We start from the raw sequence: 72,089 nt of genomic DNA, 5'->3' as shown, positions 1-72,089 counted from the left end.
TAGGTGCCCTCCAGTCACTTGGAAACGTGAGGCCTTGCATCCGATCGACGTGCGCCACCAGCAGTACTTTTTCTATTGGTTGTTGAATGGCAACTAGCGTTATTGAACTCGCGAGTTTGGCTAACTCGTCTGCTGCTTGGTTCTCCGTTCGGGGGATTTTCTGTATAAGAACCTCTCGGAAAGTAGCTTTGAGTTTTCCAAAGGCCTCAGCGTAGAGTTTAAGCCGAACGCTGTTGATTTCAAAGGTGCCGGCAAGTTGCTGAGCGGCCAACTGTGAATCCGAATAAAGTGTCACCCGACCGGCTCCCATATGCCGGGCTGCCTGCAATCCGGCTATGAGGGCCTCATACTCTGCTTCGTTGTTGGTAGCTTTGTAATCCAGTCGGACGGATAGGTGCACCTTCTCTTCTTCAGGTGAGATCAGCAATATTCCCATCCCACTTCCGAGCCGAGCGGAGGACCCATCCACATATATTCTCCACATAGCTTCCGGCTCTGGCCTTTGCACTTCGGTCACAAAATCAGCCAAGGATTGCGTTTAATCACCGAGCGGGGCTGATATTGGATGTCAAACTCACTAAGTTCTGCCATCCACTTGATGAGCCGTCCGGACGCTTCTGGATTCAACAGTACTCTTCCTAGTGGACTGTTCGTTCGGACAATGATAGTGTGAGCCAAGAAATATGGTCGAAGTCGCCGAGCGGCTAGAACCAAAGCAAAGGCCAACTTCTCGAGCCCGGTGTAACGAGATTCAACATCTTTTAAAATGTGGTTTAGAAAATACACTGGCTGCTCCTCGCTGCTTGCCCTCACAAGTGCTGAGCCTACAACATGCTCGGTTGAAGACAGGTAAACATAAAGTGACTCACCCCCCGACCGGCTTGGCTAGTATAGGCAGGGAATTAAGATACGTCTTTAATTCTTCGAACGCCCGGTCGCACTCCTCGTCCCAGTGAAATTTAGTAGCCTTGCGCAAAATTTTGAAAAAAGGGAGGCTCCGGTCGGCAGTTTTGGAGATGAATCTGGACAATGCGGTTATCCGACCGGTCAACCGCTGTACTTCCCTTGTATTTCTTGGAGGCGTCATGTCTTGTAGAGCTTTCACCTTGCTGGGATTTGCTTCGATTCCCCGCTCGGTCACTATGTACCCCAAGAAACGCCCTCCTTTCGCTCCGAACAAGCACTTCTGGGGATTTAGCTTGACTCCATATTTATGCAGCGTTCGGAAGGTTTCTTCCATGTCCTTGAAAAGCTCGGCCGCTCAGACGGATTTGATAAGAATGTCGTCCACATAGACTTCCAGATTACGCCCGATCTGCTCCTTGAACACTTTGTTCATCAAGCGCTGATAGGTGGCCCCGACATTCTTCAATCCGAACGGCATCACATTATAGCAATATGTGCCGTCGGCCGTTACGAAGCTTACTTTTTCTTGATCTTCTCGAGCGAGCGGCACTTGATGATATCCTTGGTAGGCGTCAAGCATGCAAATTAATTCACAGCCGGCCGTAGAGTCCACCAACTGATCTATCCGGGGCAGGGGATAAAAATCTTTGGGGCATGCTTTGTTTAAGTCTCGAAAGTCGAGGCAGACTCTCCACTTGCCGCCCGGCTTGGAGACCAATACTACGTTAGCCAGCCAGCTCGGGAACTGCACCTCGCGTATATGGCCGGCCTCCAGAAGTTTCTCTACTTTCGCCCGGATGATGACATTCTGCTCGGCACTGAAATCCCTTTTTCTCTGCTTCACGGGCCGAGCGTCCGGTCGGATATGCAACTCATGCTGCGCTACGCTTGGCGAAATCACGGGCAACTCATGTGTCGACCAGACGAATACGTCATGATTTCGTCGGAGGCATTGGATCAGCTCCTCCTTTTGCTTCTCATCCAGATCAGAGGCAATAAAAGTTGTGGCCTCCGATCGGGTCGGGTGAATCTGTACTTCCTCTTTTTCTTCATAAATTAAAGAGGGTGGCTTTTCGGTGATGGTGTTTACCTCGATCCGAGGCGTTTTCCGAGCAGAATTAGCTTCTGCTCTGACCATTTCGATGTAACATCGCCGAGCTGCTAGCTGATCTCCTCGTGCTTCTCCCACTTTGCCCTCCACGGGGAACTTGATCTTCTGATGGAAGGTTGAGACGACCGCTCGGAATTCGCTGAGCGCCGGTCGTCCCAAAATGACGTTGTAGGATGAGGGAGAGTCGACCACCACAAAATTTATGGTCCTAGTCCTCCTGAGCGGCTCCTCTCCCAGCGAAGTAGCCAGCCGGATCTGTCCGACCGGCTGAACTTCGTTGCCCGTAAACCCATAGAGCGGGGTTGTCATGGGTAGCAGCTCGGCTCGATCAATTTGCAGCTGATCGAACGCCTTCTTGAATATGATGTTGACCGAGCTCCCTGTGTCAACGAATATGCGGTGGATAGTGTAATTTGCTATTACCGCTTTAATGAGCAGAGCATCGTCATGGGGCACTTCAACTCCTTCTAAGTCCCCGGGTCCGAAGGTGATTTCCGGTCCACTTGCCCGCTCCTGGCTGCAACCAACCGCGTGGATCTGGAGCTGCCGGACGCCCGCCTTTCTGGCTCGGTTGGAGTCTCCTCCGGTCGGCCCACCAGCAATAACGTTGATCTCGCCTCGGGAAGTGTTGCTCCTATTTTCCTCTTCCCGAGCGGACGGCCGGGACCGCTCTCTGGACGCTCGGCGATTCTCCTGTCTTGGAGATCGGTGCCGATCGGGCGTCTGCTGATGTCGCCTCTCGGTGTGAATCCGGTCGGCTTCATGGGTCCTTTGTCTTCGGTCGACGGAAGGAGACCGTCGTTCAGCCTTCCTGGGCACGGGATTAGCCACGAAGGGAAGACTTCGACAATCCCTCGTGTTGTGCGTATCCGTCTGGTGGAAGGAGCAGAACATAGGGGTCCATTTCTTCTTTGGCTTGATCCGAGCGGCAGCTACTTCTTGAACTTGGGTCCTCACACGAGGGGAGCGGATTGCTTCGGCCCTTGGTCCTCTAGGTGGCTGATGAGCGGCCTGCTGTCTCCGTTCGGCCTGAATAGGCGTCCTCTCGGTTGGAGTTTCCTTTTTTCGGGCGGCTTGCGCTTCTTCTACGTTGATGTATTCATTGGCTCGGTGTAGCATGTGATCATAATCTCGGGGCGGCTTTCGGATGAGCGACCGGAAGAAGTCCCCATCCACTAGGCCTTGTGTGAAGGCATTCATCATGGTCTCTGATGTGACCGTTGGAATATCCATTGCCACCTTGTTGAACCGCTGGATGTAAGTTCGAAGTGATTCTCTCGGCTCCTGCTTGATGGCGAACAAGCTGACACTTGTCTTCTGATAACGCCGACTGCTGGCGAAGTGGTGGAGGAAGGCCGTTCGGAAGTCTTTGAAACTTGTAATGGATCCGTCCGGCAGCCTCCCAAACCACCGTTGAGCCGATCCCGAGAGAGTGGTAAGGAAGACTCGGCACTTTACTCCATCTGTGTATTGATGGAGTGTAGCCGTGTTATCAAACTTACCTAGATGATCATCCGGGTCTGTTGTTCCATTATACTCGCCGATCGTCGGAGGCACGTAGTGCTTGGGCAGAGGGTCTCGTAGAATAGCCTCCGAGAATTGGCGATTGATCCGCTCGGGGGATGCATCCGCTCGGGGGGTTTTCCCCTTTCTGTCATCTCGCCTAGGCATCTCGTCTGAAGAAGATCCCCTATCTCTTCGAGCTGGTACGGCTTCAGGGGTGCGAAACAAGGCTCGATGGAATGCGACGGTGGTTGGAGGTGCTTCCGCTCGGCCACCTGACGCAGATGTTGCTTGTTGCTCAGGCCGCTCGACTGCTGCTTTCTGTTTTTGATCCACAAGTTTGGCGGCCCTCATCTCGACCAGAGCGTCGAGTTCTTCTGTTGAAAGCGCCACCGTGTGTTGTCGTCCAGCCTCGTCCATCGTTCTTGTTCGGATGCAGGTGCGTTCCCACAGACGGCGCCAATTTGATCCTGTCCGAACCAGGAGTCAACGGACACTGGGCACGTGGCGCTCCCTGCTGGATCCTCGAGTGCTCCGGCGAACCTGCAGCAAAACCGAGCCGGGAGGGGTGTCCCGGCGACGGCCCTCCGACGCTCAAGTCAGGCGAGGAATAACAAAAAGGTGGCCTCCGGATGAAGACTTGCATACCTCCGGTGAAGAAATGGAGACCTTATATAGACCTCTCGAAGGAGCCTGGGCGCGCCAATCAAAGCAATCACCTGCTTTCGACCATGCCCAGGTAAGGGTCTGTCAGAAGGATCATGTCCAGGTATGGGTCTGTCAGAAAGACGCCCATAAGGCCATATCGCCACTGTATCAACCTCTCCATGATGTGACGGCGAGATCCTCCATCGTACGCTCTTGGGTACGGCGTAATCATCAAACATACCCTTGCTGACACCCCATATCCTGAGCCGAACGAATAGGCCGCTCGGCTAACCTTCATACCCTCGCCCTTAGCCTGGCCGAACGGACCACCCACTCGGACCTTCGGTCCCAGCCGGGCAGACGCCCCGATCGGCCATTCGGTTCTCCTGCCTTGGCGTCGGAAACCCCGGTCCATGACTGGGTTATCTTTGGTTCCGCTCGGACCTACTCAGTTGCTCGGCGCGGCCATTAACCGCTTAGTCAGCCCTCCATCTGTCCTCAAGCTGAGACCCTTCAGGAAGTGGATCCCCCATTCTTACCGCCGGATCATATAATATTGATACAACTGATAGACAAAACATAACCTTTTCCACCTTATACAATTGAATTTCCAACATCTCAAATCTAAATAAAGTTGCAGGGTATTAGTTTCAATTTAACATTTCTGCATTATTAACTCAAATTAAAGTAGTATATTGTGACCAACTTATTAATGGTTAAATTATAGATAGACTAGTGTCATTAGAAAAATATAATTATATACAACAATCCGTGTTGATTTGCTTGGAAACACTAGTGGTTATTATAGATGCAACAAATAGAAGACAAGATCTGGATCCTACTCTTATAAGGTGCAAGGATTTGCAATATGGCTATCACTCATATTTTTATAAATCTCTAAACATGCTATTTAGATAGTTATAAACTGCTGGGTCTCTAAACATGCTATTCACGCATGCAACCAGGACAAAAATACACAGATATAACTTATGAAATCCATAAAAATAGAACACATGAATTGGAAAACATTTACAGAAGGGCATCGTAGTCAAGGGGAAAATCATGAATTGGAACAGGTCCTTGTTTCTTCAAAAACAGAGATGAAAAAAATCAAGCATTCGAGATCACAGAGATGAACAAAGCTCATTTCGGCTTACAGAGAGGGGTTGGCGCACAGACACGAGGCGGTGAGGGGAACGAGATGGAAGCTGAGTGGTTTTCCGAGAGAGATCGCGCGAGGCGGCGTGGGGCACGCTATGGAAGCTTCGTGCCCAAGCTTCGCTTCGGAGGGTTGCCGAGAGAGATCGCGCGAGGAGGCGAGGGGCACGATCTGGAAGCTTCGTGCCCTAGCAGAAGCTTCGACGGGTTGCCGAGACAGACCGAGGGGCACGATCTAGAAGCTTCGTGCCCTAGCTTCGCTTCGGAGGAGTTGCGGCCGAGGGGAGGTGAGCGACGGCCGAGGGGAGGTGAGCGGCGCGAGGAGGAAGGAAGTCGCGTGGCGTGCCCTAGCTTCGTCTATACTGTTTGTGCGAAGAGAGCTTAGCGTGGATGAGCTGAGCTTTTGTTAAAAAGCAATCCATATTAAAGAAATTGTTTTTTGCCACGTATGCAATGCCAGCAAACAAATCGTGCACAGGTGCGTTTCTTAAGTCCCGCAGGCTAACAACATTGTATATATATATATATATATATATATATATAAGGGAAAAAAACTAACGTGAGTTAAAAAGGAGAAACGAAGGGTTTACTCTCTCTTCTTCCTTGCTCTCTTCTTCTGCTACCGTTCACGAAGGAAAAAGGGGGGTTTTTGCCTTCTGCCGCCGACGAAGAAAAACTCTGCCCTTTCCTTGTCGTCGCCGACCACGACAAGAGGAATTTTCTCCTCTTGTGTTGCCGCAGCAGCCCACCATCAGAAGCAAGCCACGACCAACTGTTGGTCGGACCACCTGCTCCCGACTGGAGTTGTAGCCGATCAGAGCAAGGAGCCTTTCATCCCCTTTTGTGCCGCCAAGACTTGCTGTGTGACACCTTGGTTGCCGCTTGTCGCTTCCACCTGTTTGCAGCCATCGTCCAGCAAGGTCTGCCAGCCAGGACTTGCGCCACCGCCGCTGTGTCGCTGGCCGACGCCGGCCATCTGCTTCCTCCCGGTGGTCACCTGTTGACCCTGGACGCTCTTGTCGTCGGCTTCACTGCCGGCAGCAGCGAGATTCGCCGCCGAATAGCAGTATAAGCTGCTGTCCATGTTGTGCTGCCGGACAACCCTTGATCCACCGCCGGAAGTACTGTTCCGGACAGCAACTGCTGCTGTCGGAATCTTGCTGGCGCCGGAGCTGCTGCCCCGCGAGGGCAGCGAGGTTTTGGCCTCCAACAGCGACAACAAAGGTTGTTGTCACTAGTTGATTTGTGCCGCATGGTTGCAATTGTTGTCAGGTACAAATCGGACCGCAATCCCTCTCTTGAATCGAACTGTCTCCCACCTTTGGCTAGTACCGAAGCAGAGACACGACTTGGACTTATTGAAGTCATCTCGAAGATATCTCGGCGTGGATACAAGTAGAGGCGAGGCTCGTGCGTCACTTGGCTGATCTCCTTTCCACTCCGAATCATTCAATGGAATCTTCTACGCATCATCTGTTAGATATACTTAGCGTAAATTTATTTTCTGTAAAATTTTAATTATGCGATTATGTTTGGCATGTTGTATCCTTATATGTGTGTGGTGCGTGCAATGTAATAATTAGGAATTATTATTATTTTTATTTTCCGTTATGTATGTTTATGATAGGTGTTTTAGCACGCACCCGCATCGAGCATATCCCAACATGAGTTTGGTCTTCAATCCTCGGATGAGTTCTCAGTTGACAATCTATGTTTGGCCGTTGCTTTGAAACTAATAGACAAAGGTAAAAACATGATGAATGCTTAAGCCATGGTACCATTCCTTGAGTTTGCGACTTTGGAATTGTCGGCAATTGTCCGACATTAGCTTGTGAGGGAGCTCATATCGACACACTATATTTTGGCATAGGACCTTGAGGATGACCTCTTTTGTGAACCAAGCCAGTGGTTCGACCTTCGTCCACTTTGAGAAGTAGTCTACTACAACTAGGAAGAACTTTTTTCTGGTTGGGCCATGTTAGAAAGAGACCCACAATGTCTATTCCCCATTGTGAACTAGGAAGGGGTAGCATACAGTGGAGGTCTTTAGCAGCTTGGTGGGACGGTGAGACAAAAGTTGATACTTTTGGCAGTTGAGACAAGTGCCGACCTGTCAAGTCGTGCCAATGTGAGTGGTCATTTGGTCTCGAGCCATGAGTTCTTTGAGATCCCAAGTCGCCAAGGCGCTAACTATCTTAGCCAACTCATTTGCATTTTGGTTCTTTGCCTGATGCACCTTTCGGAGAATGACCTCCAGAAAGATGACCTTTAATTTCTCAAAGGCTTCAGTGTAGCGTCGAAGCTGGTCTTTACGAATCTCAAAGGTGCCTTCGAGCTACTAAGCCGCTAGCTATGAGTCTGAGTGGATGATGACTCGGATTGCTCCCATATGTTTAGTTGCCTAAAGGCCGGCGAATAAGGCCTCATATTCAGCCTCATTGTTTGAGGATTTAAAATGAAATTTTACCATCAGCTACAAAGTACTACAAGTACCCCGGGTAAATTTTGATGTGATCAACCAAGTTAAGTTAGATTATGTGATGCTTCGATCCTTATGTCTAAGTGTGCAAAAACTTAGAAACACAAGAAGTTGAGTTGAAGATGCTGTAAATGAGAAGGATGACACAGGAATGGAGTCGACGGACTCGGTACATCTGAGAGATGAGAAGCTGTGGAAGAGTATGTTGGTGGAGCGAGAAGGATGCGCACATCATTTCCGAGGGACGAGAAGCCGGAGCGGAAGTCTATTCAAGGAGAGAAGGTCGAAGTTGGATTTGGGTGAGCTCAACTCTAGAAGGCCGGAGGATCACTCAAGTTATCAAAGAAGAAGCCAGTGACTGGAGAAGGCGCTGGATGGTTAGTGCATAGCTGCTTATCCAGGCGTCTGGACCACTTTGGTGCCCAACGGGTGCCTTGTCGTAGTGGATCAACTTTGGATCCATGTTAGCAGCGATCCGGGCACCCTGAGATGGTCTAGGTGCCCGGGAGTAAATAAATACTTATCCCTTTACCGTTGTGAAATAGATTGAGATGACTAGCTAGACGACTAGCTAGGCGACCAGCTGGGGCGCCCGGATCGTACCACATCATCAAATGGTTACTTCGACTAGTGAGCCTATAAAAGAAGCTCTAGTGCTCGAGATTCAATACAACACTTCTATACTTTGATTTTTTTTTATTTAGTTTACATTTTCTGTAGTTCCAATGCTTGTAAGAGGCTTCTCTGCCTACGACAAAAGAAGAATTTTGTTAGTGCTTTCAACTCCTTAGATTAACAACCTCCCCGGTTATAACCAAGTAAAATCTGGTAGCCTCTTTCATTGTATGCAATTTATTTTTGCTTTAATAACAAGTGTTTATTAACTAAAGTTAAAATCTTTGAGAAGGGTACACTTGTAATTTCAAACAATTCACCCCCCTCTTGTCGACTGCACGAGACCAACAAGTATCTCCCCATGGCGAGCACAATACTAACACAACTCTGCTTCCCTTCTTGGTGGTCGATTCATCTACAAAGATATTCCATGTTCTTGTAGTTTTGGGCTAGATGTTTTAGTCAAGAAGTCGGCCAAGGCTTGGGTTTTGATAGCCGTCCTCGGCTAGTATAGGACATCATACTCATTGAGTTCAGTAGTCCACTTGATAAAGCATTCGGAAGCCTCTGGATTAGTCAACACCCAGTTCAAGGTGCTATTGGTGAGCATCATGATGGAGTATGAGAGGAAGTACCGTCGAAGCCGACAGGAAATTAGCACTAGCACTAAAGCAAGCTTCTCTAGCATGGTGGAGTGGGTCTCAACGTCTTTCAGTAGATGACTCATGAAATATATGAGTTGTTGGACATTGCCCTGCTACCGCACCAGGACTGAGTCGAAAGCTTGATGTGTGTATTTCATGTATGTTTTTTAGTATTGTTTTACATGTATTTTATTTCATCTCATGAGCATATCTTGCATACTTACATCTTTTTTTTATTATTATTTTCACTATTTTTATTCAAATATCTTCCTTTTGTGCTTTTTAATTGATAGGACATGAAATTGGAGCTAAATCATAGTTTATAAGCCTTGGAACGTGAATTCAAAGGGAGGAACACAGTTGGGTCGTATCCCATGACATCGACATTTTTCTCCACCCGAAGAAAGATGAAAAATAGAGTAACACCATAGTCCACAACTTCTGCAATGCCCAAGTCATACCCACGGACATGGTCACGTTCAAAGACTTAGCTTCTGACATGCCCTAACCGTGCTCACTGGCACGACGATGTTGCTTGTTGCCCCATGACAGGCCGAAACAACATACCAAACTTCAAATGAGCTAACTTTTGACTCCAATTAAGCTATGAGGCCCATAACCTATCGAATCAAAGCTCTTTCTGACTACAGTTTGGTATCAAGTAAAGCCCATAATAGCCAAGTTTTAGTCCCCAAGATATTATTTTTGTGGGCATGTGACAGTGCCTCCTATTTTTATAGAGGTTTTTGTATCCTAGGAAAGTGCTCTGAATCTATTAGGAAAGTTTGTTAGTTTTGGTATCCTTGAAAGTTTAAAGACTAAGGGGGCATTTATTTAGAGCATCAAGGGATCAAGGGGTTCTCCTCTCCCTCGGAAGAGCCAGTTCTAAGGAGCCATCGAAGTTTCCATCCTTAGGAGCTTGGAGTTCTTCTAAAGACACCAGTGACATCAAGGCTAAGCTTCCTCTTCTCTTTTCTCTCTATTCTGAATTGTAGGATGTCTTCTTCTTCATCTCTTGGTTGTAACTCCATCTCCATGGGGTAGTACTCTAAATTCTAGGACAAGAGAGTAGCCCAATGTATTATTAACATTCATTTTGTATTACTATTTATCTTTCTTTATCGCATGATATGTTTATTATATGATCCGACTTTATTATGCATACATGATTTTGATACTAACAGTGCATCTTTATATCTTATGGGATGCAGAAAAAGACTAAAAGGTGAATCCAAATCTCTGATCCATTAAGACGGAGACATAAGGGTTTACTACAAAAGTAGTCCAAAACCTCACTAGGGCACCATGACTATCATGGAACTTAATGGGTTTACCTCAATGCAGCATCATGGAATAGGGGATAGCACCAAGAGGACCGTGGGGTATCATGACAAGAGCCTCTCTGAGAAAGTGGTCGCTTTAGTAAGGCTACCTTGAAAGTAGACATCGTGTTTGGGGTAGGCATATTAGTATAATTTCAAAAGTCTTTATTGATATCTTGGGATAGACCACCTGCATGCGAACAAATATTGAGGAAAGAAAGTAGATAATATTTAGGGTGTCAACAATCATCATGGTGAATCTGAAATTCTAGAATTGTTTCCCCAAATTCAGATTTCTTTTCTTGCTATTTGTGGTTGTCTAGATAACTTGCTTTGCAAGTTCGACTAGCATTCTGTTTTACAATCCCTAAGGGATCAATCTTTTAATTACTTGATGACAACTGTACACTTGCGATTTTCGCCCATCAGGGCTCCTTTAGAAGTCGACAAGTATTGCCATAAAGATTCTTCCACTACAAGCTTAGACAGAATGGATAGGTCTATCAAGTATGCCTTGAGGTCCATGAAAGCTTGTTCGTACTTCTCGTTCCATGAGAATTAGGTCGCTTTGCATAATATCTTGAAGAATGGAAGATTCTTTGAAGCCGACTAAGAGATGAACTACAACAGTGTGTGATTTGCCCAACCACCCTTTAGACCTCCTTGGTATTTCTAGGGGAAACCATGTTCTATATGGCTCAGGCTTTCTCAGGGTTGGCCTCTATCCCTCTCTTAGTGACAACATAGCCGAGCAATCAACCACTCTTAACGTCGAACAAGAATTTGCCCGGGTTCAACCTGAGGTCATATCTTTGTAAGGTGTTGCGAGGAATATTTAACTCCAAATCAAGGTATAAGTATAAGAAAATAAAGAAGCCTGGAATGAATGAATGGAAAAACTGGTTAAAGGGTAATTATGCATACAATTTATCTCAGAGCAAATGGTAGCATATATATTACTTTATGTATAACTTATTTAGTACGTATTTAAGATTACATCATATAAGAGAAATGAGATCGCTAGTCATGAGTTTACAGTTGTTTATCGATTGAAAATTTCAATCGTTTCTGTTCAAATTTTTTACACTCGACAATCAAATGCTTGACCAAAGTAATCAATTGAATCATCATAATTTTACCTAAAATTAGATTCAATAGTGACGATTTTCGTCGTTTTTCATATTCTTCTCAGAAACACGAAAAACTTGAAAAACGAGTCTATCATAGTTTTCTCTTATATGATTTTCAACGATCAAAACATTTATATTAATTAAGAAAAATTTGATCTAGCATACAAACAACAAATCGACAAAAAACTTAAACTTTATTGTCAATTAAAACGACAAAACAAAACAACTTGGCTCTGATACCAATTGATAGTTCTTGTAAAACCTAAGCGACATGAATTCTAGATAGCCTAAATAAGAATTCGAATAGGAAAAACAAAAACATATGAGCATATATATTCGTTTCAACAAGATCATGGTATAAGAAACTAAATATATAAACATAATGACAAAGAACCTAATTGAGGAGTCATGTCTTTATCCTTTAGCGTCGTCTAAAAAATCATGAAGAAGAAGAAGCGAAAGCAAACGAGAAAGATCTTCCAAGGAGCTTAGAGATGACAGCGTCGAAAAGTTTTTTGTTAATGGGGAACAAGAAACTAGGTCAAGATTCTCTCCTAAACCCTTGGCGACCTCTCCTTATAACCCATAAATGATAACATATAGAACTAAAGGGTTTTACACATTATTCAACCCACATCCAATAATCCAAAACCCACTAAATATAATTTAGATCACTTTAAAGGATTCATATCGTATTCACATATGTAACTTACAGATAAACACATCTAATAGGGATAATTATTATATCCAACAATATATATTTTTATAAGAAAGAAATCATATTACTAAATAAATTTCTTATTACTTTATTAAAAAAAATTCTTATTAGATAATGGAGAATTGATATTAATTAATTTTTATGTGATATCTTATTGTTTTGCTTAAGTGTGGTACTAATGGTTGAATGTGATATGATAATTATTTGAGTTTTGATTTTTTTTTTATTTCATTTTTTGGTTCATGATATTAATACATAGCATTAACAACATACTCTACATGTCGTAAATAAACCTAATTGCAACGTGCAACACACACGCCGTGAATAATATTAACACAAACACGTCATTAATAACACACTTTGTACGCTGTGAATAATCTTAATTAACTGCAGTGCACATCACGCGCTGTGAATAATAATCTTAATAAAAACATCTCATTGACAACATACTTTGTACGCAGTGAGTAATCTTAACTACAACATGTACCACACGCCGTCCATCCTATTAGTTAATATACACTTTAAATGGTTTGTAATCGTGCAATATGTGTTGTACACAGTGGCGGATCTAGGGGGGAGCGGGGGTGTGCTTGAGCACCCCCTTGCTCTCGAAAAATTCCACCAATATATTGTAGTCCGAGGGACAGCGAGAAAGAAGACAAGCTCCAGCACCCTTCTTTAAACACCCTCTTCCTTTTTTTTCTGGATCCGCCACTGGTTGCACACTACGGATAATATAATAGCACACTATCAAAAATCAAGTTTATTATAGTGGTCCTTGTCTAATTAAGAGTAGGGAAATATACATAGTTTGGAGAATCTTCTTTGAGGGATACTGATCATCATCTCCTCCGGGGGAGCAAATGCTATTTCTCCACATCTGAATGACTATATTTACGGGCAAAACTACTTGCAAGATCTTGTTCGGCCCACAACGTCCCTTGCTTGAACTTTCTTCAACGTGCCCACCTAAATACTCCTTCAGGATATCCCCATGCATGGCATATATTATAATTAATCTGCATGCAGTCCCACCTGTCTCTTGACTAAAATCTACGTTCCTGGATAACAGGATCGTATCGTATCTCTTGTTATTTTCTAAATGTACGTACCTTCTAAAGATTACCCTAATAAAAACAAAATTGAACAGGGTAATCCTCTCGAAATTGGAAATTCTCACTAGATATGAAGCAATCAATTTCATTGATTCATCATTTAATATACTCGTACGCTGTCCTTTTATTATATTCTCCACTAGAGGCCAGGAAGAGGGATGCACTGATATGCAATATCTTAATCATCTCTCTACTTCACATCACTGCTTTTAAATACCACATGAACGTGCGTCTCCGCTTCACACCTCACCACACTACCTTCTACTGATCTCTCTACTTCCCCCTATTTTCCTAAGTCCCTCTGTCATCGAACCAATTAACCAGCTAGCTAGCTAAGCTGCATTAGGCCAAGAGCAACTTTACACGAAAGGTTCCAGGATGTCAAGCAGACGATCTCGATCGAGGCAGATGAGCTCGTCGTCGGCCAGTGTCACAGACGAGCAGATCAACGACCTGCTCTCCAAGCTGCAAGCTGTGCTCCCTGAGGCTCGTCTCCGGAACACCGACCGCCGGGTGCATAAATTTATTTGATATCTATATATATATAGTTTCTGAAACATGAACAAATGTGTTAATTTATATGTAATGCTCATATGATCCTATAAGACGGTGAAGAACATTTCTATATTAATGATGCAGGCTTCGGCTGCTAAAGTGTTGCAGGAGACGTGTGACTACATCAGGAGCTTGCACCGCGAGGTGGACGACTTAAGTGAAAGGCTCTCCGATTTGCTGGCGGACGCCGAAGTTAACAGCGCTCAGGCGGCCATCATTAGGAGCTTCCTTAACTAATTAAGGAGCTGGAAGAAGAGTGTGGTCTGTCATAACCTTTGAACTAGTTAATTAAGCTCAATAAAAAGCCGCGAGTGCTATAATTATTAATTAGTGCTAGCTAAAAATTAGAGATGATATTAATGTTTAGATGTTATTCATGTACGTCTTGGAATTGCGCTTGCCTTTCGAGGGAAGCAGGGGTTTGTTTACATGGATCAAGATGGTATTGCTTTAATATAATTTCCACTCTTCTTTCAAGAGAACCGCGAGTCAAATCTCTAATTTTGAGAGTTCTGCGTTACTTTTTTATTTTAATTCTTTTTTGTCTTGATATGCTCTTTTAGTTGATGTTTTCTAGGTGAAACAAGGTGGGATAATTAACATTTAAAGGGTAGTTAATTAATGGTATAAATTCAATATTTTTTTACCTTATCCATGCCACTATCTACGAATTAAATAAAGAAATAAGTTTTTTTTTTTTTAAAATTTACATTGAATTTATAGTTTCGAGTTGAACTTTATAATTTTGTCGTGTGAATTGTATTTGGTGGGGAAACGGCCCTTAGTAACAAACGGTCTTTTTTGCTTACATTTGGAACTGGAGAAATATTTATTTATCATTTGTAATAAACGAAAATACTCAGCCATCTGTTCCTTATTTTCTACAATATATCTATCCTCCCTCATAATTTTTTTTTAAAAAAACATTTTTTATTGTTTTTTATTCTTGAATACAAAGTAATCACTCAATTCGTTGCATATGCATCCTCCTCCTATATGATGTAATCTTAAATACGTACTAAATAATTTATACATAAAGTAATATATATGATGCCAAGGATAGCGATCTCATTTCTATGTTAGCAGGTTAAGCCATGTGGCTCCAATGCAAATCAGCATATTCACTTACGTAGATAAAAAAATAGATTTTTTTGGAAGAATTTTGTGACAAATTTTTAAAAAATATTTGTCACAAAATTAATTTGCGACAAATTCTACGATGAAAAATATTTTGTTACAAATTAGGCATTGCCAAATTCTGCTAAAAAACATATAAATTCGTTGTAGAACTTGCGATGAATTTTATTTTAGTCACAAAATTCATTGTAAATTTGTAATGAAAAATTTATCGTAAAATTACCAAACACAAATCTATAAACAAAATTCTATTTTCGTCCCAAATTTGGTGACTAATATGATTTTCATTATAGATTTGGCAATGAAAATATCCTAGATGGCGACGAATACTATTTTCATCACATATTTGCAATGAATATGGATTCATTGTCAATATGTTAATTTGCCAAATTTACAATGAATCAACGGATTCGTTGCCAAATTTTAAACGAATGCATAGATTCATTGCAAATTTGGTGATGAATAAATAAATTTGTCGTAGATTTACGATACACAATAAATTTATGATAATTTGACGATGAAAATAATTGTCTCAAAATTCATCCCAAAATGCTAAAATTTTGATCAGAACCTAGTCATTTCTCTATTTTTATCGTGTTAAAACCGAGCATGGATTCATTTCTCTATTTTGATAAAAATTTTATCGTCTCTAAAATTTTGCCAAAAAGAGAAAGATTGCAAGTACCTCGGGTAAGTTTTGATGAGATCAACCAGGTTAAGTTAGGGCATGTGATGTTTTGACCCTTGTGTCTAAGTGTACAGGAATTTAGAAACACAAGAAGTCGAGCAAAAGATGGGTCGGACGAGAAGGATGACACAGGAATCGAGTCGACAAACTCGGTACATCTTAGGGATGAAAAGTTACAGAAGAGTTTGTCGGTGGAGCGAGAAGGACACGCACGACGCTTCCGAGGGATGAGAAGCCGGAGCAGAAGACTGCTCGAAGAGAGAAGGTCGAAGTTGGGTTCGAGTGAACTTAACTCTGGATGACCGAAAAATTACCCAAGTGACGGGAGAGGAAGAGCGGACAAGGTCAACCTGAGTTGACTTGTCTGGGGGCCTAGATCAAATACAGGTGCTCGAAGTTCGGCGCCCAGAGCTGGTGCAGGCGCCCGAACCACTTTGGTGTCGAAGAGGCACCTTTTGCTGTGGATCATAGCTGGATTCACTTAAGCAGTGGTTTGGGCGCCTAGAGCGTGTCCGGGCGCCCGAGAGTGGATAAATGCTTATCTCTTTATCATTGTGAAGCATATCAAGGTGAGCAGTTAGGGGTGCCAGGATCGGGTCCGGACGCCTAAAGCGCGTTACATCATCAAACAGTCACTTTAACCAGTGATCCTATAAAAGGAGGCTTATGCTCAAGATTTATAACAACACTTTCTGTACTTCAATTTTCTACTTTGTTTTCAAGTTCTATACTTTCAAAGTTCTATACGAGGCTTCTCCGCCTCCGACCTGTGTCTAAGAAGGAGTCTACTACTTAAGCTTCATTAGCCTTGGATCAGTAACATCTCTGGTTGCAAACCAAGTAAACTTTTTTTGTCTCATACTTTTTTTACGCTATTTAGTTTTTTTTAAATGTGTGTATGTCTTATCTAAAATTTAAAGCTTCAAGAAAGAGTATTTTTGTCATTTAAGACAATTCACCCCTCTTGCTAGTTGCACAGGGACCAATACATGATCCCTAACAAAGTGATATTTTACTTCTATAAGTTTTGTTCTTGAGTGATGTAAGCCTTTTTTTGTTAAGTTTATTGAACTTATATTGTCAATTAGTACCTTAATATTTTTGTAGTTCAACTCAAAATCTTTTAATGTATGCATCATCGATAAGAGTTGTGCTATATATTCTCCCATTGTTATATACTCTACCTCAGTAGTTGATAGAGCAACACAGTATTATTTTATACTACAACAACAAATTAGAGATTGTCCTACAAGTTGGGAATTGCCCCTTATACTTTTTCTATCTAGTTTATAGCCAATATAATCTAAATCAGAATATCCTATTAGGTCAAAGTTGTTGGTCCTATGATAATAAATTCCTACATTTTGTAAGGACCAAAAAGTAGTTAGAGGGGGGGAGGGGTGAATAGCTCGTCGTGTGCTCGACGTTTGACGTTGCTTGTTTCTTCGAAGATGTGCAGCGGTAATACAAGAAACAAAAACATACAACGCTAACACTTAGAATTTTACTTGGTATCCACCTCACAAGAGGTGACTAGTCTAAGGATCCACGCACACACACACACCTCCACTAATAAACATTCCTTTTCGGTAACTACCGAAGGCGGAGAAGCCCTACAAGTTCACACTACAAGAAGAAAGGGAAAGGATACACAAATACAAGCAAAAGCTTACAATGAGTATAGAAACCCTAACCCTAGCTTTCTTCTTCAGCTGTAGATCCGCCTCTTGACTTGGAAAACCTCCAAGAACCTTCAAGAACTGGCGATCTGATCTTTGTGGAGAAGCTGTGGAAGCGCTGAAGTGATCTGAGATGAATCGGTGAAGTTCTGCTGAAGGAAACGCTCGCTTGCAGCTAAATACGACGCTAACGGTCGGATCCCGATCGATTGGATTGCTCCCAATCGATCGGGGAGGCTTTGGATCGATCCACCGATTGATCCAGAGCGCCTCTGTGCTCTCTGGAATAGCCTGGATCGATCGGCTGATCGATCCAGGGCTTATCGCGCACAAACAGCAGCTCCCAATCGATCCACTGATCGATTGGGACCTCTGGATCGATCCACGAATCGATCCAAAGGGGTTCTGTTCGTGGGGACTCACCCGATCGATCAGCTGATCGATTTGGCATGATCCAATCGATCGGCTGATCGATCCAGATCTGCTGGATCAATCAGCTGATCAATCCAGATCTGCTGGATCAATCCGCTGATCAATTCAGATCTTTATTTTTGCCCAAAAGCAAGTCCAAAGCCCCCTAAACCAACATCCAGTCAACCATGACTTGTTGGTACATAAAACCTAGCATCCGGTCACCCTTGACCATCTAGGACTCTCTCACCAAGTGTCCGGTCAATCCCTTTGACCTACTTGGACTTTTCTTCCTTGTGCCAAGTATCCGGTCAATCCCTTTGACCTACTTGGACTTTCACCAGATGTCTGGTCAACCTTGACCCATCTGGATTTCCCCGTGTCTGGCTTCACTCACCAGGACTTCCCTTCTGCCTAGCTTCACTCACTAGGACTTCTCTTCTGCCTGGCTTCACTCACCAGGTCTTTCACCTAGCTTCACTCACTAGGATTTTCACCTGCCTTCACTCACCAGGATTTTCCTCTGCCTGGCTTCACTCACCAGGACTTTCACCTAGCTTCACTCACTAGGATTTCTTCACTGCCTAGCTTCACTCACTAGGTCTTTCACCTGACTTCACTCACCAGGATTTTCCTTCTGCCTAACATCCCAATTAGGACTTCTCAGTCAAGTATCTGGTCAACCTTGACCTACTTTACTCTTCTTCAATCAACCTGATCAGACCCTGATCAGAGGGGAATTGCACCAAACAATCTCCCAAAATGAACAACTGCATTGTCAAACATCGAAACTCAAACCAAGACTCAAGCTTGGTCAACCAGGTCAGCCTTGACCAGAGGGATATTGCACCAACAATCTCCCCCTTTTTGATGTTTGACAATACCATATTTAAGTTAGGCTAATCCCATAGCCTCAACCTCCTTTATGCCACTAGGTAATGAAAGCATAAGTTAAACCCTTCATTCTCCTCCTAAGAGGGCAAACTCCCTCTAGGTAATGAAGTCCTAACTTAAACCCTTCATTCTCCCCCTATTGGCACACATCAACCCCACCTTTGGGCACACATCAACAAGTTCACTTGTTGAAAACTCTCCCCCTGAAGAGTTTCTCATCGTTGTTCACAACTTCACTCATTGTGATCAACACGATAATGAAAGTCTCATACCCTTCATTATCTGTAACCCTACATTCTCCCATTAATGTAGTCAAATGCCCACCCTTGAGCATTTTTAACTTAAACCACTTGAACAATGAGGATATCCACTCCCCATTAAAGTTCAAACACTCAACCTTGAGCATGGTCTGAAAAGAAGGTTAACCACCTTCCAAGGTTCATGAAAAATAATTTTCATGTCTATAAAGAGTCTCTCCCCCTAAAGACATGATGATAACTTCTGTCATTGCACCAACAATGACTTGGAATCCCTAAACCTTTAGGAAATCCAAATTTAGAAGTTTTGAGGTTCAAAAATTTAATATTGAAACTAACCTCAACCTAAACTTCAATTTAGTCTTCCTTAACCAATCCATCCTTGTTTTCAATATGAAAACACCCTTTTTATCTATACACATGTATTTTGAGGGGTTAGGAATGGTTACCTAGACTAAAATAGGTTCAAAATGCTGAAAATAGACTTTCCCAGCCAAAATCAGCATCTTCAATCGATTGGAGTTGGGTTCCAATCGATTGAACCCTGCTGAATCGATCCACTGATCGATTCAGTCTTCTTGGATCGATCGGCTGATCGATCCAGCGAGCTTCTGCTCGCGAGAAATGCCTTCTCAATCGATCGGCTGATCGATTGAGGCACTCCAATCGATCCATTGATCGATTGAAGGCCTGAAATTGCTGAAATTCAATTTCAGCCAATTTCAGAAACCCCTAGAAAATTCTACAAAATTCCAAAAATCGTAAAAATTTGTGTAGACATTATTTAGGGTATAATTTATCATGGAAAAATAGTTTTCTATAAAAATACATCATATTTTCAAAGATTGACACAAACTTGAGAACTTGCAAAAACTTTAGTGTTTTCTTCAAGCTTGTGTCTAACTATTCAATGGTGATTACTATCAAAAGATAGCCTTCACCAAGGTTTTCCAAAATTATTTTAAAAACATTTTCAAAACCAATATCCCATCATGTTCCTTGGGCTTAATGCACATGACTTGTACATTAGCTTTCCCAATGATGGGAAAACACATAACTATGTGTTTTGATGAACTCAAAACTCAAAAGAATACACTAAATCAACATCTTGAGTTTTGTTCATCATCCTAACATCTCACTTGTATCTAAAGTGCACAAACCACATACAAGTCATCTTATAGGTCTTTGTGAGATGTAAAGTTTGGTTTTGCCCTAATCTAGGGATCATGCATATTTATCTAGCCATTTTGTAGATATTGGACATCCACCTAGGATGTCACTTGTTGATACACTTGTACCACTTGTTGATAAATGCCTTTTTTTTATACCATTTGTTTATAAATGTCATTCGTCCTTAATTTTAAGGAAATAAACATAATGCATGATAATGTTATGACATACATCAAAACGAAATAACTTTCAAAATAAAGATTCCTATAATTACATGATGTATGTATGACATGACATGGTATTTTTATATTTTTCATAGTAAGTCATGAATGAAAAATACAAAACTAAATATGATGTCATGTCATATAGTGAGTAAACAATCATGGCAAGGTTTAGCATAAATAAAATACCTAGATTACCTATCTAAGTGTCCTTAAACCTTAGCTAAGTTAAAACTTAACCCTAGATTACCCTCTAAATGCTCCAAGAAAATGCCAAAGCTTAAATTGACATTTCTAGTTCTCTTGATTAACTTATGCCAATTGAAATTAAGTTTATTCCTCAAATGTTGGCATATTTCGTTCTTCCACAAGAGTAGCATTTTAAATTAAGTCTTAGATTGACCTTAAATTTCCTAAGAACATACCAAAATCCCAACTTGGTAGTTCTTATGATTTTCCCAATTTGTGTCACTTAAAATATCATCCAATTCATTTTCAAAGGTTAATAATAACCTTGAAAATGCTCCTTGAGTGTCAATTTCTTCAAAGTTGGGTTAACTACCCTTCTTCTTAGAGTTGACACTCTCTAACCCATCTATGGGGTAGAGAAGATGCTCCTAGGAACCCAAAACCTATTGGTGCTCCTTGGATGCTCTAGGTATTCACTAGGGATAACTTCCCCAGATACCTTCCTAGTGACCTTGTTTGGCTTCTTAGAAGCCTTGGTCACTTTTTCTAGGTCAACTCTAGGGATAGCCTCCCTTGTGACCTTGTTAGTGACTTTCTTAGACTTCTTAGAAGTCTTAGTCACATTTGTTGTTGCAAAGATACTTCTAGGGATGACTTCCCTTGTATCCTTGACTTGACTTCTAGACTTAGGGTTGATTCCATAGCTATATGGAACCCTATGGTAAGTAGGTATATCCTTTTTGATTTTAGGTTTGTATCCCAAACCTCTATGGCCCTTGGATGACCCTTGTTGTCCTAAACCTAGATTTTGCTCATTTTGTCCTTTAAGGATATTTTCCATCCTTTTTAGGGTCTTTTCTAGTTTGTCAAGTCTTGACCTCAAGACTTGATTTTCCATCACTAAGTCCTTAGTTTTTGATTTTCCATTAAATCCATGAGCATTTTTGTTTCTAGGTTTGTAGCTAAAATCCTTAGAGTTCTTGCCTAGACTTTTACCTACATTCCTAGCCCTAGGTGTAGTGGTTTTAGCATGAAAAGCTATATGTTTTTCCTTAACGCTATCATGCTTCCTATTTTCATGGTAAATAGCATTAAAATGATATAAGTTAGAACTATCATGCTTTTTACCATAATTTAAAGGGGTAGACTCAATGAAAGTTACCTTTCTTTTTACCTTGGAGGCTCCCCCTTGACTTGAGCTTCCTCCATGAGCCTTAACCACCTTCTTCCCTTTAGGGCATTGACTTCGGTAATGCTCCTTTTGATTGCACAAGAAGCACACAATGTGCTCCTTGCTCTTCTTTGTTCCGGGGATGGTCTCCTTGGGCTTCTCCTTGCTCTTTTGTGCCACTTGGCCCTTCTTCTTGGCCAATTTAGGACATTTACTTTTGTAATGCCCTTTTTCCCTACATTCAAAGCATATAATATGGTTTTTATTATTAATTGAAATTGTTATACCTTTGCTTGTAGGGGTGGCATCTTCTCCTTTTGATCCGGAGGTAGAAGCTTCCTCTTGATCCGAAGATGATACTCCTCCATTTGATTTTGCTTGACTTGTGGAGGTGGAAGCTTCATCATCCTCTTCTTTTTTTGACCCGGATGTAGAAGCTTCTCCTTCTTCTTGATCCGGTTTTACCAAAGATTGCTCCCCCTCAATTCTAGAGGTGGAGGCTTTATCATCTTGTACATGGAACAAGGAGTATGCTCCCTTCTTGTTCCCTTCATTGCATTCCCTCGAAGATGAAGCTTCTTCTTGAACTTCTTCTTCGGAAGTTGAGCATCTCTCAACTTCAGAGTCCTCCTCTTGATCTTGCTCCAATGAGTCGTCCTCTTTGGATTCCTCTTGATTCGGTACAGTGGAGGGGATCTCATGAATTGATGCCAACTTGCTCCAAAGCTCCTTGGCATCCTTGAATTCTCCAACTTGAGCCAAAATATTGCTTGGCAATAAGTTGACCAAAAGCTTGATCACTTTATCGTTTGCCTTGCTCCTTTGAACTTGCTCTTGACTCCATTTGCTTTTCTTGAGAGGCTTGCCCTTGGAGTTTGTTGGAGCTTCAAATCCTTCCATGAGAGCAAACCATTGCTCTATCTCCATCATCAAAAAATTTTCGATTCTTGATCTCCAAGAATCGAAGCTTGTGGATGTGTACGGTGGAGCCACCCTTGTGTCAAATCCAAGTCAATCTTGGAATTGCATCTTGAAGTTGAGTCTTTTGATGAAGTCTTCGACTTGTAGAATTTCTTCAACTTCTTCACCCTCTAGCTTTGCTTGTTTTGTTTGCCCCTTCCGGCGATAATTCCGGTGAACAGCGGCTTCGCTCTGATACCACTTGTTGAGACCAAAAAGTAGCTAGAGGGGGGGGGGGGGTGAATAGCTCGTCGTGTGCTCGACGTTTGACGTTGCTTGTTTCTTCGAAGATGTGCAGCGGTAATACAAGAAACAAAAACATACAACGCTAACACTTAGGATTTTACTTGGTATCCACCTCACAAGAGGTGACTAGTCCAAGGATCCACGCACACACACACACCTCCACTAATAAACACTCCTTTTCGGTAACTACCGAAGGCGAAGAAGCCCTACAAGTTCACACTACAAGAAGAAAGGGAAAGGATACACAAATACAAGCAAAAGCTTACAATGAGTATAGAAACCCTAACCCTAGCTTTTTTCTTCAGCTGTAGATCCGCCTCTTGACTTGGAAAACCTCCAAGAACCTTCAAGAACTGGCGATCTGATCTTTGTGGAGAAGCTGTGGAAGCGCTGAAGTGATCTGAGATGAATCGGTGAAGTTCTGCTGAAGGAAACGCTCGCCTGCAGATAAATACGACGCTAACGGTCGGATCCCGATCGATTGGATTGCTCCCAATCGATTGGGGAGGCTTTGGATCGATCCACCGATCGATCCAGAGCACCTCTGTGCTCTCTGGAATAGCCTGGATCGATCGGCTGATCGATCCAGGGCTTATCGCGCACAAACAGCAGCTCCCAATCGATCCACTGATCGATTGGGACCTCTGGATCGATCCACGGATCGATCCAAAGGGGTTCTGTTCGTGGGGACTCACCCGATCGATCAGCTGATCGATTTGGCATGATCCAATCGATCGACTGATCGATCCAGATCTGCTGGATCAATCAGCTGATCAATCCAGATCTGCTGGATCAATCCAGATCTTGGTTTTTGCCCAAAAGCAAGTCCAAAGCCCCCTAAACTAACATCCAGCCAACCATGACTTGTTGGTACATAAAACCTAGCATCTGGTCACCCTTGACCATCTAGGACTCTCTCACCAAGTGTCCGGTCAATCCCTTTGACCCACTTGGACTTTTCTCCTCTTGCCAAGCATTCGGTCAATCCCTTTGACCTACTTGGACTTTTCTTCCTCGTGCCAAGTATCCGGTCAATTCCTTTGACCTACTTGGACTTTTCTTCCTCGTGCCAAGTATCCGGTCAATCCCTTTGACCTACTTGGACTTTCACCAGATGTCTGGTCAACTTTGACCCATCTGGATTTCCTCGTGTCTGGCTTCACTCATCAGGACTTCCCTTCTGCCTAGCTTCACTCACTAGGATTTCTCTTCTGCCTGGCTTCACTCACCAGGTTTTTCACCTAGCTTCACTCACTAGGATTTTCACCTGCCTTCACTCACCAGGATTTTCCTCTGCCTGGCTTCACTCACCAGGACTTTCACCTAGCTTCACTCACTAGGATTTCCTCACTGCCTAGCTTCACTCACTAGGTCTTTCACATGGCTTCACTCACCAGGATTTTCCTTCTGCCAAACATCCCAGTTAGGACTTCTCAGTCAAGTATCTGGTCAACCTTGACCTACTTTACTCTTCTTCAATCAACCTGATCAGACCCTGATCAGAGGGGAATTGCATCAAACAATCTCCCAAAATGAACAACTGCATTGTCAAACATCGAAACCCAAACCAAGACTCAAGCTTGGTCAACCAGGTCAGCCTTGACCTGAGGGATATTGCACCAACACATTTATTATACCTTTAATGTATCTTAATATTCACTTTACTATTGTTAGGTTGGCTTCTTTATCACAAGATTGATACATTGGGCACATACAAACTGTAAATAAGATATCAAGTCTACTTGCAATTAGGTATAATAGACTACTTATAATATTTTTATAATATTTTAAGTCTACTGATTTTTCTTGTGGGTGATTGTCTATTTTTATGTTTATTGTCATAGGCCTATTTATTTCTTTATCATTTTCCATACCAAAATTTTTAATTAATTCCTTAGCATATTTATTTTGATATATATAATTTTTTCTTTTGTTTGTTTTATTTGAAGCCCTAAAATGAAAGTTAACTCTCCTATTAGGCTTATTTCAAATTCACTTTCTATTAGAGTTATAAATTATTTTAGAAAATTTTTATTAGTTGACTCGAATACTATGTCATCCATGTATATTTGAGCTATAAATATTTCACATTCAAGAGTTTTAACAAATAAGGTTGAGTCAATTTATCCTTGTTTAAATCCTTTTGAAATTAAATAGATTGATAATCTATCATACCAATCCCTAAGTGTTTATTTTAATCCATATAAGTTTTCTTTAACCTAAATATGGGGTTGGGGTAGTCTAAGTGTTTGAAACATGGTGGTTGACTTACATTGTTAATTTTTGAGGGATATCCTAAGACAATCATCTTACGGTTTTTACTAAATATAGATTCACTATTTGAGTGTATATTCTATATTTGATTGTTTTAAACTCATTTACTGAAGGTTTGTAATACAATTCATAGCATGAAAGAAATTGTAATTGGATCACAACTAGTGATTATCTCTGCATGTGCAATTATGAACATATTATAATTTTCCTACTCGTCGAATTGATGCATTCGGACATCATCAATTCTATAAGACTAGCACAAGTTATACTCCTTGGTTCGCCAAGCAGCGGCTCTCTTACTAGCTGGAGACATTGGAATGTCGAAAGTTAAACATGGATGCTAGTTATGATAATTAGTTCATTGGAGTGACTCGTTGTAAGACTTTATACGGTTATCTATATATATATAGATATGTCTGTGAAGCTCTTATTATAGCTCGAGTGTAAATTTCTTTCGACTTGAGGTATATAAGTCATCTTGGTCATGTAGATTTATACTTTGACATCTTAAGCAAGCACCTCATTGAGGTGTAGACCTAGGATGATTGGGTATAAGTCAAAATGTCCAAAGATATTTAGATAGCCCACAGAGGATTTACCGCTCCTTGCAAGAGGATGTACACCCTATGACCACTCGTTAGGATTATTACTCAAAGTCTTTGGCCAAAGTATCACATTTCAAGAGTATGAGACTCTTGTACATATGTACGAGTAATTTTAATTTGTAGAACGAGGGAGTATTACTTGGACTAGGTGTGACATAGTCAGTCTAGTGGGGGCAGACACAAACTATTCCTGAACCAAGTGGGTATAAGACGACTAAAAGGAATAAGACACTACTCACTGTAGCTGCTGAAGGATTTAGAATTAGTTCAAAGATCAACTATGATTGTTTGGCTAATTAGGGATCATGATGTACTACTAGGTGTCACTCATGATCATTTTATAATTAAGTAGTTAATTATGGATGACCAAGATAAATCGGGAATCTATTGGGTCACACGCACTAATGAGTCTCTAAAAGATGTAAAACAAGTTAAAGAATATGATTCTTAGATCAAGAGATAAATATTTAGTTGGACCATACATAAGACAAATATGGAAATATTTGTCATAATAGAAGTACGGATGGGCTACATCTCTTATGATAGAGTTGAACCATGTTTGGTTTAATCATGAATTAGTCATGAACCAACTTGGTTTAGTTGTGAACCAAACCAAGGGGTTAATGGACTAATTTTTGGTTAAGAGATAATGGGTTAGATTTGGGTTTTCTAATCCAACTCATTAAAGAGGATTATATATAGATGTAATTGGGAGAGAATTAAATACAAGTTTTATTATTTGATTGATTGATTGTTAGAAACTCAATCCTCCTCTCCCTCTCCTCTCTCTTCCGTCGCCAATAAGAGGGTGCTCCCTCTTGTTGTCTTGACCACCACAAGGGAGAAAAACTCTCCTTTGTATGCTTCTCTTCTTCTTCCTCTTGGTCTCTCTTTTTCGCTCATGGCTAGTAACTTCTGAAGCAGAGGCTTGTACTCAAGGAGTTGTCTTGAGGAGCTCAGCATGGATACGAATAGAAGCGAGGTTCGACAACATCGCTATAGTTGATGCCTTCTCGTTACAGGTCATCCATAAGGTATACCTAGCATAAATTTACTTCTCATAAAATTTTAATTATGTGATCATATTTGGCATATTATATCCTTGTATATGTGTGGTGTGTGTGATATAATAATTAAGAATTATTATTATTTTATTATCTGCTGCGCATGTTTATAAAACATGTTCTAGCACGCACCCGCAACGGGTATATCCCAATATGCATGAAACTCTTTTTTTTCAACACCATTTAGAAACACAGATTTAACATTCATTTTGTGTAACTTAAATCCTTTGTATGTTGCATAAGATAGCAATATTCTAATGGATTCAAATTTAGCTATTGGTGCATAGGTCTCATCATAGTTCAAACCTTCTACCGGACTAAAATCTTTAGCTATTAAATAAGCTTTATTTCTTACAACTTTCCCTTTATTGTCTAGTTTATTTTGGAAAGCCCTTTTAGTGCCTATAATGGTTTTATCTTTTAGTGGAGGTACTAGATTGCAAACTTGGTTTCTATAAAATTAGATTAGTTCTTCTTACATTGCTATCACCCAATAGGATCAAGCAGTGCTTCACTTATGATTTTGGGTTCAAGCTTATATATTAATTCAATTTGACTCATGTTCCTATAAGATGATCGAGTTTTAACTGCTAGAGTTGGGTCACCCAAGATTTGGTCAGTTGGATGACTTGAACTTATTCTAGATGCTCCTACATTTTGATTAATATTTTCTTGTTGTTGTTCATCTTCATTTTGTTCAAGTCTAATTTCCCTTAACTCATCTTTTGAATTTTCAATATTTGTTTTTTATGTAAATTTTCTAAGTCTAATTCAAGTTTTCCAAGGTTATTATCTTCGTCAAATATTATAGTAGTTGTTTTTTTTAACTTTTAAGGTATTTTTCTTATAAACCCAAGAAATATACCACTTATTAATTTTGATGTAAAATTTTCTTAGTCCTTAGTATCTAAGATATATACTTTACATCCAAATACTCATAAATATTTTATACTAGATATTTTATTTTAATAAATTTCATAAAGGGTTTTATTATAGAGTTTATTAATTATAAATCTATTTTGAATATAGCAATTGTGTTTATGGCTCCAACCCAAAAATGATTAGGTATGTTATATTCGTTTATCATAGTTCTTGCTGCTTCTTGTAATGTCCTATTTTTTTCTTTGTAATATGTCATTTTGTTGAGGAGTTCTAGGATATAAAAATTCGTGATGATATCCGTTTTCTAAACAGAATTTAATAAACATATGATTTCCAAATTCCCCTTGATGATCACTTTTAATTATTTTAATTTATATATTTTTTTTATTTTCTACTAATTTATAAAAAAATAATGAATTATTCAAATATTTCATCTTTATGTTGTAAGTATTTTACCCAAGTAAATCTTAAAAAATCATCAATTATAACTAAACAATATTGATTACCACTTAATGATTTAGCTCCATATGAGTTGAATATGTCTAAATGTAGTAATTCAAGTATATAATTGGTTTGATTTTGATTAGTTAATTAATGTGAAAACTTAATTTATTTTCCTTGTGGATAAGCATTACAAATTTTGTTTTTAAATTCCTTAATTGGGGTAAACCTCTTTAACTAGTCCATTCTTACTTATTCTTGAAATATATTTAAAGTGGGTGTGAGTCATTCTCCTATGCCACAACCATATTTCCTTTTGCTGTCTCAAAAGACACTTGAGTGAAGAGCTAGATAGACTTATTGAATAAATGTTATTTTACCTAATTTCCTTAAGTATTATCTTAGAACATTCAATATGTTTAATTAAACATTCAGATGATAGAAATTTTACTACATATCCAATATCCAATAATTGACTAATTCTAAGTAAATTGAATTCAAATTTATTTACAAGTAATACTTTATAGATAATAGAATTTGACTTTAGTTCAATATTACTTATTCTAATTATCTTAAGTTTTTCATTGTTCAATTTAACTATCCTAATTATTTTCAGTTTTTTATTGTTTTCGAAAGTTACTGATTCTAGATTTTTGAATTTTAACTTAGTAATTTTTTTCCTCTCTGATCATATATATGGAACACCCACTATGTAACATTTATTGGTCCAAATTTTTATATTCCTACACATAAAGTATGTGTTTTGGTACCAACTAATTTCTAGAGTCCTATAGGGTTGACTAATTTGTTAGTTCTATTATTTTTCCATCATGCATTCTAAATTTTCAAACATAGTAGCCTTATGAATTTTGTGAGATAGTTTTTCAATTTTACTTGTTTAATTTAAGTTTCATTTGTGAAGGGTGTTTGGCCTTGGGTTAGATTTAAATTTAGTTTTGGATAAGTTAAATGGACATTTCTTAAACCAACTTCTAGATTGTGGTAAGGCTTAGGGGCCTACTTTGGAGTGACCACTTCCTTAGATAAAACAAATAAAAAAATTACATACTTAACTAAATACAAAATTTTAGTCTAATTAACTTAAGATGTGGTCATGAGTTAGCTTCAGTTAGTTTTACTTAACTAGGTGTGTTAGGTAGGATACGCCTTATCTAGGCTATATATGCACTTAGTTTAAGTTTTTCTAACGTACTATTAGCACACCGCATCCTAATACTATGTTGTCAAGATCAAAATTCCTTTGTCCTATCTAATTGTTCTAGTCCTATCTAGCCCTTCTAAATTAAGCATGAAATGAAATTAAAAAATTCAAACAAGCATGAAAATAATAATAATAATAATAATAATAATAATAGTGATGTGTGTATTTTATACATGGTTTTAGTATTGTTTTGTATGTATTTCATTTCATCACATTAGCATATCTTGCATACTTTCATCTCCTTTTTATTGTTTTCACTCTTTTTGTTCGGAGATATACTCTTTATACTTTTTGATTGATGGGACATGAAATTAGAGCTAAATGTGAGCCTAAAAGCCTTGGAACATGAATTCAAAGCAAGGAACACGCTTTGGCCATGTCTCATATGTCAGGCGTGTTCCTCTAGTCGAAACTAGGCACAAAATAGAGTAGTCGTGAGGTTTACATAGCCTAACATTGACAGGTCGTGCCCCAGACACGACCACGCCCCTTTTTACTGAAGACTAGCTATTTTCAAACACTAACATGCCTAGGTTATGCCCGACGACACGGTTGTGTTTATCACCATAGAGCCTCACACAGTTTGACTGTGCCAACTGGATGGCTGTGTCTGACCCCGTCTTTTACTACTTGGAGTAGCACGACCATGGCTTGATGGTGGTGCCCCGCTATTCGATTCTTAGGGCTATAAAAATCCCTAAGTGGCTCTTGTTTGAGGGAGAAGGTTTTTTTTTTTCATGACAAAGAACCCTAGGAGAGTTATTTTCAAGGAGCCGTCGGAGTTTCCATCCACCCTCTATAGCTTGGAGGTTCTTCTGATGACACTGGCAACACCATGACTAAGTTTCCTCTTTTCTTTCCTCTTTGATTTGAGTTATAGGGTGACTTCTTCTTTGTCTTTTGGTTGTAACTCTATCTCCATGGAGTAGTACTTATAATCCTAGGATAAGGGAGTAACTTGATTTATTTGTTGGCATTAGCTTTATATATCTATTTGTCTCTCTTTGTTATATATATGTTTATTCCATGATCCAACTTTATTGCGCATACATGATTATGACACTAACTGTATATTTTCATATCCCATGGGATGCGAGGAAGGACCAAAAGATAAACCTAAATATCCAACCCATAAAAACTGAGACGTGAGGGGTTGTTCACAAAAGTAGTTCAAAACCTCATGAGGGCATCATTGGCTATCACAGAGCCTAATGAGTTTACTATAATTTGACGTCACGAAGTAGGGGATTACACTTAGAGGACCATGGGACATCGTGACAAGAACCTCCCTGAGAAATTGGTCGCTTTAGTATGGGTACCTTGAAAGTAAGCGTCGAGTTTGGGTAGACACACTGGTATAATTCCAAAAGTATATACTAGCTACCTGCATGTGAATAAATATTGAAGTAAGAGAGTGAATAATATTTAAGGAGCCAACAATCATCATGGAGAAATCGAAATCTTAGAATTGCTCTCCAAAATCAAATTTCTCCTAAGACTTTTTAGAATTTGAGGGATGTCCTAAGGTAATCGCCTTATATTTTTTTCTATTTATTTGATAAGTATAGATTCACTATTTGAATGTATATTATATGTTTGATTGTCTTAAACTCATTTACTGAATGTTCGTAATATAATTTATAGCATGAGAGAATTTATGATTAGATCACAACTAGTGATTATCTCTACATGTACAATTATGAATATATTGAAATTTTTCTAGTCGTTGAATTGATACATTAAGACATCATCAATTCTGTAAGACTAGCATAGGTTATACTCCTTGGTTCGGCTAAACAGCTATTTTCTCACTGGCTGGAGACATTGGGATGTCGAGAATTAAATGTAGATGCTAGTTATGATAACTAGTTTATTGGAGTGACTCGCTGTAAGACTTCATATGGTTCTCTACATATATATAGATATGTCTGTGAAGTTCTTACTGCAGCACAAGTGCAAATTTCCTTCGACTTGAGGTATACAAGTCATCTTGGTCATGAAGACTTATACTTTGACATTTTAAGCAAGCATCTCATTGAGGTGTAGACCCGAGATGATTAGGTATAAGTTGAAGTGTCTGAAGGTATTTGGATAGCCCACATAAGATTTACCGCTCCTTATAAGGAGACATATATCATATGGTCACTCATTAGAATTATTACTCAAAGTCTTTGGCCAAAGCATCACATGTTAAGAGTGTGAGACTCTTGTACACATGTACGAGTAATTTGAATTCGTAGAACGAGGAAGTATTACTTGGGCTAGGTGTGGCGTAGTCAGCTTAGTTGGGACAAGACACATAGACCATGTCCTGAACCAAGTGGGTATAAGATAAGTGAAAGGAATGAGGCACGACTCACTGTAACTGCTGAAGGGTTTAGAATTAATTCTAAGATCAACTATGATTTTCCGGCTAATTGGGGATCATGATGTACTGCTAGGTGCTACTCATGATCGTTCTATAATTAAGTAGTTAACTATGGACGGCCAAGATAAACAGGGAACCTATTGGGTCACATACACTAACAAGTCTCTAAAAGACGTAAAACAAGTTAAAGAATAGGATTCTTAGATCAAGATATAAATGTTTGGTTGGACTATACATAAGACAAATATGGAAATATTTGTTGTAATGGAAGTACGGATAGGTCACATCTCTTATGGAAGAGTTGGACCATATTTGGTTTAATCATAAATTAGTCATGAACCAACTTGGTTTAGTTGTGAACCAAACCAAGGGGTTAATGGACTAATTTTTTGTTAAGAGATAATGGGTTAGATTTGGGCTTTCTAATCCAACTCATTAATGAGGGTTATATATTGATATGGTTGAGAGAAGATTATACATATGAGATCATAATTGGCTTTTAAGGTTTTTGGAAAACCTTAACCCAATTTCTCTTCTCCTCTCCCTCTCCCCTCTCTTATTGCTGTGACCACCACAAGGAAGAAATCTCTTCCTTGTGTGCTTCTCTTCCTCTTCCTCTTCCTCTTGATCCCTCTTCTTCGCTCGTGGCTAGTAACTTCCGAATGAGAGACTTGTACTCAAGGAGTTATCTTGAAGAGCTTGGCATGAATACAAAAAGAGGTGAAGTTCGACAACATTACTACGATTGATGCCCTTCTCGCTATAGGTCATCCGTAAGGTACATCTAACGTAAATTCACTTTTCATAAAAAATTAATTATGTTATCATATTTGACATGTTGTATCCTTGTATGTGTGTGGTGCATGTGATGTAAGAGTGTAGTAGAAATAAGAAAGAAAAATACAAAAAAAAAAAAAAGCACAGTTATTTTTACTTGGTTCACAATCCTCAGGACTGCTACTCCAATGCTTACGATCCAATTGTAGATTGCTTACAAGTAGGCAAGCACTAACTCTCCTTCCCAAAAATTATTCGGAGGCAAAAAACCTCTTACAAATAAAAGGTTTATGGTTACACTTTATCGTTCCCTTTTAGAAAATGGAATGCAGGGAAGCAAAAACAAAAACAATTATGGATGAAAAAGATTTGAAGTTAAGCTTAGGCTATCGGAGAGCACAACGACGTAGAATGGATGTTTTAACATGAGACGAGAGATTGAGAGGTGTGTGAGAGATCATCTGAACCCTCTGCTCAAAGGCTCTTTTATAGGATTTTATTGATCAACTAAACTGGCCATACGGTTGACTGAATGCCTCAAATACCATATCACAATCTAGTAAATTGGTCGACCGATTGTCCTTTAATTTGTCTGTAGATCGAAGTTGCCATGTTAGCTTTTTGTTTTAGTTCCACCACTAACTTGGCTTTTTCAATCTCCTGAATGGGATTTTTCATTCATCTGAACCCAGCTGAGTCTCTTTGTGCCATTATCTATTTGTCACGTCAGCTGCCTGAGGTATATCCTCTGCCATATCAGCAAGATGAAGTCCATCTTTGACCTTGTAACTGCCACATCACCTTTTCAAAGTCTATTCTTTGCCACATCTGCATCCTGATATCCTCGTCCACATCAGGTGTCAAGGCAATACAAAGGGCACTTCAAATACCATGTTATATTACTATGCCATATGCGCTTTTGGTCGATCGAATTCATTTGTTCGATTACCCAACTTGTTCAGTCAACTAACCATACCTTTTCGATCGATAGAATCGTACATAACAGAGTTAACATAGAATATAATAAATTATAAGTTATGCATGATCTACTTGAGATAGTTAAGCAATTGTCTAATCTCTACTTTGAAATGTCCTCACAACCTTATTTTTAGAAAGACCTCTATACTTTAGAACTTACCTTCGTTTCCTTATTTTCCAAACATTCGGTACAACTGACCTATTTGGACCTCCTCTGTATAGCTTGCGATCCCTTGATCTACCGGGACTTCCTTTGACTCAATGTCCAATCCTCTAAACCATCGAGTTTGTCCTGCTAGATGCCTGATTCCCTTAAATTATCTAGACTTTTCCTTCCTAGTATATAGTCCACTTGATCCTCTAAGTCTTTTGTTGCCTAGTATCCTTTCCACCGGACCTACTAGGGTTTTCCTATTAAGTAATATGCACTTAACACAAATATCATATCACACCAACTTAACTTTAAACTTTTGCCAACATTAAAATATAGGTTCGATTATATGGTGCTCCATGTACCAATATTCTGAAGATAAAATACAAGGTAGGAGAAGTCCATAAAGTCTGGAGGATGGATTCTTGCCAAAGAGAAATCCTTGCAAGTCAGAAGACCTGATGCAAAACATGGAAGCCCAAGAAAGTTGAAGGCTAGATTCTTGGCAAAAGGAAAAAAAGCCTGAGCAGATCATGAGATTGGATGTAAGGTAAATGAAGACCTAAAGATGAGACAAATCCAAGCACTGAAGTTTAGGAAATAGGAGGTTCATTTGGAATGTAGGACCAAAAAGACGCTAGGAGAGGTAAATAGCGCGTGTAAGCCTTTTCGATAACTCATTTTGTAAAACTTGTTTTAACGTTAAGCTATGGAACTGAAAGATAAACAAACATATCACAAAAAACATACTTTATTTTTTTTACTTGGTTCATAGTCTGTGCTGCTAGTCTAAGGCGTGTGGTCATTGACCACTTCTGATGGACAATTCACTAAAATCTCTTTCGAATAATAACTCGAAGATGGAGATTCATATTTTTACAAAGATAGGAATCGGTAACAAGTTTACTAACTCTTTTCAAAAATTGAGTTAAAAAGATGGATTAAGAGACAAGTATAATGACAATAAATAAATCCAATATAGGGCACAATTATAGAAGCAGCTTCTCAGCATTGCATCAGAGTTTCTAAGTAGAACGAGAGTATGAGGTGGTAGCAAAAGTTGAATTGAAACTGTTGTTTAAAGACTCTTTTAAAGGACATTCTGACTACCTGGAAGGCCTTTAGGCCGCCTCCAAGCTGTCCCATCCGATCTGACTCCATCAGTGATTTAGCCATCTCCAGGTACCTGGATCCCTTCTGAGCGCTTGGCCTGCTGACATGGCGTGAACCGGACAAAACTCTATCCAGCTACAACTTATCCTTCTCCAAGCGCCTGGATCCCTTTTAGGTGCCTGGATGCTGACGTGTGCAAATCAACCGGAGCATACCACCTCATCTGTAACACTAGTCTGTGTTTGGGCTATCCGGGTGCTTGTATCCCATATGGTTGCTTGGATCTCCAGGTGCCTGGAAGCTATCCGGTCACCTAGAAGTTATCTAGTCGCTTGGAGTTCACTGTTCCGGTCGGCTTCCGATCTCAAGTCCTTGTACCATAGAGTTAGCCCAAATAGAGTAATAATATAAAAAGACATTTTACAACTGTCCGATCTCGATTTTAGATTTTTAGTGAAATCTCGGATTATACCAACACCTATTATTCCCTCAAAGAAACTCATCCTTATCCACTCCACTCAAGAGAGTTTTTCTCCCTACCAAACATCCTATTCTCTAGACCTATTTGGACTTCCTGCTTAGCATACGATCCTCTGACCCCCCAAGACTTTCTCTGATGATCAGTCCTCTTTGATCCATCGACTTGCTAGATGTCTGATCCACTGACCTGTGTAGACTTCCCGTCTAGTGTCCTTGATCTTCTCATACTTCCACCTTCCCTAGTATTCAGTCCAGCTAACCTACTAGGACTTCCCCTTGCCTAGTAACTGGTTTGGGCTTTGATGTACAAATTGAGGGGAGGGGGTGGTTGTGTTGGATTTGATGTTAAGACTAAAAAAGGACAGCCCGGTGCACGAAGCTCTCGCTATGCGGGGTCCCGGGGAAAGATCCATTATACGCAGTCTTGCCCTGCTTTTTGCAAGAGGTTGTTTCCAGGATTTGATGTTAAGACTAATAAATGAAAACCATCCTAATCTAATCTCCTAGCTAAACTACAATTGGAAAGGAATGAACAAGAGTAAAGCATTCCTAATCTAATCTAATTGCAATCCAAATGAAGAACAAGCATCTCAAACTAGGGATGACAATAGGTCAGGTTCGGGTCGGATTCTATATCCTCCGTACCCATACCCATCGAGTATAGGATATCCGATGGGTATACCCATACCCATTAAAGGATCGGATATATTCTATACGTGCAATTTTTATTCTTTCTATCGAACTATTATCATTCAAAAAAATATATTAAAATTAACATCCTATTAAAAAATATATAATTTAAAAAATAGATTAAACATCTATATAGTCTCCTACTAATATCAACAAAAAATAGTAAGTTGATTTTAGAAAAAGAAAATTATATATATATATATATATATAATTTAATCGGGTATTCGGGTCGGATATCGAGTATTGATAGCCCCTCCATACTCTCCTCCATTCAGGTGAGATGTCGGATCCTCCATCTGATTCGGATGAAATTGTCATCCCTATCTCAAACATTCAAATGCAAATAAGAAATTACATAAAATAAACAAACTGAAATGCATTAACTAAAGTAACAAAGGTAATGTAAGGAGAATTAAGAAAAACACATTGCAAATACAAGAAACAAAAGGAAACTAAACACTAAAGGTGAAGGAGCTCTTCCCTGATCAAGATGGGTGGATGCGGTCTGAAGCTAAGAACCCCTAAAATCTAGTGAACAAAGGTGGAGTAGATGATGATGGAAACACCCTTCTGTCTCTTCTCCTCAATGGAAGGTGGCTCTCTGATGAGGAAGGGAACCTCCTTCCCTCCCCTTGAGGTGAATGAATGTGTAGTCGCGTTGCAATGGAGATGACTATGGGAACCCCCTTTTGTCTCTTCTTCTCAATGGATGGAGGGAGATGGCTGCTAGAGATGGAGATGTAACCTCTCCCAACTGGGAGAGGGTGAGGTGAGCTCTCGATGGAGGTGGAGATGGCTTGAGGAACCCCTCCAGCAAAGTATGGATGAAGGTGGAGTGGCATGCGTGAAGCGGAGAGATGACGTTGTGGGTGAGATGGCGAGGAAGGGAGAGGCTTCGTGCGTTAGTTGATCCAAATGAGGAGGAGGCGTGTGTTCCTCTCCTTGGTGAACCAGTGTGGTTGCTTCTTCAAGTGAACCAGCCTCCTATGTTTGTTGAACCAAACCCATCCAAGCTTGAACCAACTCCAATTGAGCTAAGAAATTCTCAAGTTGTGAACAGTTGTTGGATAAAGCCCTTCAACACTTGAATCAACTTCATAGATGTGAACCCAATCTCAATTGAACCACTCCAAGATGAACTGAACCCTCATTCAATCTTGAAAAAGCTCTCTCCTTAATCCTAGCCTTGGGTTAAGATTGGTTCCTACCAACTCAAGCTCACATTTTTAGATATCATGTCATAAATATAAGAAAAATTACATTGAAAATCGAAATAAATCCAAACTCACAAAATATGACATAAAAAAGATTTAAACATACGAGAGGACTAAAAGCGTCAAGTACGAGAGTAAAATCATGAGTCAAAATATCATGAGATGTCAGAGAATGATGTACGCAATGTTATCCTATTTTATAAGAGATTATTTTTGAAATTTAAACTCGTGACCTTTAGATCATACTATAATAACTTTAAAATTACACTAAGATTCAACTAGTAGTTAATTTCAAGCAAATAAAATGCTTCCAACACAACAACTGATCAATTTGGCTAACAGCGGGTCCTTTTAACAACTAACTGCTATTCAAAAAATCATGGTGATATAAATAACTGATCAGAAGTCACTGTGGCAAAAAGACGAATACGTTCACCCCTAACGCTCCCGTCAACCCGTCCCAAGACCAACACGGAGGAGCTAAATCACGGATGACTACTAACTGATCAAAAGTCATGATTATTCAACGGATGAGTCAATAGTCAAATCTCTATAGCAATAGATTATTGGGCGATAGCAATTGACTGGTGGAGACAAAAAGTGTAGAAACCAGCCCCATTGGAGACTGTTTAAAAAGGGCTTGCAGCTGGTTTTCTACAACGCTTTCTCCTAATCATCTTAAATGTTCAAGCCTCTCATCCATCTTGAAGCGAAAAGAAGAGCTCTTATGCTTCAGATTTTCCATTCTTGTCTCTTCTATTTTCACTGCTTCATTGAAATTATTTTCACTGAGTTAAAGGCAGCAGATTTTCTGAATTTTTAGTTCCAATGGGTACTGCTCTCTTTCTGATATTTTCGTTAATCAAACCAAAGAATAAATCTAGAAAGGCAAAGCAGACAGACCGTGAACCTTTTCTTTGTATGCCCAGAGGTTTATAGTTAAAATGCACGTTATTCATGGCATGGCCATGTTATTGCATGGTACATAAAGCATAAAATACATCTAAAGCTTTGAAGGTGGCTTTGAACTTCGATTTCGTATAAACTTCTGCATGGCTGAAAACTGTTCCTTGGTCATGCCATCATAATAGTTATGCGCCCTTTCCTGAAATTTTTGACAAAACAAATAGAATTATTGAAACCGAAACAAGATAGCTGAATCATCAACTAAAGTGGGTGTGACTACTTTTACGAAATAACCATGTGAAAATTATGCAAGATGAGAAACTGCAACTTCATTAAGTGTAATGAAAGTCCTATATGTGGAGCATGAGTTTTCTGATCCAACATTTGCTGGCAAGATAAACATATAATATCAAATTTCATGTTGTCATGCTCAAAGGTACACCATCAACGCATACTTCTTTTAGCTCAATTCATAATAGATGAGGGCAATGAAAGAATACTTGCATTCCATTTGCAATTAATTTTAAAATTTAGCATCCTATTGACCAACAGAGAGTATGAACCATTTCAGATCTCACCTTTTCGAGCAAACCAGCATGACGCAAATCCATTTTGAAACCATCATTAATAACTGATCGGTACCTGAAGACCATGTCCCTGTTGTTTTTTAAAATGGCGTGCGCAATTTCTTTGGCTTTCTTTAAAACCTCACCATTTTCCACAACATGGTTGACTAAGCCCCACTTTTCAGCCATCTCAGCCGTTATGAGCATGCAAGAAAGTGATACTTCACGAGCTCTATTTATTCCAATGATACGAGAAAGTTTTTGCGAAAGGCCCCATGATGGAAATATTCCAAACCTGAAACAATGTGTCAATTTTGCAACTTGAATTGCTAATGTGAGTCACGGCAAAAGAATACATGCCAATAGTGAAAGATGAGAAAATATTTAGAATTTTGTTGGATTTACCAAGAATGAATGTTTACATCTGTTGAAGCAAGAGCTGTACTAGCATTTCTATTTTGTAAGGCAGTGATTTAATATAACAGCAAAAATAAATATAGAAGGAAAATCAACCTCTAGGTGAACAATCTCTATCTTAAAGCAAGATGTCCGCTACGGTATCGCGGTAGGACATCCAGGTTGTCACCTAGGTATCCACGGTTTGATCCCCAGCTATGGCGTATTTGCATGAATTTTTCCTCTAAATGGAGCATATAACCAAAGGATACTGGGCTCTTGGGCTGCCCGCCGGCGTACTTCTCGATTTACCCTGATGGTCGGTGGGTATTGGGATAATTCCATAGGATTTGGTCAGTCACTTCAGGAATAGTCAATAAGGCTAACTGGATTTATCATATATTTTTTTTCTATCTCAAGGCAAGATACTGAACTATCAAGTGAAAAACCAAATCTATACACCATATGTAACAGAAGTTGATGCCTCTACAGTGGCAAATGGTAAGCCATTCATCACAAATCCCAGAAACTGTAAACAGAAGAATGATTTAGAAACAGGAAATTACAGTTTTATACAAATGAGCACGGTGAGCTCCTCTTTAAATGGAAGTGACAACCAAATCCAATTAAACCTCAGAGAAGGATAAGATTTGACTCATAATTTGATTGTGTAGATCGCCACAACCGGAATGTTCAATAGAATAATCATGCTTGGTCTCCTTAAGCCATGGCATATGCTGAGGATGTATCTCGAGACATTCGTCAAGATTACTCAGATAAAAATAGAAAAGATGAAGACAATCAAAATTTATTTATTATATAAAATATAAATTAATTAACAAAATAATGATACCAGAAATAAAATAAAAATTATCTTAATGAAAGAAACTAATTTAGAGTCAATCCGAGGAATCTCAAAGTGTCTAATGTCATTTTCAAGATAATTAAATATATTAGTAATTTTGTGAACATATTATTAAGCTCACCTTCCCAAAAGCCCAAATGGCTTGTGAAAATTTTTTTGAGGGAAAAAAACGTAGCATACTGTATGATCAATGAGGTATTTTTCAAATTTTGAACCTTAGTAATATTCTATATTAGGTGTAGAGTCAACTAAGTTTTTATCTGTGTCACATTTGAATCTAATTCCACTAAAAAGCACATACAGCATTAAAAAGTGAAAACGATTGCAACATATATTAATTGTACGCTTGTATTGTAATTTTTTATGAGGATTTCCAGGAAGGTCTAGCTCCTAGTCATGGCCATATACATACATTCTTAGATAGTAGAGCCTGCACTAGGGCTATGGGATATGGATTATCTCATGAAAATTATGACCTCAGGTTTCTTTCAGAATTTCAGAAACTCTTCCTTCATCTAAAGTTGAGTATATGTTATCATCAAAAAAAATGGGATATGGTAGTTATCATATAGAACACAATGAACATAAGTGTTTTTCATGTTTTATTTTTTTTTTACGTGTATTATTTTGATTGACTAATTAACTTATTATTATCAAGCCTCTAGTGGATCACTGAAGGTTGTAGTTGTTAAAACTTAAAAGGCTTATAGGTGAGGTCTAACTATGACATTTTAATGATTTTACAATGCATTTTAAGTTAAAGTTTATATTTGACAATTTGCATGTGTGTAAGCATAAAGTCTATATTTGACCAACCTTATTTAATTAAAGTTTTTCCCACCACCATAGACTAGGCTTCCCTCGTCCTTGAAGCGTAGATCGGAACTCCTAGCAAGCAACTATTGTGCAAAATTATCTAGCTTGTGCTTCTTTTTTATCACTAAGATCAATAACCGCGACTCCCCTCCCATAATCATGGCCCTCTAAGGAACCAAGATTAAACCAAGTGAAAGCCCTCTGTTCCCAATCTCCCTGACACCTACTATATATCATCGTGTGACAGTGTACAAACTTCACTTGTTCCCAATCTCCCTGACGCCTACTAGCAGAATCTTTGTTGGTACTCGCAATTGCAAGTTACACCATCTCCAATGATGTGATTGCTCTCATATTCGGCCTTCACATAGTGCGTGTACCTCACTTCACAACTATGTTCCACCATAAACAAATTCCCACTAGCATGATCAACACCTCCAAACTCGCTAACGATATTAGTATTGACAATATTGTCATTGGTCACTCTAGCACCAATCGGCCTACACCAAAGTCGTTTTCACCACCTCCACTAAGACTCGCTGTAGTGATCATAGTGACATCTCTAGGTTACACCTTCCTATTGTCGTCTGTGGAGTCCCCTTTGAATCTATTATAAATGTTAGATGTGCTCCAAGGTTTACCATAAAATGATATCTTCGAAATACCCAAGAATTGGACACGAGGTTAATTTGATTTAATATAACATTAATTACAAATTGTAAGGAAGAAAGGAGCAGCATGTGATACAATACCAATTGAGATGCAAACCTCGTGGTAATTTCAACACATGGCTAAAAAATTCAAGTAAATTACATTTTCTATTTGAAATTTAATTTATTTAATTGGTAATTTAAATTTTTCATCTAATTAGTTTCTCTTACAAAACTAGTAAGTATAATCAAAATCTTTTTAAAATATAAAAATATCATCGTACATTATCTCTTTTTCCTATTTAATTAGTAAAAAAACCATACAAGTAGTATTATTTAATTTACTAATCATAATCATCATGTTTCCTTTACTATCCATAATGCTCTCATTTTGTAAGTATCATTAATATATTAAATTAACATGTTAAGAGCATGAATTAAAATCTCGAGTCATTTCGCCCGATAAGGGCGAAACATCTTGTTCTGCCAGTGAACTGGCACCCGCACAAAAACACCTCTGATGCAGTCAAGTTGCGCGGGCCAGGAACATGTCTAGACTCTTCGCGTGGACCGCACGTTCTCGCTGTCGTGGCAACGCGGAATAGGGGTAAGGTTTTTAACTTAGATTTAATTAAATAACATAAGTTAATAATTTTAATCAACTCCTAACTATAATTGAGATAATTTAAATAAATTTAATTAAAGTCTAATAAAACTATATGAAGGGGAGCCTTGGCGCAACGGTAAAGTTGTCATGTGACCAAAAAAGTCACGGGTTCGAATCCTGGAAACAGCCTCTTGCAAAAAAACAGGGTAAGGTTGTGTACAATAGATCCTTCCCCGGGACCCCGCATGGCGGGAGCTTCGTGCACCGGGCTGTCCTTTTTTTTTTAATAAAACTATCTCATTAATATATATATTTTAAATATTTAGATTAATTTTTTTTATTTTTAGTTAATATATGTTATATTTAAAAAATATCAAAACTATATCAGTATGACACGATATGATACCGAAACTGTTCGTTTCGATCCGAGACTGAAACCTCGGTATGACTCGAGATTTTAAACCATAGTTAAGAGAAATCACCATCACCATTATGAGAGAGCAGATATATAGATGCTAGTCGAGCATAGATTTATGAAAAGGTCATACGTATAACTTTGAGGAACATTACCTTTGATACACTTACATCCCTAAACATCATAGAATTATTACCCACATTGACATTATTCTGTCTAAAAAAACTCTGCTAATGTCATATTCCGGAAAATAATAAGCATTGTAAACCTAGATATATTAGGGCAAAGGTTCCGATTTTTAATAGAAAAATACTTTTTGATAATTAAAATAGAAGATAACTCTAACATGCCTTCTATCAAACAAGTATGATTCGCCAAATTATGCCATTATGGATCCACTAAGAAATATTAGCAATATGTCTAGGCTAATGGTGATACAGGACCAACCCAACATGACCCTTTGAAGGTCCCAACATGACCCTTTGAACTTCAAAGGGTCATAACATTTGACTCGGGACTCGGAATCAAAGTCTGTCGTCGATGGACACATGTGCAGAATTCAGAGATCTACATTTGTTATAGGGACCGTAACTGCCAAATTTCGGGCCTAAATTCCACTATTTAGGCCCTAATCCGAGTCTTCGAAGATTTTATTACTATTTTTAGTAATTTTCATTTTTATGGTATTTAGGGTTTTTTTTTTTTTTTGAGTCCTAGATTATCTCCTATTCTGTTAATTTCATTTCCTTTTCTGAAAAGATCTATTTTCTTTCTCTACAAGATTGGAATTGAAGTTCATATATTAGGATTTCTTTCCTTTCTTAATCTTAGGGTTTAGAATCTATATAAGACTATGTTTAGTTGTACAAGGATTCATTCCTTTATTAGTAACAAAGTTTCCTTTTTTGAAAAACCACGAGATTTCTCTTTGTCGTCTTGGTTTCCTCTTCTTGTCTTCTCAATTCTATTGTCTCATCCACCTGCAGGATAATAGTTATCCTGCTCGACATCAGTTGGTGTCAGAGTCGACAGTGTCCGATTAACGAATTCAAGCGCCAGATCCAATGGAAGGTCGTAATGGTAGTGATCGTGGTCGTGCTCGCGGTCGCAACAATAGGCAGGTTTTGATTGAGGAAATCGAGCACCGTGGACATAGTGTTCAAGGTATGATGACGATTGAGAATTTGTGGAGGTAAGTTAAAAAGTTAACCGAGTAGATGGCAGCAATGGTGGCGCTGTAAAATCTTGAAGGTCAAGAGATTTCAGATCGAGGATCCGAGTCAACCTTCGAGAATCCTTACTACTGTCAAACTGCAAGTCAGGAACGCCATGTTCGGGAGGAGCCTTATGAAGACCTTGGTTTTCGGGTTGAACTACCTGAATTTTTGGGTAGTTTCGTTGATTGGTTGAACGAAGTGGAGCGAATTTTTGAGTATAAACAAGTTCCAAATCGGATGAAAGTGAAGATAATTGCCATCAGACTTAAGGGGAGAGCATCGGCGTGGTGGGAATAGATGCGGTGTTCACGAGACAGACAGGGCAAGTCCAAAATAGATGGTTGGGAGAAGATGAAGCTGAAGGGTCACTTCCTATCTTTCGGTTATACTCAAACTCTGTTTCAACGACTTCACTCGTTAAGACAGGGCACGAGATCGATCGACGAATATACGGATGAGTTCCACTAGCTGACCGCTGGAAACGACCTATTCGAGACAAGGAGCAGACAGTCGCACGATGGGTTGCGTTAACCCTTATAAGATACCATCAACCTTTATTCATTTTTGACGGTGTTAGAAGCCTACCAGAGCTCATTAGTTGTTGAAAAACAACAGAATCGGAAGCCAATGGTGAGAGGCGACTAAAACAGTCAATCAATTCGCCCTGAAGGTTCACGTTCCATATCGCAGTAGCCTTCACAAGTTAATCCTAATGTTCCTATCACGTGTTATTGTTGTGGCGAATAGGGACACAACGCTAACCGATGCAGGAAACCTGCTCTTGCTAAACAGAAAGGCAAAAATCTATTGATCGAGGAAGACATGGAAAAAGGGACCGAAGCAATTGGCGACCCGGTGTATGATGCGTCTAACCAGGTGATTTATGGTGACGGCCAAGAGACATTGGTCTTTCGTAAGAATTTGCTGACTCCCCAGGGAGATTCGAAGGAAAATTGGTTAAGAACCAATATTTTTCACACTACCTGCACCATCGCAGACAAAGTCTGCAAGATAATCATCAACAGCGACAGTTGTGAGAACGTACTGTCCGCCGAGGCTATCCAGAAATTACAGTTGAAAATGGACCATCATTCTAAACCATATAAGTTATCCTAGCTGAATAAAGACATTGAGATAATAGTAAACCGATGATGTCTCGTGCCTTTTTCAATTAACAAATATTTTGATAGTATTTGATGTGATGTGGTAGTCATGGATGCATATCATATATTATTGGGATAGCCTTGGCAGTATGATCACAGTGTTGTTCGTGATGGGTGGGAGAATACACATACCCTTCACGTCAAGGAAAAAAAGATTGTGTTGGCGCCACGGTGGAAAGGAACCACTTCAATTCCAGCAGCTAAAACTACTAATCTGCTTTCTATGTCTAGGTTTTTAGATGAGATGGAGCATGACGATGTTGTCTATGCTTTGCTGCCGCACCAGAGTGATGTCCAAGCCACGAACACAAAGCCACCAGCCAAAATGCAGCAGTTGCTAGTGGATTTTATGAGTTGATGCCAGAGGATCTTCCTTCTAGGCTATTATCTATAGAGATATCTAACATCAAATTGATCTTGTTCCAGGATCGAGTTTGCCTAATCGACCAACATATCGCCTCAGTCCTAAGGAAGCTGAGGAATTACAACATTAGGTGATGGAGTTGCTAGAAAATGGTCACATCCGTGAGAACATGAGCCCCTATGTCGTTCCTGCTCTACTAGTGCCGAAAAAGGATGACTCGTGGCATATGTGTGTTGACAGGTGAGTAGTCAACAAGATTATAGTGAAGTATAGGTTTCCAATTCCTCGCTTAGACGATATATTGGATCAACTATCAGGTTCTAGGATTTTCTCAAAAATTGATCTCAAAAGCGGTTACCACCATAAAATAATAAGACCAGAAGATGAATGGAAGACAACATTCAATACGCAACATGGACTTTATAAGTGGATGGTCATGCTTTTGGACTGTCCAATGCACCTAGCACATTCATGAGGTTTATGCATCAGATTTTGCGGTCTTTCATGGAAAAGTTTGTGGTGGTTTACTTCGATGACATTCTCATCTGCAGTCCGACATAGGCATCACACTTCAATTACCTCCATGCTATTTTTGAAAAACTAAAGACTGCTTATTTGTCATTAAGAAGTATTTTTTCTTTATACATCAGTAACCTTCCTTGGCTCTATTGTTTCTATTGATGGTGTGCACACAGATCAAGTAAAGATAGACACAATCTTGGAGTGGTCTTGAAAGACGTCAGAAGTTTCTACGGCTTGGCTTCTTTCTACCGTCGGTTCATTAAAAATTTTAGCACTATGATTACTCCCATCACAAGTGTCTCAAGGGATATGAGATTTCAAGTGGTCTAAATAAGAAAAGGTTAGTTTTCAACTGGTCAAGCAGAAAATGACCAAAGCACCCGTTATGGCACTACCTGATTTTAACCCAGTGTTCGAGGTCAACTGTGATGCATCCAGTATTGGGATAGGGGGTATTTGGGCCAATCTGGGTGTTTGGTTGCCTTCTTCAGCGAAAAGATATCTGAATCTAAGAAGAATTATTCTACCTACAACTTAGAGCTCTACGCCGTTATTCAGTCTTCGAAGCATTGACGGCACAACCTGCCACAAAGGGAATTCATCTTGTTTACTGATCACGAAACCTTAAAGTACATCAATGACTAACACAAGTTGAGTAGGTGGCATGTCAAGCGGGTGACTTATTTGTAGGAGTTTACTTTTACGTTGAGACATTAAGCGGGAAGCCTCAATCGTGTAGCAGATGTCTAAGCCGTCGCTCTTCGTTACTTACCACCATGAGTACCAAGGTTGCCGGTTTTGAGGTTTTTGTATATATGTACACAGTGGATCCTTCGTTCGGAAGGATATCCTAGGAGGTGCAAGATAGTCTTCGTCACGATTTTATTCGACATAATAGTTATATGTTTCGTGGCTTGTGCGTTCCGAATTGTTCACTAAGGCAACGGATTATAAGTGAACTTCATAATGAAGGACACTTCGATCGTGACAAGACACTGGTTCTTATCTCTGTTGATTTTTATCGGCCCAAGTTGTAGATTAGTGCTTTGTATGCTAGCGGTCTAAGGGTATTCTTGTCAATGCAGACTTGTACACGACTTTACCTATTCCTGAAGCTCTTTGGCTCGATGTCAGCATGGATTTTGTATTGGGGCTATCCCACACCCAATAAACCTCATATTTTATTCTAGTTGTGGTTGACAGATTTTTAGAGATGGCACATGTTATAGCTTACAGGAGGATTATGGATGTCCGTATTGCCCATCTTTATTTCAAGGAGGTCGTGCGTTTGTATAGTGTTCCTCAACCCATGACTTTCGACCATGATAGCAAATTTATCAATAATTTTTAGAAGAGTTTATAGGGAAAATTGGGAATGTAGTTAAACTTTAGCAGTGTCAACCACCCCCAGACAGATGAACAGACCAAGGTAGTGAAATAAAGTTTGGGCAATCTTCTGAAATGTTTGACAAGTACTAAGTCAAAGTAGTGGGATTTAACATTACCTCAAGCAGAATTTGCCAAGAACAGATCAAGAAACAAGATCACATGATTGAGTCCTTTTGAGATTGTCTATGGGTGGAACTCATCTAGGGTTCTGGACTTAGCTCCTGTTCCACATGTGAGACAATTTAGTCCTAAAACAATAAGATGGCAGAGCATCTTCGAGGCATTCATGAGCAGGTGAAATTGACAATTTTGAATAGAAATACCAAATACAAAATATTTTGTCTAGGCTATTTTAACTCGTGATCGTTTCCCTGTTAGCGAGTACAATAAGCTGAAGGATCGAAAGATTGGATCGTGTGAAATATTGTAGAAGATCAACGATAATACCTACAGTTGCACCTTCCTAGTCATTTGAAGATGTCTAATGTCTTCAATATGAAGCACTTCACTCCTTACTCGATGGATGCTGTTGAGGTTAAACTCGAGGACGAGTTCTTTTCAACTCGAAGAAATTGATACGGGACCAACCTAACATGACCCCTTGAATTTCAAAGGGTTATAACTTTTGATTCAGGACTTGGAATAAAACTGTCGGTGGTTACACGTGCAAAATTCATAAATCTATATTTGTTTGGGGGAACCCATAACCACCAAGTTTCGGTCCCAAAATCCACCGTTTAGGCCCTTATCCGAGCCTTCAAAGATTTTATTACTATTTTTAGTAATTTTTATTTTTATGGTATTTAGGATATTTTTGATATTTCTCCTATTATGAGTCCTAGTTTGTCTATATCAATGTCTTGTTGTGTTAATTTTAATTTCTGTCAAAAGATTTTATTTTTTGGAAAGATCTCTTTTCTTTCTCAACAAAATTGGAATTGAGGTCCATATATTAGGATTTCTTTCCTTTCTTAGTCTTAGGGTCTAAAATCTATATAAACACATGTTTAGCTGTATGAGGATTCAGCCCTCTATTAGTAATAAAGTTTTCTTTTTTGGAAAACCACACGATTTCTCTTTGTCCTCTTGGTTTTCTCTTCTTGTCTTCTTCTCAATTCTGTTATCTCATCCGTCCGCAAGATAATCGCTATCCTGTCTAGCATCAAATAGTGAATGATACGCAAGAACCTATTGAACATTAGCTAAATAAGTCGTAAATTCAAAGAAAGATATGGCTCATCACACTTTCACATTTAACTATATACAAAATTTATAATTAAAGTCGATCATCCTTAAGTGTGATAGAATAGTAGCATTAAGCCCATCATAACTTATTAGATTTAGGTCAGAAATTAAAAGAGAAGGTAATCTATTTTCATATACAACAATATAGGAAGTGTATTGTAATGATCTAATAATTGAGTATGCCCTTTAGCTTAAAAAAAGTATAGAAAACAAATCTTTGCATGAACACAAATAAAAAATTCATAATCAAATATACACAAATTCTATTTAAAGGAAAATATCCAGAAATAGAATCAAATTTAAAAACAACATTCAAAACTGATAGTTTCCCTAACCTTAATGAAGCTTAAGTGAATCACAAGATTCAACCTTAAAAGGCCCCAATAATAACATGATGTAAGAAAACTCCTCTATTGACTTAAACCTAGAAGATCCCCTAATAATTTGACTTTCAAGAACTTCTCCATGTCTTGATTGTAGAAGAATTTCTTGATAACTTGACCTTAAGAGAGCTCTCCAATGGCATTTTAGACAGCTCCTTACCTCTTATTAATTTGTCCTCTGGAAAGACTCTTAATTGAACCCATATCATTAGTCAAAAAGAGTACGTTGTAACTTATTTTTATTAAGAAACCCACATAATGCTATCAAATTTTTATCTTAATGAGTGATCTCATCCCTAAGACATTTTTATTACGAAACCCTCAACATGCTATCAAAATTTTATTTTAATGAGTGATCTCGTCCCTAAGACATTTTTATTAAGAAACCTCAACATGCTTTCAAAATTTTTATCTTAATGAGTGATCTCATCCCTAAGATACAAAAACCTCCAAGCAAATTCCAATACTTAAATCCAAAAGAGTCCCCCTGATAAATTACCCTATTTAGAGAAACCCAATATGAGTTCAATCTTGTTGAGTGTTTTCATTCATAAGATACAAGAGCCTCTAAGCAAACTCCAAAATAATTAAATCTCAAAGAGTCCCTGATAAATTACCCAATTCAAAGAGCATTTAATATGAGCTCGATCATATAGATATTAAATTATTCCTGTATTTAGTTTTCTCCTATCACTAATGATATTTTAATCTTACCCCCTAAAGAGCACTCTATCATTTCCTTTCTCAAGTCTTATCAATAGAGGCCTAACAATCCTTTGCTCAAGCCTCCTAAAAACCCTTCTGACAATATTTACTTGAATAGGTTGGATCAATTGCATGATAGAGGGGGGATTGAACAGCACAAATTACAAACTTCATTCTTTGAGTTACTTTTTGAGTAAACATGGAAGAAGTAAAAATAAACAACTAAGCAATGCACCACAAATATAGACACACCATAAACACAAGACACAAGCTTTAACGTCGTTCATAGCCCCTAGGTTGCTACTCCACAATCCTATAGTCCTCACCACAAATTTCACTTTCTTCTTTCGGGCCTCAGCGGAGGTAGAAGAAACCGCTTACAATATAACAGTTTTACATCTTAACAAGAGATGTAGGAAGAAGTAAAAATAAACAAAGCAATGCACCACCAATATAGACACACCACAAACACAAGGCTCAAGGATTCAATGTCATTCATAGCCCATAGGCTGCTACTCCACGATCCTATAATCCTCACTGCAAATTCACTTTCTTCTTTCGGGCCTCAGCAGAGGTAGAAGAAACCTCTTACAATATAACAGTTTTACATCTTCACAAGAGATGTAGGTTTAAGCACAAAAGACTAATGAAATTTAAATAAAATATACTTTACAGAGATTTACAAAAGTGAGATCTAGATCCTCTGAATTTGTAAGACACAATTCTTTCCTTTTAATTATAGAACGGAAGAAGGATAAAAAAATCTTGTATGTAGATCAAGGTCCTTACCACAAAGAACTTTAGCACAGAGAACAATAGAGCAATGCAGCAGAGACAACATCTTTTATAACTTTACTATCAATTGACTGAACATACTTCATCAATCAGTTGATCACTTTAACCTTATCGTATCTAGCTAAATTCATAGCATGTAGAAATCTTTGAGATTAGACAGATCAACTTTTAATTCTGTCTCCAATCAATTATGTACTCCTACAATCGATTGTGTTGCTGAAGAGTGGACTTCCAGAGTCGACTTACAAACATTCCATTCCTTTCTACAAGTTAACAGTCGACTCTCCTAGTCAACTGCTTAACAATCTCTTCCCTTTCAAAATTCATTAATCGACTTGCCGAGTCAATGGTTCAACATTCAGCTCACATTCATTCTAAACCACAAATTCAAACATACTATGGTTTCCATCAGTCAACTGTACATGCACAGCAGTCAACTACATACAAACCATAAATCTCAAGTCATTTGTGGTATCGATCAGTCGACTTGAATAGTCCCCACAATCATCTCATACCATAAAACCAAACTTGTTCAAATTCGGAGTTTGTACTCTCCCTGTGCAACGTAGATTTATACCTCGGTATTAGTCAACTAAGGCACCATGACTCAACCCATGTATGAGTTGATCGTCTCAAGATTACATGATCTCAAAACTTTCAGGTTAGAGATTTACCTAATGCCAGGAGACTACCATGCCAACTGGACTTCTGTGCCTGGAGTCTTACCACTCCAGGTCTTCCTTGCTAAGACCCTTCTTGCAATTACTCCACCTAGAAGCCAACATCCCACGCTTGCTAAGAATCTGCCTAGCATCCGACATCCCATGTCTATTAGGGCTTCCACCATGTCCATTTACCTAGCATCCGACATCTCTTGTTTATCTGCTACCGCACATTTGACATAACATCAGATCACAACAAATACTTGAACATAATTCAAACATCAAAACCATGCAACACACCTGCTTGGTTAGATTGTATTAGCAATCCTCCCAGAACATGCAACATACATGCATGAGTGATTACATCAATTGAATTTTTTTCAAAAATCCACTAATAATCTTTTAGTTAAGCCTCCTAAAGAATATTAGACGATCCTTTGCTCAAGTGTCCACAAATATATAATTCCTTATATCGTTCGTTTTTCCTTCACTTTCTCCTGTACTTTTTCATTCCACAACCAATATTTCTTACTTGGTGATACATATCCCTTTGACTCACTCATATACTTTGGCTACTATTTTTAATTTTGATACCATATTATCCCATGTCATAGTAAAGTCATCATATATTTCACCTAATGCTTGTACTTCTACTTAAATATGTTTTACTTCCAATACTTTAACTTCCACCATTTAATTCCATGAGTCGTGTATATTTTCCTTCTATTGATACTATGAGGCATATATCCAACACTACTAACTTATATTGGATAGTTAAGCTTTTTAGAGGGATGATCTTGCAATCTTTATAAATTTTTCTATCATTCTTCCTAACCATAAGAAAGTCAATTTTGGATTTATTATTCCCACTTTTGAACGTGACCAAGTGTTCTTCACTTTTCTTAAAAAACGTATTAGCTAGTATAAGGTCATATGCTATCATAAAATCCAATAAAGTTTTCTCTTCTTCATTTTTTGTTCCGAACTCATAACTTTCATACACCCTCTCATATTCCTCATTTTTCACACTGACATGTCCATTAAGATCGCTTCCTATGAAAATCATTTCATTTTACGAAATATTTTGTAATACTTCATCTAGGTCGTCCCAAAATCTTGATTTGGTATCTTTATCTAATCCTACTTGAGGTGTATATATGCTAATTATGTTCATATTATTTTTCGCCACTACTATTTTAAGAGCTATAATTCTATCCTCTTTCTAACTACTCTTACAACTTCTTTTAACGAATTATCTACCACAATACCCACTCCATTTTTTGTTTTATTCTTTCTTATGTACCATAACTTAAAACCTGAGTTCTCTATCATCTTTGCCTTTTTGCCTATCCATTTTGTCTCTTATACACTCAATATACTAATTTTTCTCCTAATCATCGTCTCTACTACCTTCATTAAGGGTTTCTATATTTCATATTTCAAATCATAGACAATTAGTTTTCCTATAATATTTGTTCTTATCCAATCTAAGGTGTGAGAAATCTTGTCTATTTAACACTCCATCCAAATTCTCATGGAGATGTAGCGGTCCTTGCCGAGATGTTGAGTCGAACCTTGCAACGTGAACTCTTGCATATTTAATATTATACCCAAGTTCTGGAGATGTAGCGATCTTTGTCGAAACATTACAATCGAACCCTACAACGTGTTCCTTTCAGGGAACAAACCTAGCATTAACACAATAGTTTAATGGATCAATTCATTAAACATTTACCTTAGTTTAATGTTAGCTGACGACCTAACGCATCCCTCCTCCTTTATCTGAGTTTGGCACCAGCCATGACAATGTAATTCATCATTGGTGGAGTTAAAGATAAGGAGAGAGAAATTAAAATTAAAATAGGTGACTAGAAAGATGTACAAAACTATACAAATTTCGAAGTGTGAATAAGTTGTCAATGAGGACGGTGCTGAAATTTAAGAATGATGGGAGGTGGAGAAACCTCTTAAAATCACAAGAGTACAAGAGAACTACAATGAAGGCATAGAGAGAAGGAAGAAACTCTAATAAGACTTGACCAATCCTATTTTCGTGAGCCTAAGAGACTCAGCACCCCTTTGATAGCCTTCAATCCTCCAATATATGTCGCCGCTCAATAGTCGACTACTTCATCTTCATCAATTTACTATTCCTCGTGATCCAACCATTATCGCACAGCAACAGCTCCTTTCTACTTTCCACATGGGCAAGTAGTCAACCAGTCATTTATCATCAGTTAACTTATGTCATATCTAACTACCAACTTGACTTAGCCATGAACAGAACCATTTTATCCACCAGCACCTTGGACCCATCGATTGATGACTATTAACTCCTAAACCTTGAATCACTCGGGGTATTGAATTTCCCAATCACCAATCAACTACTACCCATCATCAGTGCATTATAGATCCTAACTATGACCACCTCTAAGGTCGAGTATATCTATGTTGAGTTCTACCATCATCCTCTGTGGGTACAAGTACTCAACACTTATAGCCCCCACGGGCTGGATCAGCTGGAAGGGTGTCTGACGCTTGCAACGGAGGTTCAAGGGCGGTCGCCAGTTGCACACGGGCGTAAAACCTCGGTCTGCTGCGTTTTAAATTCCACTCGACCCCAGTCACCCCTCCTGCCCAGCTTAACCGTGATTTACCACCTCTGGATATTTGTGGAGCCAGACCCAGGGGGCCGCTAAGGTGGTGGTTCCACCTTTTGCAACAAAGTACTCGACACTTATAGCTCACCAGAGACATAATCACAGATTGACTTCGCCTCTTAGTCATCTCCTATTAAGTTATTTAGTCCCTCAGATGCACACAAACCCACGGCTCCTCCACATCTCATCCTTCACCCCTTCACCTATGGAATCCACCTCATCCTTGCTGCTAACCTGACCACACCAAGTCAATACTCCAAAGCTCTCCAGCACAACCTTGGTGCTCCTTGTCTTGTGGTCCCTCAAACATCCCATATCATCCTTCTTCAATCTCTATGAACCTCTAAGCCACTGAGTGTGCCACCTTGACCATCCCAAGCAAACCATCAACCACTCAAATATGTCGAGCCACAAGCTACCCAAGCTCCATGTGTGTTCCTGCAATCCTACACACTCAAACACACATCAGAACAATAGGATAAGGCCTAACTTAAACCCTTTGTCCTAATTTAAACCCTTCGCTCAAATATCAAAACTTAAAGGTCACACCTCACCACTTGGAGCACAATTGCACCAACACTATATGTTGTGATTTTGACATAATAAAATCACGTCATATGGAGATAAGAAAGGAAGCTTAACTTCCTAATTAGGAAGAGAATACATGAAAAATCTAGGCTAGAGGACAAAAATCTTTTCTCCCCATTCCAAGAAAATGTTTGAATCGAGGAGGACCAAAGGTGTAGGTATAATCTAGGTTGGAAAAGTAATCTGAGAGAATATGAAGAAATAAGTGCATACCATTATGTTGACTTTGACCTTGAGAAAGGCAAGAAGGAAACAGAATATGAAAAGGAAGGTCAAAACCATTAATAGTAAGGACGACAAATAATGACACGAAAAGGAAATCTAAGTTGGAGGACAACTCCGACATATCTTGTGGATGGAGAAGAACTCGTAAGCCCAAGGCTCAAGAAAAGTCAAGAAGCCTATGTGGAAAGAACACAAGACCAGTAGAATGTGCATTATATTAAAGGTTAATACTCCCTTCGCCCTTAAATCCAAGAAAAAAACAATCCCGAGAGGATTTCAAATGCTTGACATGGACACCTACAATGGAGGCAACACCTGATTGGAAGACGTGTAACCTTTCAATACACAAATACCTTTGTATGGAATTTCAAATGCCCTTATGTGTCAAGTCTTTATAACTAGTCTCCATGGGATTGTGTACCCTTAATAGTATTGATACCATTAATAACCTACACCCAACATCAAAGCCTAGTTCTTAGGGAGTAGCTACATAGCTTAGAGTGTAGATTCACACATGATACTTCAGCAAGAACACAACGAGCTGTTGTCCAAATTCTTAAAGTGGTTGATTGATGTTATTAGGCAAGTTAATGACTGAGCTATTTAATCTCTGCTGTATGTTCGCATTGAACCATGAAAATTCTTACACTCTCTCTATGAAAACCTGCCAAAGGATGATGTCCAGATGTTAGAAATGGTGCACCTGCCAAAGAATTGAAGGAGGCTTGCACCCCACCAAGTACTTTTGCCCTTGATGTAATGTCTTTTGTTTTAGAAGTCCGGGTAAAATGAACCCAAAATTAGTAAGAAAGACATATGGAGAGCCGATCAACAAATATGGAGCCTTACATACATGACATGGTGTTGAAAGTCTAAGGAGCACTGAACACACCCACCCACCCTAGAGTCTCGCATAGTATATATCTCTGATTGCCCCTAAACATCATAAATGTTCTTAACCAAGCCAGCTAACATTTCATGTCAAGGGTCTAATCCTGAGGACAATAAGGTAAGCAGGCAAGAAAGACCCATACCAGACAACTCAAGAGGCTCACAAAAGTCTTGCTAAATTATGTAACTCAAAATAGAGGGAGATCTTGTGGTCCTAATAGAAACAAAACATACTCTCATGCTGAGAGTCAAAGTCTCAAATAGGCAAAAAAAAATTTAATACGTGTTATAGCATTCTTGTTGGCCTACAACAATTTCATTCTTGATCTTTTTAATTTCCAAACCAGGATAGTGATTTAGCTCACCCAATTTATTCATAACAAAATGAATAGAAAGGCTAGTGCATAGCTCAGAAACCTCATCATCATTGTTAATGATGATCATATCATTCACTCATAAAAGAACAAGATCATGTAAATTGTCTTCCTTCCTAACAAACAAGGTTTAATCTAATTAAATGGAAACATAACCATTAAATTGTAAATTACTAAGCAAGTTTACTATACCAAGCTTGAGGTACTTGAATTAACCTATAGTCTTTTTACGTTTGCAAACATAATGGATGAGACTTTGAGATGTAGCTAGGAAATTGCTTCAAGACTATGCCCTTGCCTATCTTGACAACAGGACCAAAAGTTTCCTAAAAGTCTACTCTATATTTTTGTGAGAATCCTCCTACAATAAGTCTCTTTTAGTGGTCTAGACTTTCATTCTCCTTGGAATTTTGAAGAATACAATAAAATTATGGTAATTGTTTATAAGGAAATCTTAACACTATTTGCATTTTTACCTTCATAAATTTCATTAGATGTTGTCTAAAATGATGCTCTCAATGGCAGTGTAAATGAAACCTTAATGAAGGATAACACATTCCTCTCCACATTGAAAAATTTTGAAGTGATGATTTAGAGAAAGAGACATTACTCTAAATTTAACATGATAAAATGATTAATGTCTATCAGAATTAAATATCTAGAAAAATTAATTTTAATAATTTAACAGCCTCCAACATTGGAAAATAAAAAAAATAAGTGATCTTTAAAGAGGAGCAAACTTCAAAGATGAATCGTACAAACATTTTGTATCTTTGCCTCTCAACTCAAATCTGATTAAAAATTCAATTAATATTTAAATAGAAAATTCAAGCAGAAAATTCTGATAGTTTTGATGAATGGTAAGAGGCTAATTTTTTTTCCTCAAAAGAATATGAAAAAAAAATGGCAATTGTTTATGAGGAAATCATAGCACCGTTTGCATGATTGACCTTTTGTCAAAACTTCATGTCCAAAATAGTTTTCTCAATGGAGATCTTGAAAAAGATGTGTAAATGAAAACTTAATCAAGGATAATGCATTCCTCTTCAGATCGAAGAACATTGTATGTCCATGTACAGCACTTTAAAAAATGATTTGAACATTCAAAATTGCAAATCTCAAAATTTCTAATAAATCATTTGTGATTCAGCTTGCTTCTCAATGCTCAGTTTCATGGGAGTACAATAAAAACAATCATTAAGTTGTACTACTGAGGACAAAGATTTTGTCCATTGCCTATCTTCAATATGTATTAGACATATAGATATATCTGTTTCTAAAGAGTATGAAGTTCTCACTGCTTAAGCATGCAATCCTGGCCCAACAAATGAATAATTCAGTGGCCAATTTTGTGGAACCAAATTCAGATCAAAACAAATTGATGATAGATCATAGAAAAAATATAACATTTGAAACTGAACTCGTGGGGAGTCTTGTCTATATCATTACCACTCATTCTAATATTCCTCCATGTGTTTAGTTAATTCATAGCAAATCCGTACATAGTTGAGATGGGATGGATAATTCAAATGAGAATAATAAATTTATAGTTAAATTGAAAAGAGGGTGGAAGGTGGAAGGAATAGAGTGAAATCAAAGAAAAACTCAAACTAATATAATAAAAAGATATTTAATTTATTTGAATATTCTTAGCAATGAAATCTTGCATAGCGTGCGGTGGAATGTGTTGTATAAAGTTGTACAGGTTTGAAGATGTTAGAAATGTGAATAGAAAAAGGAGGTGGAAAGGAAGGAGACTCCTTTGTGGATGGGTTTAGTCCCACATTGGAAGTTTCAAGGCACTATGATTGGTTTATATTGTTGCACATGCATTACTGATGTGAACAAATGCATGGAGAGAGACTCTCTCTCACACGTAGATACGCAGGGATGCAAATCCATGGCCGAGATTTGCACTAAACCAAGTTGACTCGTGTGGGCACGTTAAATGTCGGACCGGTAGAGGCAAAATTTGTCCAAGCGAATAAACCAACGTTTTGCCACCTAAATCTCTTTTTGCTACCTGCTCAAGAGTGTAACGGAAGCATTAATCTAAAATTAATGTCTGCCATTAAACCCATTAATGGTTATTCTGTAACGTCTTGGCAATAATGTCTGACATTAAACCCATTAATGATGATTCCGTAACATCTCGGCAATAATGTTTAACATCAAACTCATTAATGGCGTTTCTGTAACGTCTCAGCAATAATGGCTAACATAAAATCCAACATTGAATTATCCTTAGTCATTCATTGCAGCCATGAATGAGCCCTCCTATAAAAAGAGGTCATGAGCAATAGCAGAGAAAGAGAAGAGAAAGCAAAAGTAAAAAAATCCTCCACCTTCGTTCCCCGATTCTTTCCGCTCAGTCGTGCATCCGCTTGGCTGAATTACTCGTGATAACACTCAAGTGCATTCTCAGTTCGCCAAGAACAACCAGTACTTGGTTGTGTGCATGGTTCTGCCATTATATCTTAGGAAACAGACGACCCGAGAGAACCTGAAGCACAACGGAGGTGGGGCGAATTTGTTTCACGGAAACTGCGTTGAGCGCAGGCATCGACATCTCCCGACAAATTTCTTTCCCGACTCAACGACTGACTCCGACTCGGCTTCCGACTCCCGACTCGGCCACTCTGCTTTCGGACTCGACGATACGAAGCAACAATCTTCCTGACAACCTAATAGCTCAGCCTGACTTTCAAGACCTACAACTTGAGATTATTTGCTAAGTCATCTCAACAAATAAGTCTGAATTTAGTTTGTAAATTCGATGTTTTTTCCAAAATCACCGGCAATAGATTGTCCAACAATCTTGAAATTGATTTGTTACTATTGAGATGACCATAGAAAGCATTGAGGTGCAACAGACTCATCATATGAAGATCCCCTCCACCTCGATTAGAAATGTTCTACTCAATCATGGAGAAAGGCCTAAGAAATTCACTAGGTTGAACTTCAAGAGGTGGCAGCAGAAGTTACTCTTCTACTTGACCACACTCAATCTGGCTTGGTTCTTAACCAAAGACCCTCCCAAGCATGCTAAGGATGCTGATATTTAGACCATCAGTGAAGTGGAGGCATAGACTCATTTTGAGTTCCTTTGCTGAAACTACATCCTTAATTGCATTGTCAACTCATTGTACGTAGTGTATAGCACAGAAAGAACAGCTAAGAAGTAGTGGGAGTCCCTGGACAAGAAGTATAAGTCAGAGGACATGAGGGCCAGGAAATCATTGTGGGTTGATTACTAAACTACAAGATGGTTGACTCCAAGATGGTGATCAACCAAGTCCGGAAGCTTCAAGTGATCTTGCACGAGATTTAATCGGTAGGTATGGTTCTGTGTGAAACCTTCCATGTGGCTACTATCATTGAGAAGTTGCCTCCCGACTGGAAGAACTTTAAGAACTAGCTGAAGCAGAAACAAAAGGAGATGAACGTGGAAGAACTCATTGTTAGACTTCAAATTGAAAAAAACAACAAGAGTTCAGAGAGAAAGTCGTTCTCTTAGGCTACGGTGAAAACCGACATGGTCGAGCACGGTCAAAACTCAAAATGGAAAAACCCAAAACTTCTAAGATGAGACCCAAAGGAGGCATAAGCAAGAAATTCTCTAACAACTGTGGCCGAGTCCATCACAAATCTTCAAAGTGCAAAAAGCTAAAAAAAAAAGCAGGAGACCAACCTAAACGAGGAACCAGAAACGGACGACCTCTGCGTTGTAGTCTCCAAACTGAACATAGTGGGTTCAAATCCGCGGCAATGGTGGATCGATATTGGAGCCACTAGACATATCTGCTGCAATAAGAAGCTACTCCATAAATTTGAAGAAATCAAAGATAAAGAGAAACTGTTCATGGGAAACTCAACAACCTCGGACATCATGGGCCAAGGAAAAGTAGTGCTGAAGCTGACCTCGGGCACAGAGTTAACTCTTAATAATGTGTTGTAAGTTCTATTAAGGAAGCATGGCTTCCATATTTTTTTTGTCAGACAGAGTTGTTCTGCTAAAAAATCGAATGTTTTTAGGAAAAGATTATGTACCCGATGGGCCGTTTAAGCTCAATGTAATGGCGATTACACCGAAGGTTAATAAAACTACAAACTCTTCCATTTATATGCTTGAGTCTTCGTGTTTGTAGCATGGTAAACTATGACATATTAATTATGATATGTTACGTAGATTAATTAATATACAAAGCATAACAACATTCACCTTGACCTGAGACACAAGTGTGAAATTTATGTTGAAGCAAAAATGATAAGGCTATCCTTTCAACATGTTGAAAGGAGCAGCGAACCACTCGGCTTAATTCAGGCATGTGCGACCTCAAAGGTACATCGACATAAGGTGGGACTAAATACTTCATCACTTTTATAGATGATAGCACAAAATACTGCTATGTATATCTTCTCAAAAGTAAGGATGAAGCTATAGAGAAATTTATTCTCTTTAAGAATGAGATTGAAAATCAAATTAATAAAAAGATTAAGATGGTTCGAAATGACCGACGTGATGAATATACTTCACCGTACGCTGAGTTGTGTGCTAAACATAGGATTAAACACGAAGCAACAACTCCTTATACTCCTCAACAAAATGAGTTGTTGAACGAAAAAATCACACTCTAAAAGAGATGATAAATGCTCTTCTACTGAGCTCTAGACTGCCAGAGTTTATGTGAGGGGAAGTTGTATTAACAGCTAATTACCTTTTAAACAAGGTGCCCCAAAATAAAATAGATAAGAGCGCTTATCAGTTGTGCAATGGAAGATAATCATCCTACAAATATTTGCGAATGTAGGGTGTCTCACCAAAGTTTTGCTGCCTGATCCGAAAAGGATTAAGATAGAACCAAAAATTGTTAATTGCATATTTATTGGATATGAATATTATGGTAGTGTGTATCGATTTTATGTGTATGAGTCACAAATACCAAATATATGCAAGAACTCGATAATAGAGTCGAGAAATGTCTCATTCCTCGAGCATATGTTTCCGTATAAGACCCGAGAGAAATCTAGCTTCTCAGAATGGGCATACGAAACACAAGAAGAAAAAAATAATGATGAACTAATTGAGGTTGAGTTCAGACGAAGTAAAAAAGCTCGGGTGGAAAAATCCTATGGAATGGATTTTATCACTTTTATATTAGAAAGTGAGCCCCACAGTTACTCAGAAGCAGTAAGCTTTTCTTATAGACCTCACTGGAAAGAGACAATACATCTAAGATAAATTCTATCTTGCAAAATCTCACGTGGGAACTTGTGGATCTTCCTCAGGAAGCAAACGATCTTCAAGAAGAAAATAAAATCATATGGCCAACTTGGTAATCAAAGGATACCGACAACGAGAATACTTTGATTATTTTGATACGTATTCTCCAGTGTCAAGAATAATTTTCATTAGAGTGTTGTTGGTTATTGTCGTCAATGAAATATGGAATACATTAGATGGATATAAATACAGTCTTTCTAAATGGAGATTTAGAAGAGAAAATCTACATGGAACAACAACCTGAAAGGTTTTTTGTGCCAAGATAGAAAAACAAAGTTTGTAGATTGGTGAAGTCATTATATGGCTTGAAACAAATATCAAAGCAGTGGCATGAGAAATTTGATAGTACTATGAAGGAATATAGATTCAAATTCAATGAATATGATAAATGTGTCTATATGAATGTAGATGACATACTTATGAGAAATAATAATAAGATAATCATATTCACTAAAGATATGTTGAACTCAAGATTTGATATGAAAAACACGGGCCTAACTGATGTGATTCTAGGAATTAAAATTCTTAAAATGGCAAAAGGACTTGTTCTTAGTCAGTCACATTACGTGGACAAGATTCTCGAGAAATTCATCAAGGGTGATATGCATTGGCACAAACGTGATAGATATGAGTCAACGCCTATCAAAGAATAAAGGAGAAAGTATCTCTCACATAGAGTACTCTCGAGTGATTAGAAGTCTGATGTACTTGATGAATTGTACACGACCAGACTTAGCCTATGTAATAAGTAAATTGAATAGATACACGAGTAATCCCAGTGTTGAGCATTGGAAAGGGATAACAAAAGTACTGGGTACTTAAGATATACTCATGAATATGGACTATATTATACAAGATATCCTGTGATCTAAGAATACAACGATGCGAGTTGGATATCTGACATAAAAGACTCTAAATCTACGAGTGGATATATATTCACTTTGGGAGGTGTATCCATTTCATAGAAATCTTCTAAGCAAACCATAATAACCAGACCCACGATGGAATTTGAGTTTGTACCTCTTGACAAATGTGGTGAAGAGGTTGAATGACTATGACAATTCTTAGAAGATGTTCCTAGATGGCTGAAACTGTGCCAGTAATTTGCATACATTGCAATAGTCAATCAGGAATTGGTCGAATACACACTCATCTGTATACTGGTAAGTCTAGATATATACATCGTAGACATAATATCATTAGACTATTTAATCTCTGCTGTATGTTCGCATTGAACCATGAAAATTCTTACACTCTCTCTATGAAAACCTGCCAAAGGATGATGTCCAGATGTTAGAAATGGTGCACCTGCCAAAGAATTGAAGGAGGCTTGCACCCCACCAAGTACTTTTGCCCTTGATGTAATGTCTTTTGTTTTAGAAGTCCGGGTAAAATGAACCCAAAATTAGTAAGAAAGACATATGGAGAGCCGATCAACAAATATGGAGCCTTACATACATGACATGGTGTTGAAAGTCTAAGGAGCACTGAACACACCCACCCACCCTAGAGTCTCACATAGTATATATCTCTGATTGCCCCTAAACATCATAAATGTTCTTAACCAAGCCAGCTAACATTTCATGTCAAGGGTCTAATCCTGAGGACAATAAGGTAAGCAGGCAAGAAAGACCCATACCAGACAACTCAAGAGGCTCACAAAAGTCTTGCTAAATTATGTAACTCAAAATAGAGGGAGATCTTGTGGTCCTAATAGAAACAAAACATACTCTCATGCTGAGTGTCAAAGTCTCAAATAGCCAAAATTTTCTTTAATACGTGTTATAGCATTCTTGTTGGCCTACAACAATTTCATTCTTGATCTTTTTAATTTCCAAACCAGGATAGTGATTTAGCTCACCCAATTTATTCATAACAAAATGAATAGAAAGGCTAGTGCATAGCTCAGAAACCTCATCATCATTGTTAATGATGATCATATCATTCACTCATAAAAGAACAAGATCATGTAAATTGTCTTCCTTCCTAACAAACAAGGTTTAATCTAATTAAATGGAAACATAACCATTAAATTGTAAATTACTAAGCAAGTTTACTATACCAAGCTTGAGGTACTTGAATTAACCTATAGTCTTTTTACGTTTGCAAACATAATGGATGAGACTTTGAGATGTAGCTAGGAAATTGCTTCAAGACTATGCCCTTGCCTATCTTGACAACAGGACCAAAAGTTTCCTAAAAGTCTACTCTATATTTTTGTGAGAATCCTCCTACAATAAGTCTCTTTTAGTGGTCTAGACTTTCATTCTCCTTGGAATTTTGAAGAATACAATAAAATTATGGTAATTGTTTATAAGGAAATCTTAACACTATTTGCATTTTTACCTTCATAAATTTCATTAGATGTTGTCTAAAATGATGCTCTCAATGGCAGTGTAAATGAAACCTTAATGAAGGATAACACATTCCTCTCCACATTGAAAAATTTTGAAGTGATGATTTAGAGAAAGAGACATTACTCTAAATTTAACATGATAAAATGATTAATGTCTATCAGAATTAAATATCTAGAAAAAATAATTTTAATAATTTAACAGCCTCCAACATTGGAAAATAAAAAAAATAAGTGATCTTTAAAGAGGAGCAAACTTCAAAGATGAATCGTACAAACATTTTGTATCTTTGCCTCTCAACTCAAATCTGATTAAAAATTCAATTAATATTTAAATAGAAAATTCAAGCAGAAAATTCTGATAGTTTTGATGAATGGTAAGAGGCTAATTTTTTTTCCTCAAAAGAATATGAAAAAAAAATGGCAATTGTTTATGAGGAAATCATAGCACCGTTTGCATGATTGACCTTTTGTCAAAACTTCATGTCCAAAATAGTTTTCTCAATGGAGATCTTGAAAAAGATGTGTAAATGAAAACTTAATCAAGGATAATGCATTCCTCTTCAGATCGAAGAACATTGTATGTCCATGTACAGCACTTTAAAAAATGATTTGAACATTCAAAATTGCAAATCTCAAAATTTCTAATAAATCATTTGTGATTCAGCTTGCTTCTCAATGCTCAGTTTCATGGGAGTACAATAAAAACAATCATTAAGTTGTACTACTGAGGACAAAGATTTTGTCCATTGCCTATCTTCAATATGTATTAGACATATAGATATATCTGTTTCTAAAGAGTATGAAGTTCTCACTGCTTAAGCATGCAATCCTGGCCCAACAAATGAATAATTCAGTGGCCAATTTTGTGGAACCAAATTCAGATCAAAACAAATTGATGATAGATCATAGAAAAAATATAACATTTGAAACTGAACTCGTGGGGAGTCTTGTCTATATCATTACCACTCATTCTAATATTCCTCCATGTGTTTAGTTAATTCATAGCAAATCCGTACATAGTTGAGATGGGATGGATAATTCAAATGAGAATAATAAATTTATAGTTAAATTGAAAAGAGGGTGGAAGGTGGAAGGAATAGAGTGAAATCAAAGAAAAACTCAAACTAATATAATAAAAAGATATTTAATTTATTTGAATATTCTTAGCAATGAAATCTTGCATAGCGTGCGGTGGAATGTGTTGTATAAAGTTGTACAGGTTTGAAGATGTTAGAAATGTGAATAGAAAAAGGAGGTGGAAAGGAAGGAGACTCCTTTGTGGATGGGTTTAGTCCCACATTGGAAGTTTCAAGGCACTATGATTGGTTTATATTGTTGCACATGCATTACTGATGTGAACAAATGCATGGAGAGAGACTCTCTCTCACACGTAGATACGCAGGGATGCAAATCCATGGCCGAGATTTGCACTAAACCAAGTTGACTCGTGTGGGCACGTTAAATGTCGGACCGGTAGAGGCAAAATTTGTCCAAGCGAATAAACCAACGTTTTGCCACCTAAATCTCTTTTTGCTACCTGCTCAAGAGTGTAACGGAAGCATTAATCTAAAATTAATGTCTGCCATTAAACCCATTAATGGTTATTCTGTAACGTCTTGGCAATAATGTCTGACATTAAACCCATTAATGATGATTCCGTAACATCTCGGCAATAATGTTTAACATCAAACTCATTAATGGCGTTTCTGTAACGTCTCAGCAATAATGGCTAACATAAAATCCAACATTGAATTATCCTTAGTCATTCATTGCAGCCATGAATGAGCCCTCCTATAAAAAGAGGTCATGAGCAATAGCAGAGAAAGAGAAGAGAAAGCAAAAGTAAAAAAATCCTCCACCTTCGTTCCCCGATTCTTTCCGCTCAGTCGTGCATCCGCTTGGCTGAATTACTCGTGATAACACTCAAGTGCATTCTCAGTTCGCCAAGAACAACCAGTACTTGGTTGTGTGCATGGTTCTGCCATTATATCTTAGGAAACAGACGACCCGAGAGAACCTGAAGCACAACGGAGGTGGGGCGAATTTGTTTCACGGAAACTGCGTTGAGCGCAGGCATCGACATCTCCCTGACAAATTTCTTTCCCGACTCAACGACTCTGACTCCTGACTCGGCTTCTGACTCCCGACTCGGCCACTCTGCTTTCGGACTCGACGATACGAAGCAACAATCTTCCTGACAACCTAATAGCTCAGCCTGACTTTCAAGACCTACAACTTGAGATTATTTGCTAAGTCATCTCAACAAATAAGTCTGAATTTAGTTTGTAAATTCGATGTTTTTTCCAAAATCACCGGCAATAGATTGTCCAACAATCTTGAAATTGATTTGTTACTATTGAGATGACCATAGAAAGCATTGAGGTGCAACAGACTCATCATATGAAGATCCCCTCCACCTCGATTAGAAATGTTCTACTCAATCATGGAGAAAGGCCTAAGAAATTCACTAGGTTGAACTTCAAGAGGTGGCAGCAGAAGTTACTCTTCTACTTGACCACACTCAATCTGGCTTGGTTCTTAACCAAAGACCCTCCCAAGCATGCTAAGGATGCTGATATTTAGACCATCAGTGAAGTGGAGGCATAGACTCATTTTGAGTTCCTTTGCTGAAACTACATCCTTAATTGCATTGTCAACTCATTGTACGTAGTGTATAGCACAGAAAGAACAGCTAAGAAGTAGTGGGAGTCCCTGGACAAGAAGTATAAGTCAGAGGACATGAGGGCCAGGAAATCATTGTGGGTTGATTACTAAACTACAAGATGGTTGACTCCAAGATGGTGATCAACCAAGTCCGGAAGCTTCAAGTGATCTTGCAGAGATTTAATCGGTAGGTATGGTTCTGTGTGAAACCTTCCATGTGGCTACTATCATTGAGAAGTTGCCTCCCGACTGGAAGAACTTTAAGAACTAGCTGAAGCAGAAACAAAAGGAGATGAACGTGGAAGAACTCATTGTTAGACTTCAAATTGAAAAAAACAACAAGAGTTCAGAGAGAAAGTCGTTCTCTTAGGCTACGGTGAAAACCGACATGGTCGAGCACGGTCAAAACTCAAAATGGAAAAACCCAAAACTTCTAAGATGAGACCCAAAGGAGGCATAAGCAAGAAATTCTCTAACAACCGTGGCCGAGTCCATCACAAATCTTCAAAGTGCAAAAGCTAAAAAAAGCAGGAGACCAACCTAAACGAGGAACCAGAAACGGACGACCTCTGCGTTGTAGTCTCCAAACTGAACATAGTGGGTTCAAATCCGCGGCAATGGTGGATCGATATTGGAGCCACTAGACATATCTGCTGCAATAAGAAGCTACTCCATAAATTTGAAGAAATCAAAGATAAAGAGAAACTGTTCATGGGAAACTCAACAACCTCGGACATCATGGGCCAAGGAAAAGTAGTGCTGAAGCTGACCTCGGGCACAGAGTTAACTCTTAATAATGTGTTGTAAGTTCTATTAAGGAAGCATGGCTTCCATATTTTTTTTGTCAGACAGAGTTGTTCTGCTAAAAAATCGAATGTTTTTAGGAAAAGATTATGTACCCGATGGGCCGTTTAAGCTCAATGTAATGGCGATTACACCGAAGGTTAATAAAACTACAAACTCTTCCATTTATATGCTTGAGTCTTCGTGTTTGTAGCATGGTAAACTATGACATATTAATTATGATATGTTACGTAGATTAATTAATATACAAAGCATAACAACATTCACCTTGACCTGAGACACAAGTGTGAAATTTATGTTGAAGCAAAAATGATAAGGCTATCCTTTCAACATGTTGAAAGGAGCAGCGAACCACTCGGCTTAATTCAGGCATGTGCGACCTCAAAGGTACATCGACATAAGGTGGGACTAAATACTTCATCACTTTTATAGATGATAGCACAAAATACTGCTATGTATATCTTCTCAAAAGTAAGGATGAAGCTATAGAGAAATTTATTCTCTTTAAGAATGAGATTGAAAATCAAATTAATAAAAAGATTAAGATGGTTCGAAATGACCGACGTGATGAATATACTTCACCGTACGCTGAGTTGTGTGCTAAACATAGGATTAAACACGAAGCAACAACTCCTTATACTCCTCAACAAAATGAGTTGTTGAACGAAAAAATCACACTCTAAAAGAGATGATAAATGCTCTTCTACTGAGCTCTAGACGCCAGAGTTTATGTGAGGGGAAGTTGTATTAACAGCTAATTACCTTTTAAACAAGGTGCCCCAAAATAAAATAGATAAGAGCGCTTATCAGTTGTGCAATGGAAGATAATCATCCTACAAATATTTGCGAATGTAGGGTGTCTCACCAAAGTTTTGCTGCCTGATCCGAAAAGGATTAAGATAGAACCAAAAATTGTTAATTGCATATTTATTGGATATGAATATTATGGTAGTGTGTATCGATTTTATGTGTATGAGTCACAAATACCAAATATATGCAAGAACTCGATAATAGAGTCGAGAAATGTCTAGCTTCTCAGAATGGGCATACGAAACACAAGAAGAAAAAAATAATGATGAACTAATTGAGGTTGAGTTCGGACGAAGTAAAAAAGCTCGGGTGGAAAAATCCTATGGAATGGATTTTATCACTTTTATATTAGAAAGTGAGCCCCACAGTTACTCAGAAGCAGTAAGCTTTTCTTATAGACCTCACTGGAAAGAGACAATACATCTAAGATAAATTCTATCTTGCAAAATCTCACGTGGGAACTTGTGGATCTTCCTCAGGAAGCAAACGATCTTCAAGAAGAAAATAAAATCATATGGCCAACTTGGTAATCAAAGGATACCGACAACGAGAATACTTTGATTATTTTGATACGTATTCTCCAGTGTCAAGAATAATTTTCATTAGAGTGTTGTTGGTTATTGTCGTCAATGAAATATGGAATACATTAGATGGATATAAATACAGTCTTTCTAAATGGAGATTTAGAAGAGAAAATCTACATGGAACAACAACCTGAAAGGTTTTTTGTGCCAAGATAGAAAAACAAAGTTTGTAGATTGGTGAAGTCATTATATGGCTTGAAACAAATATCAAAGCAGTGGCATGAGAAATTTGATAGTACTATGAAGGAATATAGATTCAAATTCAATGAATATGATAAATGTGTCTATATGAATGTAGATGACATACTTATGAGAAATAATAATAAGATAATCATATTCACTAAAGATATGTTGAACTCAAGATTTGATATGAAAAACACGGGCCTAACTGATGTGATTCTAGGAATTAAAATTCTTAAAATGGCAAAAGGACTTGTTCTTAGTCAGTCACATTACGTGGACAAGATTCTTGAGAAATTCATCAAGGGTGATACTGCGTTGGCACAAACGCTGATAGATATGAGTCAACGTCTATCAAAGAATAAAGGAGAAAGTATCTCTCACATAGAGTACTCTCGAGTGATTAGAAGTCTGATGTACTTGATGAATTGTACACGACCAGACTTAGCCTATGTAATAAGTAAATTGAATAGATACACGAGTAATCCCAGTGTTGAGCATTGGAAAGGGATAACAAAAGTACTGGGTACTTAAGATATACTCATGAATATGGACTATATTATACAAGATATCCTGTGATCTAAGAATACAACGATGCGAGTTGGATATCTGACATAAAAGACTCTAAATCTACGAGTGGATATATATTCACTTTGGGAGGTGTATCCATTTCATAGAAATCTTCTAAGCAAACCATAATAACCAGACCCACGATGGAATTTGAGTTTGTACCTCTTGACAAATGTGGTGAAGAGGTTGAATGACTATGACAATTCTTAGAAGATGTTCCTAGATGGCTGAAACTGTGCCAGTAATTTGCATACATTGCAATAGTCAATCAGGAATTGGTCGAATACAAAATCATATGTATAATGGTAAGTCTAGATATATACATCGTAGACATAATATCATTAGACAACTACTCTCAACGGGAGTTATTACTGTTGACTATATGAAGTCAAAGGATGACCTAGTAGATCCGTTAACCATTGGGTTTAACAGAGAGTTGGTTGCAAGTTCATCGCGAAGGATGGACTTGATACCGATGAGAAATGTTAGTGCAAAGGAAACTCAACTTATGCAGACTGGAGATCCTAAGAACTAGGTTTAAAGGGACAACCTAACTGCATCGACAAAGTTGCTCACTGTGAAGAACAACCCAATAGATCAGTGAAGAATGAAGGTTAAGCACACAACTTTTAATGATCCGTAGAGTAATGTGGAATACTCTTAAGAGATCGCCTATGTGAGAATGAAGTGAGACCACTTCGAAGAGAATTGTAGACACAATTCTTAGAGTTCCTCACCGAATCAAGCGTATTTATAGTCAAGAACGAATACACTCATGAGAACTGAGTTGTAACAGGAAGAGGCCGGGATAAGATATGTTAATGCTTACATAGACGACGAAACAATTCAAGGATATTGTGTCTACTGTCAGCCAGTAAGAAAACAGATCTTCACAAAAGAAGGTTCAAAGGATAAAACCTACCTGTCCTACACTGGACTCAACTGTTGAATGCTTACATATCTTATTTCCATTTATATAGGGAATTGTTAAAAATGTGAATGGAAAAGGAGGTGGAAAGGAAGAAGAAGACTCCTTTATGTATGGGTTTAGTCACACATTGGAAGTTTCAAAGCACACGCATTGATGATGTGAACAAATGCATGTGAAGAAACTATCTCTCACGCATGGATGCACAGAGGGTGCAAATCTAGGGTCCGGATTTGCACTGAACCAAGTTGACTTGTATGCGAACACAACCTGCGTCGAATGTTGGATCGGTCAAGGTATAATTTGGCTAAGCGAATGAACCAACAATTTGCCACTTAGATATCTTTTTACTACCTGATCAAGAGTATAACGAAAGCATAAATCTGAAATTAATGGCCGACATTAAATCCATTAATGGAGAGTCCGTAACGTGTCGACAATAATGTCTGACATTAAACTCATTAATGGTGATTCCGTAATGTCTCCGTAATAATGTCTAATATTAAACCCATTAATGGCAATTCCATAATGTCTCAACAATATTTGACATTAAACCCAACATTAAATCGCCATAATTTGGTCATTTATTACCGCTATGGGTGAAACGTCCTATAAAAGGAGGTCGTGAGCAAGCGTAGAGAAAGAGAAGCGAAAGCGAAAGTATAAGAATTCTTCCACCTTTGTTTTCGATTTTTTCCTCTCAACAGTGCATTCGCTCGATTGAACTACTCGCGATAGCACTATGGTGCATTCTCCACAAACAACCAATACTTAGTTATGCGCATGATTCTGCCGTTGTATCCTAGAGACAAAAACTCAAAGCGCAATCAGAGGTGGGGCGAATCTATTTTAAGAAAACTGCGTTGAACGCAGACCTCAGCATCTCCCTCGGCAAATTCCTTTCCCGACTCGGCGACTCCGACCCCGACCCCGACCCAGACTCGGCTTCCAACTCCCCACTCGGCCACTCTACTTTCAGACTCGGAGATATGAAGCAGCACTCTTCCTAGTCGGCCAACAGTATAAGATTATCTGCTTAGATCATCTCAATGGATAAGTTTAAAATTAGTTTGTAAATTCAATATTTTTCTCCAAAAATCTCTGACAATAGATTGTCCAACAGAAGATATATGGATACTTATTGTATGCAGCGTTGCAAGGTGTTTGGTATATATTGAACTAGATCACAGGGAGAGATTATAGCGTCAGTTACCTTGCGTGGGTGTCGATGAACTTGGCATCCTTTCCAGCTACGAGAATGTCGCAGGCAAGGGAAATTTCGAAACCGGCGGTGACGGCGTAACCGTTGATCGCCCCTATTATGGGCTTGCGAAATCGCTCCATCTGGATCACGGGATCGGATTCCTCGTCCTTGACGTCACCTTTAAACACATCCTGTGCAGCCGTGAGGTCGACTCCGGAGCAGAAAGCTCGCCCCTTCCCCGTGATTACCACGGCACCCACAGTGGGATCGGCATCCAGCTCCCTGAAGGCACCAGCAAGAGACACAATCATCGGACGAGTAAGAGAGTTGAGTGACGCGGGACGGTTGATGGTGATGACGGCGACGCCATCGGTGACGCGCTCGACGACGATCAGTTCCTGCGCTAGCACGGAATCCATAGGGATTGACTGGCGGGAGTGGGGGAGGCTGGGACTGGGAGGCGAGAGAGAAATAAGGAACGAAAATGGAATTGCCCCTTGCCCCTGTTTACTTGGAGGGGTGGAAAATAAAATTGAGAAAAGTTTTTCTTTGTTTATTTTATAAAAAATATTAGGCAAAAAAGAAATTGCCATTCGATCGATATTTTGAGATAAAAATTCATCCTATCAAAAAATAAAAATAAAAATAATAATCCTATCAAATTGAAAGGAAAGTTACAATAATAAAATTATTATATAAATCTTTTATCCTAAGTTTTACCATCTTCAATTTTTTTTCTCTAATTCTCCACTTCCACAGACTTGAGACCAGATTCATTAATCCACTTTTTATGGATAAGAGAGAATGGTACATAATATAATTACGATCGAATTATGATCATAATTCGATCGCAATTGATTGTGATCTTTCCCTAGATTTATCTTCTCATTTAAATTATAGTTTGGGTTGGGAAGGACGACCAGAGGTTGCTCGAAGACGGCTTCCCGCTCGACAGTGTACAGTCCAGTCACCCATCTATCGTCGACGACCTCCAGTCATTCATCCTGACTCGAACTATAACATGAATGTAAAGGTGAACTTAAGGAGAGATCACAATCAATTGTAACCAAATTATCATCGTGATCCAATCATAATTATATTATGGATCATCCCCT

General features: G+C 38.7%; 2 protein-coding genes across 2 annotated transcripts; one reads left to right on the top strand and one right to left on the bottom strand.

Moving 5' to 3' along the window:
* The first annotated feature begins 13,627 nt into the window (after positions 1-13,627).
* On the top strand, positions 13,628-14,182 carry LOC122049587 (transcription factor ILI7-like). Its single transcript, XM_042610958.1, has 2 exons — positions 13,628-13,862; positions 13,989-14,182. The coding sequence occupies exons 1-2, from the start codon at positions 13,728-13,730 to the stop codon at positions 14,139-14,141; spliced, it is 288 nt and encodes a 95-aa protein (XP_042466892.1). The 5' UTR covers positions 13,628-13,727; the 3' UTR covers positions 14,142-14,182.
* A 23,904-nt stretch (positions 14,183-38,086) lies between these two features.
* Positions 38,087-71,452, bottom strand: LOC122047411 (probable enoyl-CoA hydratase 1, peroxisomal). Its single transcript, XM_042608694.1, has 3 exons — positions 70,984-71,452; positions 38,671-38,953; positions 38,087-38,291 (listed from the first exon to the last, which is right to left on the bottom strand). The coding sequence occupies exons 1-3, from the start codon at positions 71,391-71,393 to the stop codon at positions 38,190-38,192; spliced, it is 795 nt and encodes a 264-aa protein (XP_042464628.1). The 5' UTR covers positions 71,394-71,452; the 3' UTR covers positions 38,087-38,189.
* Positions 71,453-72,089: the final 637 nt, after the last annotated feature.

The sequence above is a fragment of the Zingiber officinale genome, chromosome 2B (assembly GCF_018446385.1).
Source record: "Zingiber officinale cultivar Zhangliang chromosome 2B, Zo_v1.1, whole genome shotgun sequence".
NCBI lineage: Eukaryota > Viridiplantae > Streptophyta > Magnoliopsida > Zingiberales > Zingiberaceae > Zingiber > Zingiber officinale.
Note: the sequence above shows the minus strand (reverse complement) of the source record. Positions and strands in the feature narration are given on the sequence as shown.

Excerpts from the sequence above, each read along its gene's own strand:
- LOC122049587 (XM_042610958.1), top strand. The coding sequence starts at position 13,728 with ATGTCAAGCAGACGATCTCGATCGAGGCAGATGAGCTCGTCGTCGGCC. Across the intron at positions 13,863-13,988 it reads TCCGGAACACCGACCGCCGG|GCTTCGGCTGCTAAAGTGTT; the intron begins GTGCATAAATTT and ends TTAATGATGCAG.
- LOC122047411 (XM_042608694.1), bottom strand. The coding sequence starts at position 71,393 with ATGGATTCCGTGCTAGCGCAGGAACTGATCGTCGTCGAGCGCGTCACC. Across the intron at positions 38,954-70,983 it reads TTCATCGACACCCACGCAAG|GTTTGGAATATTTCCATCAT; the intron begins GTAACTGACGCT and ends ACATTGTTTCAG. Across the intron at positions 38,292-38,670 it reads ATGCTGGTTTGCTCGAAAAG|GAAAGGGCGCATAACTATTA; the intron begins GTGAGATCTGAA and ends CAAAAATTTCAG.